Here is a 61342-nt window from a genome sequence, read left to right as displayed (position 1 = left end):
TTGGTTCTTGTTCAATGTAGACATGGGTTCCTCGTAGCGTTTTGTATTTCTAGAAAATCAACAAGTCGCACACTGGCAGTTAATATTTTAATGTCTGATGCTAATGCTAGCTGAAAGATTTTTAAATCCAACATTTCCTTTGCATTTGGCACAAAGACCGGAGATTGAAAATTAAACAGCAAATATAGTATAAAATTCAAGGAGATTTATTGTTTATTGTTTGCTGCGATTCCATTATTGATGCTAAATCAGATGTTACGTTCAAAGACTATCCGATATTAATCCAGATTTATGAAAAATGTCAATGATTTTTTTTTTATGTAGAAAAAAAAAAGGGAAATGAGTCTAAGAATTTGTGAATGTGCTTAAGTTGGTACAAATATAATTTTGGAATTCCGAAAGATCCATAATCTGTTGAAACAGTCTTCCTGAAAGGGAAAAGAAGTCGTAGAATAGTTATATTTTTGCAAAACCTACTTCAGATTGAGAACAGTTTATACTTCAAATATTAGTCCAGAAATTTAGCGTGCCTTCTCAAGAAAAGATTATGACCTGATCGTCACTAAAGTAGCTTCGACAGATGCGATTCTGCAGTTTGGAAACCATTATTGTAAAAGCACAGAAATGTCTTAAAATATATCTTTACACAAAATTTTAGAGGTATAATGCTTAGATTCTGAAGACGCAATGCTTAGATTTGTGAAGACACATTCTTGTCATGATTTTGACGTCATATTTTCATTTTTATGACGCAATTACTCCGAAATGACGTAAGAATCCCGTTTGCATACATGTTTAACCCTCTTGCTATGCCAGAACTGTGTCAGATTTATGTATTTCATACGTTATTCACAAGAAGAAAATCATGTCAACATGAAAAGCAGCTGATTGTATTTGATTTACAGATTGATTTTATTAGGTAACTTCGATTCGATCGATTCTTTAGATTTGAACCCGTGCATCGATGGCATCCTTAACTTCGCATTGCGTCACAATGGGGAAAAGACCGCGTAATTTGACAAACATGAAAGAGCCAATAAGCAGCGTGTTCAAACGCCTCATTGTGAATTTTTACCACTATACATTTCATATATATAAATTTAAATGGTAAATCTGTAAGACATATAGGAAGTGATTTCCTAACTGTTAAGTTATTTTTATTTTCATAAAAATTCAGGTTTATATTAAAGACTGAAGTATTGTTTAGAACTATCAATGAAATCTCTGTTACAGTACCCAAGTTAGTCCAAAATATCTTACGTTTTCCTGGCTTTTTATTTATGATTTTGATATTTTACTTGCTAGGAAAACGTCAGAACCGGCGCCATTACCAAAACTGAGAATTTGCCGCCTCTCACGGGCTGCATTCTCTGGTTGATTTAAATAGATACTTGCAAACCGAATTAAATACCAAGTCCACAAAATATCAAGAGTACAATACGTTTAGTACTTACCAAACAACATTTTTGTGGTTCGTTTATAAAATATAACAATCCGATGAAAATGTTTACCAGACTGTCGAGATTTGTGTTCATTACCTGTATTTTAAAATCTTGGAATCAAGTAACTAAATACATGTATGGAGTGGTATTTCCTTTTCATCGATATTGATGAGTACGAGAAGCACTTAGCTATTGATATATTCTGATTTCGGCATTCAGTTCGATTCGCAAGTATCAAAATCAAGTCCGGTTGAAGACGGTGAAATTTCCAGTTTTCGTAAAGGCGAGGGTTCTGACGTTTTCCTGGCACGTAACATATATCAAAATCGTAAAAAAGCCAGGAAAACGTCAGATATTTTGGACTATACCCAAGTAATTGTTTATTTCGGGTATACTTTAAATGATAAAAATAAGTAAGTTCCTGCTTTAACTTTATTGTCATATTCTGTGTACATAATTGGTTTTCTTTAATTTCAAGCCGAAATATTGGAATTTCATATCAGTTTTCAAGGCCGGAAAGAAGGTGCGGGCAGTCGAACCTCTCAGTTCATGCGTTAAAAACTAAAATCATGCAGATATAATGTTCATATAGACACACAGGAGCAGCAGTTCCAGTTATTGTTCCCGGAAATACATCTGTGTATGAAATGCCCGGACGCATTGAGCTACACAGAGGGCAGCGTCACAGTCAGGGCACAGGAACCTTGTTTTCTTGATGCACACTACGCATTTCCCTCTTTTACCGTCTGTAAAGATGGATAAAAACATACAAAATTAAGTCATATTTGAATATCTTCAATGAGATGAGGGATGAGGATTATCAATTCTACACTCATTTTTTATATGAAATGAAATACCAGGGGCGTAGTCGACAAAGTGTCGGGCTGTTAAGCGCTCTATGCACTAGGCTGGTCCTGATCTTTGACTCCCGGCTCCACATTTGCCTACGAGTTCCTGGCACAGTTTCATGGTAAACTCTAGTCTGGCCATTTTCCTCCGTAAACCTCTGTTTTGCTGATAGATTATGTAGTTATTCACTGCATAAATTTTGATGACAGTGTTAAAATTGTCATGAGTTAAATATGCTCAAAATTAAAAACAAAATGCTTGTTTACATTTCATTTTTTCCATAAGATTTGATGTGTAATGTGACGCGGTTGTAGTATGCATTACACCCCCTCCCCAAGGAAACACATTAACGTAAAATAAAGTTATGTTTTTAAAGAAAATTCAACCCTCGCCCCCACACCACACAATGTTATACGTATGAAGTTTTGGAATTTTTTTTTAGCAAGATTTTTGTTGTAAGGGGCAGGGGATTGTCAAATATGTTTCCCGAGTCTGTGATTTGTTTTAAGCGGTTTGTACTGGGAAAGGGGGGTGTGCAGAAAAAAGTTTCTGGACGAGAACATCTCTTAGTTTTATATTGTTCTATCGACATGTATATTTTGCATTGCATATGTAAGGAAGAATGTTTTTAAAAAATCCTGCATGCAATTACATCATTTTTATGTATCATTGATGTCTTTATGAATTTGAACTCACCAACGATGCACAGTAAAATGTTTGTAAGAATTTTTCCCACATTTTTAGAGACCGGAGGCCTGTTCAGCAGAGCAAGCGTTCGCGAGCGCTCGCCAAGATTCCTTATACCTCCAATAGTAATTTTGGCGAGCGCTTGCGAACGCTCGCTCTACTGAACAGGCCTCTGATGTCTGGATCAAAAGTCTGAACCTAAGCATCAGCTAGATAAACTCCTCCCATGTACTTGTTGTATGGGATGACAACATTTGGCAGTCGTTTGGCAACACATCAGTCTACTATTTGATTTTCCTCCAAACTATATTTATTTAATAAAACAGGAAACAAACCAGGTTATACTCAAATTTCATTTTTGCATATTTATTTGATTTTGCACCTTGCATCTCTCACAGTTGAGGTTACTAGGTCTGTCTGATTTTGGTGCAGTTGGCCGCAAAAAAAATGTCAACAAAAACATGGTGGTTTCTTCCATATAATGGAACTACAAGCTCATCAACAACCTCAAACCTAACTCCGTTCTGATGTCTCAAATCTCTTGTTTGTGCCTTTCCTATTTTTAGGTCACTCAGGTGACCTTTTGCTATCCGTTTTTGTCTGTCGTCGTGCGTTAACATTTGAACATTTTCAGCTTCTTTTCTGCAACCGCTTAACCAATTGAAACCAAATTTGGCATAAAGCATTTATGGGTAAAAGGTAACAAAAATTGTATATTTCATGTTCTCTGTCCCCCTGGGGCCTGATAGGTGGCGCAAAAACCACTAAAATTAATGCAATCTTTAAAAATACTTCTTTACTACTGGACATCAAGCAGTCAAAATGTTTCCATGATTGTACATGTAATCAGCATTAAGTCCTCTACCAAAATTGTGAAATTCATGGCCCCAGGGTCAAGGGTTCTGGTGCTAGGGCGGAGCTAAATAGATCATGTAGTGAAAATACATTATTTCTTTAGGTGCTAGGGCGGGGCTACAGTGTTTATAGATTACATAGTGATTGAAAATGCATTATTTTTATGAAAATCTTCTTTGCTCCTAGGTATTTGATAAACAAACCAAATACATAGTTATGTTGAATAAGGTGGCCTCTTCAAAAATTTTGAATTTCATGGCCCCAGGGTCAGGGGTTCTGGTGTTAGGGCGGGGCTCTTTTAATTATATGGTGAAAATACGTAAATTCTTTGAAAATCTTCTTCTCTGCTCCTGAGTATTAAACAAATTAAACAAGGACATAGTTATGATAAGCAAGAATGTCTCTTCTAAAATTGTGTAATTTATGGCCCGTGGGCTGGGGTTAGGATGGGGCTCTATTCATGGCCTTTGAATTAGAACAAGAACCAATTCAATTGTTGGAAAGTTGTTACATGATACTCAGGTGATCTGTAAGGCCCGTGGGCCTCTTGCTTGTTAAATGAAATATCAGTAAACTTTTCACATTTTCATCTTCTTCTCAAGAACCACTGGACCAATCTTGCTACAAATTATCCTTGGGTAAAGGAGATTCAAGTTTGTTCAAATGAAGGGCCAAGCCCTCTTCCAAGGGGAGATAATTATGAATTAGTGAAAAATTAATGGCATCTTTTAAAAATCTTCTTCTCAAGAACCATTGGGCCAGGAAAGATGAAACTCATGTGGAATCATCTTCAGGTAGTGTAGATTCAAGTTTGTTCAAATCATGACCCCCTGGGGTAGGGTGGGGTCACAATGGCCGATGAAAGTTTTACATAGGAGTATATGTAGGAAAAATCTTTAAAAATCTTCTTCTCAAGAACCACTGGGTCAGAAAAGATGAAACTCAGGTGGAATCATCTTCAGGTAGTGTAGATTCAAGTTTGTAGAAATCATGACCCCCGGGGGTAGGGCGGGGCCACAATGGCCGATGAAAGTTTTACATAGGAGTATATAGGAAAAATCTTTTAAAATCTTCTTCTCAAAAACCACTGGCCAGGAAAGATGAAACTCATGTGTAATCATCTTCAGGTAGTGTAGATTCAAGTCTGTAGAAATCATGACCCCCGGGGGTAGGGCGGGGCCACAATGGCCGATGAAAGTTTTACATAGGAGTATATAGGAAAAATCTTTTAAAATCTTCTTCTCAAAAACCACTGGGCCAGGAAAGATGAAACTCATGTGGAATCATCTTCAGGTAGTGTAGATTCAAGTTTGTTCAAATCATGATCCCCGGGGGTAGGGCGGGGCCACAATGGCAGATGAAAGTTTTACATAGGAATATATAAGTAGTATAAGGGGTCTAGCCGGGTGGGTCAACTGAGTGCACTTTTTATGCAAATGAGGTCAAAATGGAGGATTCTGATTGGTGAAGGGGATAAGTGGGTCAACTGAGTGCAGTTCTAACCCTAACCCCCTAGCCCCCTAACCCTAACCCTAACTAACCCTAACTAACCCTAACCCCCTAGCCCCTAACCCTAGCCCCTAAGCCTAACCCCCCTAACCCTAACCCTAACCCTAACCCTAGCCCCTAACCCTAACTAACCCTAACCCCCTAACCCTAACTAACCCTAGCCCCCTAACTAACCCTAACTAACCCTAACCCCCTAACCCTAACTAACCCTAGCCCCCTAGCCCTAACTAACCCTAACCCCCTAGCCCTAACTAACCCTATCCCCTAACCTATCCCTAAATACAGGGTGTGTTTACACTATACGTAGGTACTACGTTTTGTTTATGCTGACTATACAGGTAAATGCGCCGTGTGCAAAACATTTCAAGAATATGATTATGACGTCACGCTTCACAGTCTAGCTTCATTTTTTGAAAACCTCATTACCAAGAAACAAAAGTGAAACTAACACAGATTTTAATTTTTATTCAATTTTTATTCACAATGAAAAAAAAAAATACATACAACAATTTACCAGGCTGTCTTTTAATCAAAAATACCCTCCAAATTAATCATCCAGTCCAACACCGTCGAAATTAATCATCCAGTCCGAATCATCATCAAACTTCAAATCATCATCATCATCATTACCATAGTCTCGTGTCCTCCAAGGAATACCTTTTTCATTTGGAAAATAAGGAATTATTCCATGGAGATACTGTGCAAAAGGACCCTTAAATCCCGGTCTCTTTAAGGGTATCCCTTCTCTCGTTTTTCCTTCTCTCGTGATCTGGAGTAAATCTTCAATACACGATTCTAACTCGGAGGTAAAGTATGGAGTTCCAATCAGAAAATCATCATAATCATCCTCAGCTGTGATCTCCCATTTGTAGAGATGATAACCCTTCATTCCCTCAAAAGAGCAGTGCTTTCTTATCACGACATCATTTTCAGGAAATTTCACTCTTTTTTCCAACCATACTTTTTGTTTAGTTTCTTCAACTTTTTCTTTAGATTGTTCCGGAGACATCATATCCAAGCCCCACATTTGTTTACAATATTCCCAATAAGTCCATGGTTTTTGATTAGATTCCTCTGAATGGGTTTTATGGTAATCCTGCGTGGCTTCTTCTAGGGTTTCCATCCAGGGTCCACTCTTGTCAGTATTCTCAATAAGCCACCGATACCTTGGTTCCATACCTCTGACTTGACCACTGAAACTTTTTTTTTTTTTTTTTTTTTTTTTTTACCTGTGTTCACTTCCAAGTAATCACACAGAATGATCCTCATTATCCAGCTCTGGTTTATACCTTTATTTTAGGGGCGTGTGCAAAAAATACGTTTTACCTACGTTTTTTTTATGCTGACTATACAGGTAAATACTTGGCAGCGATTCAAGTCAGGGGACCGTGTGCAAAAAAAAAAAAATATGCTGACTACACAGGTAAATACTTGGCAGCGATTCAAGTCAGGGGACCGTGTGCAAAAAATATGCTGACTATACAGGTAAATACTTGGCAGCGATTCAAGTCAGGGGACCGTGTGTAAAAAATATGCTGACTATACAGGTAAATACTTGGCAGCGAGCCAAGTTTGTTTAGAGCCGTGTGCAAAAAAAAAAATGCTGACTACACAGGTAAATACTTGGCACCGATTCAAGTTTGTTTAGGGCCGTGTGCAAAAAAAAAAAAAATATGCTTACCTATGCATTGTGACGTCATCCACTGTATATAAATACGGTTTTCTCCGACTTTGGGTTCATTTTACTCTCAGAGCCATCACCTGATAGACATGGATTCTACTAGAGAAAAACAGGTACAGGCTCGACGAATATTGAAACGAAAAAGTACCGAGAGAGAAATAGATTTACCACCTAAACCCATTTCGGAGTATTATCATATGAGACTAGCTCAAGGAAAGACCTCTCCAAAATTTAAAGCGCATGAAAATAGATATGTCGTTCATTTCGATGAATTTCCAGAAGAAGAAGAAAGCACAGCTTTCCTTCGACGATTATTCAAAAACATGTTACAGGACTTCAAATCTAAAATGCAGTGTGATCCTAACGATTACCTCCGTCTGAACATAAGTCACCCATCTTTGGATTCAGACATTTCTTACCAGTTTATGCAATGTAAAGAATTAAACGAAGACGTCATTTTTAAAGAAATACAACGTGTGCAACAATCCAAAAAGGAGTTCAAAATCGGCGACGGCTCCACGGAATTCGATCTGTTACACATCGAGAATCCCCAGGGGAGTGGTGGAGACAGAACCAAACATTTACAAGTGAATAAAGAAACTTTCAAGAACAATAAACAATCCATCGTTCGGATCGTCAATCCCCATGATGAATTTTGTTTGGCTAGAGCCATCGTCGTCACTCGATTACACAGTCAGAAACCCGATCATCCAGACCCCGAATGGGAAAAACGTTGGCTCCGTATGCGGAAGGGAGATAGACAATCCTTAGACCAGAAACGAGAAGCCATAGCCCTCATGGAACAGGCCGGGTGTGATATCACTCAAGCTTGTGGAAATGCAGAGTGGCCGAAATTACAACAGGTATTAGCTCCTCAGTATCGTCTGAAAATATTTCAGTTCAAATCTACTTCGACTAAACTCTGTTTAGAGCGCATTTTCAAAGGCTGGGGAGATGGAACTTGTTTGAACATTTTGTTAGACAACCGTCATTGCGATGCCATCATATCGATGGCCGGAGTAACGGGGAACCCCTACTACTGTGATCATTGCGACGTGGGGTACAAGAATGTCACAGACCATCGGTCCAAATGTCCTCATCGCTGTCCCTATTGTTTAGGACCACACCCTAAATGTCCCGATGAAGGGATCAAGATTAAATGCCAGGAATGCCATGGAATGTTTAAGAACAGGACCTGCTACGAAGATCATTTAAAACCCCATAGTAAGAAGACCAGCACTACTGTGTGCAATTTAATGGGGCTATGCGAGAAATGTCAGTCCTGGATACCTAAGAAATTATTTCCTCATCACAAATGCGGAGATCAGAAACAGTGTAAGATCTGTAAGAAAATCGTCGATGCCGATCATCGGTGCTACGTTCGACAGAAACCCAAGAAGAAGAAGAAGAAGGGAGAAGACACCTTAGAGTTTACCATTTATTTCGATTTCGAATGCACTCAGGAATCGGGCATTCACGTTCCTAATCTGTGTGTGGCACATCGCGTCTGTCAACATTGCGATGACTTACCCATAGACCAACCTTGTCCTCATTGTCAACACATGGGACCCCGTCAGCACCTATTTCAAGGCCCAGACACCTTAAAGAAGTTCATGGACTGGTTATTTCAACCCACTACAGGTACTAAGAATTCCACTTTAGTACACGACGAGGCCATCGTCATCGCCCATAACTTCAAAGGCTACGACGGACAATTCATTTTGAATTACATAGTGCATTCTTCTCCCCTGAAACCTAACGTGATCATGAACGGGAGTAAGATCTTGTCCATGGAAATATGTGGACTCAAATTCATCGACTCGTATAGTTTCTTAACCTTTCCTTTGGCCCAGATGCCCTCCGCTTTCGATTTGAACGAAATGAAGAAAGGTTATTTCCCTCACTTTTTTAATACGGAACAGAACCAGAATTACGTGGGACCTTATCCACCGGCAGCTTTCTACAATCCGGACGAAATGACTACCAGTGGACGAGAGGCTTTTTACGAATGGTACAACCAACAGAGGGGAAAAGTGTTTGATTTCCAGAAAGAGTTTGTAGGGTATTGTATCTCGGACGTCGACATTTTACACAAATGCTGTGCACGGTTTAGAAGCACCCTCAAGAAGTTGGTCAACGTGGACCCTTTCCAGGAATCCATCACGTTTGCTAGTGCTGCTAATTTAGCGTACCGTCGAAATTTCATGCCTAATGACAGCATTGCCATCATTCCGAACCTCGGGTATGAACCGGCACGACAATATTCGGCCAAAGCCTGTCGATGGCTCACCTGGATGAGTCATCAGAATGGATGTCACATACGACATGCCAGAAACGGAGGCGAAGTCCCGATCGGAAATTATACCGTCGACGGATACCAGGAAGCGACTCGCACCGTCTACGAATTTTACGGATGCTATTGGCACGGATGCCCCACTTGCTATCCCAGTTTACAGACGGAAACTCATCCTCACCGGACCCAATTTACTTACCAACAATTACACGAGAAAACCCTCAGAAGGACTGCGGATTTAGAGGACATGGGGTACAACGTGTGTAGTATCTGGGAGCACGATTTCGATCAACAAGTGCAACAAGATGAGACTTTACAGCAATTTGTACGAGATCTGGACATTCCGGATCCTTTGAAACCTCGAGAAGCCCTGTACGGAGGCCGGACCAATGCCACTAAATTATATTGTGAAGAAGGGGACATGAGATACGTGGACGTGTGTTCCTTATACCCTTACGTGTTGAAACACAGACCTTTTCCCCTAGGGCATCCCGAGATCATCACAGACGACTTCCAGGACGTGAGAAGTTATTTCGGTCTCATTCACTGTCGGGTCTTACCACCCCGAGGCCTCTTTCACCCCGTGAGAATCCTGAAAAATATAAAAAAGTCTTAGTTGAAAAAAAAAAAATTGTTATATAACATGAGCTTGATGGAATTCTAAATATAGACAAAAAAAAGAAGGTATAAATACAAGTTGTAACATAAGATTTTGACTTTTTCATATTAACCATGGGTAACACCTCCAGTAAAGAAAAGAGTAAAGGAATGAGTAAAATTCAGTTTGGAAAGAGAGTTCTTTCAGGGAAAGATATAGACAGAGGTATACCAGTTAAAATAAAAAAAGATGGCACTATTGAGATCATTTCTCAACAAGAATATAATCAATTAAGTCCAGAGAAGGGTGATCCTAATGTTGTCAGAGATTACATAGAAAGACCCTTGATTGCAGAAGAAGCCAATGAGGAATATAACCATTTATTACCAAAAGAGGGTAAGAATTACTTGGATTACCCTGAAAGACCTTTGACTACAGAAGAAGTCAAGTTTATAGATAATAAGAGAAAACAGTTGTCAGAAAAAAAATGTTGTTAAAGACACATGAATTTTAGCCCACAAAACCATTGGAGAAGATACAAGGATTAATGGAGGAAGTCCAAACTGAATTCTTGGAGGACATTAAGGCTTATTATGAGAGTAACTTTTCCAGTATTTGTTTATTACAAAATTATGTATTCTAATAAAAAAAAAAAGTTTTCACTTTCATTTGTTGTGCCTTAGACCATTTAAATTGACCTTATGGTTAAGATTGTGATACACACTCTGATAATCATCTATGGTGTCTCTATCATGTTTACCTCAAAAGATTGAATCAGGGTATTTGTGTTCAAAGAGCTGAAAAAACTATACAGACAGATCTAAGATTTTGGAAGCATACATATTAATGGGTTTAAATGAGATATAACACTAGATTATTAAAAAGAAAGAACAAAAACTCATAGAAATGATATTGAAAGTACCTTTTATGAATAAAGTGTCATGCTCCAAGGTATATTTTTTATAAACAGGAGAAGGTTTACAACGGGCCCATGCACTCATAAGAATATCTTGGGTAGTAGAAACACCAGGGAATTTTAATTCCACACAATCAGATTATCTTACATCAGTTATAAGGTTACAGTCTTTATACATAGTTAAGAAGGTCATTAAGATTTCTTTTCTGGTCATCCTGATGTGCTGCATTATAGTATTCTTTCCCTGTGATATAATGTTAATATTAAATGGGAAATTCAGAATTCATCAGCAATTGGAGTCAAAACTTGCTATCTTTACCAACTATGATATTAAGGAAGCTGGGGGGGGGGGGGGGTTTACAAATTAGCCATATTTAACTTATTCTATAGATATGCTATCTTCAGCTGTTAACTATCATTTGGCAAAGAAAACTTTCATACATTTTAGTTTCAACATTTGATCATGCATTTTTGTATATATATTGAAATGGAGCTCTTCTTCTTCTTCTAAAGGAGATCAACATAGTCTAAAAATGACCATGACCACCAAGCCCTTTTTATTTAAATATATCATTTACATATCAATTCAAAATTATAAACATGCATATGTAAAAAAAAAATAATAAAATAATAAATAAATATATATTACAATTGTATCTCATTGAAACTTTACCTTCAAGTTTGTGTGTTTCTATGTTGGCTGACTAACTGTGTATTTCTAAAGGAAGAGCAGACAGTCTGAACTTCATAGAGAATGGATTATAGATGGTTAGGAACAAAACATATCTTCCAGGTTGAGGACTGTATAGAAAATAAAACCATTTTGTTAATATGACAGAGTACTGTGTGAAACAATACATGTTTAAAAATTGAACAAACATGTACAATGCCAAAAAAGTTCATGAAAATGTTTGTTTTTAATCTCAAAAATTGTTTTTAACATTAACTCCAGATGAGAAAAGTTCATCATGTTATCTTTAGATAATAAAAAAAAGCACAATTACTGTATTGATATCACAAATAAAATGATTATCAAATTAATTATTTAGACACTAAAAGATTTTTTTATTAACAACAGATTCAATTTTGGTTTAATATCTGTCAGTTCTGCATACAGAAAAATACATCTTTTTTAGCATCATCACAGTACAACATGTAGTCCTTAATTTTTTGAAAAGCTCATTACTAAGAAACAAAAGTGAAAATGAAAATATATGTATGTCATATATCCCACATATTTAGAATCAAAACAAAAAGTAAATAACTTAGGATTAATCTTTGATAAATTCTTCCTTTTCTCTTATTAGATTCCTAATTAATATCTCTTTGATCACCATTTAGTAAGTCTGAAGTCCACGGCCATGGGTAACATACATAATGAATTATGAAATTATATCATATAATTTATACAAAAGGACTTATTAATATTCTGAAGATCCCTTAATCATGTGTTAATATATTTTAGGTTAAATAAGGGTGTGTTTATATGAATGTAAGTTAGAGATATCAGATCACATAAGTATTATACAGTAATAAAATTAACCATATTATCATGCTTAAATGCAAAGATGACCTTCATAGGAAAATGTAAACAAAACAAAGACAAACTTACCAGAGATATCCCAAATATATGCCCAATAAGTCTATCAATTAAATAATCCAGTGAAATAATATCTCAGCTGATCCTGAAAAAATCATACAATTCAGTGATACACAATTAACCTCATTTAACAATGTAAGTAAAGCAAAGTAATTTACAGACAAAAGGGATAGAAATGTAAAAGATACCATGTATTTTACCAAAATTTAGTGAACATTTTTCTGATTGAAATTCAATATCATAGAATGACCCATCATAGAAATATTAAATGCACTCTGAGTTACATGCAGGTTATACAACTGTAAATCACATGAAATGAGGATAAATATAGTATTTACATTCAAAACAGAACTTTACATAATCATGATTAAATGCAAAGATGACCTTCATAGGAAAATGTAAACAAAACAAAGACAAACTTACCAGAGATATCCAATTATATGCCCAATTAAATAATCCAGTGAAACAACATCTTAGCTGATCCTGAAAAAAAGCATACAATATTCAGTGATACTCAATTTAACCTCATTTTACAAAGGAAGTAAAGCAACAATTGACAGACAAACAGGACAGAAAAACATGTTTAAATGTAATGCAAAATAATATCTCTTATATATGGATACCTATACTCTAATCAATCATATTAAATGTCATTCGTAAAATGTATTTTTTAAGACAGATTTATTTAGGATCGACTTTTTAAATGATAACATGAATAGCACGCCATACTTTAACCACATGTCAAAACATTCTCTCAAATTACACAGAAATGGGTTATTTAGCATAGCTGACATTAAACATATAGGTGAGCGATAACATAATCACAATCATAAACAATGTGAAACAACTTTAAAAGACCTACAGGGTAAATTACAAGCCTTTTTCACTGGGATAAAAATCCTGCCGAAAATTCGCCATGGCCGCCCGAAACCCCGAACCCGACTGTATAAAAGATGAAGTCATACAATAACATAACACTGATGTAGTATTACATGATTTTTTAATTTTATTTCTTAAAAACTATAAGGGGAGTTTACCAAAAAAAAAAATTAATAAGAATAAATAAAAATTTAAAGTTATTTTAAAAAAGTTAAAAGTTAAAAAATTTAAAGTTAATTTTAAAAAAAGTTTAAAAAATTTAAAAAGAAATTCTAAGTTTTTTAAAAAAGTGACCTGGTGTAATAACTTGAGAGACATAACACACACACATGTTTTTTTTGTATTGTGTGTTATTTGTTATTGTCTTTCAGTAAAAAATTCAGTTCAAACTGGTTAGGCTGGCTAGACTATAGGCTGTCTAGACTGTAAATGAAAAAGTGTGACGTCATAATGCATAGGGTAGCTCGCTGACATGGATGACGTCACAATGCATAGGTAAGTTTTTTTTTTTGCACACGGCCCTAAACAAACTTGGCTCGCTGCCAAGTATTTACCTGTGTAGTCAGCATATTTTTTGCACACGGCTCTAAAACAAACTTGGCTCGCTGCCAAGTATTTACCTGTGTAGTCAGCATATTTTTTGCACACGGTCCCCTGACTTGAATCGCTGCCAAGTATTTACCTGTGTAGTCAGCATATTTTTTACACACGGTCCCCTGACTTGAATCGCTGCCAAGTATTTACCTGTATAGTCAGCATATTTTTTACACACGGTCCCCTGACTTGAATCGCTGCCAAGTATTTACCTGTGTAGTCAGCATATTTTTTTTGCACACGGCTCTAAACAAACTTGGCTCGCTGCCAAGTATTTACTTATGTCCATAAACAAAAAAAACGTAGTACCTACGTACCAATGTAAAAAACACTGTGTAAACAACTCCAGTATTTAAGGGGAATAGGTTAGGGTTAGTTAGGGGGTTAGGGTTAGGGTTAGGGGGTTAGGGTTAGTTAGGGTTAGGGGCTAGGGTTAGTTAGGGCTAAGGGGGTTTGGGTTAGTTAGGGCTAAGGGGGATAGGGTTAAGGTTAGTTAGGGTTAGGGGGTTAGGGTTAGTTAGGGGGTTAGGGTTAGGGTTAGTTAGGGCTAAGGGGGGTAGGGTTAGTTAGGGTTAGGGTTAGGGTTAGGGTTAGGGGGCTAGGGGATAGGGTTAGTTAGGGTTAGGGGTTAGGGTTAGTTAGGGTTAGGGTTAGGGTGTTAGGGTTAGTTAGGGCTAATTAGGGATAGGGGGTTAGGGTTAGAACTTCACTCAGTTGACCCGGTCATCCAGTCAGCTTCCGACTAGGACATTTCCGGCTAGCCCACTTCAGCTAGGGCCCACTTCCGCTAGACCACTTCCGCCCACTTCCGCTTCCGCTAGACCAGTTCGGGCCACTTCCGGTTATGACGTCACTTCCGGGCTAGCGAGAATGCTTATACTACTTATATAGGGAAATCTTTTTAAATCTTCTTCTCAAGTACTTCAAAGCCATGATTAGTGATATTTATATGGAATCAACCTCCTTGGTGTAGATTTTAGATTGTTCAAATCAAAACAACCGACCCCCCCCCCCCATCCGGGAAAGGGCGGGGCCACAAAGGTCGATCAAAGTTTAACTTAGGAAAATAAAGGAAAAATCCCAAGAACAGAAAAGCTATGTTTAGTCATATTGAATTGTGTATTTTTGATTGAACCATGTTTATATCTACCATAAGCTTCGACTCAATATGGTAATCTAGATCCAGTTGGTGTAATATATCTTTCAGATCACTGCACCAGTTATTCCTACACTTAATATAATAGGATGGACAATTTTCAATCTATTAGTTCTATGCCTAAATTAAGATTATTAATATCCTGTACCAGATCATTAATGAAAATTGATAACAAGGTAGGGGATAATTATCTCCCTGTTTAACACCAGTTTTGCATCTTAACCAATTTGTGAGCTTATTATTCACTCTTACACAAGATTCTGAACTTTGGTAAATATTTTTTATCGAGTTGTAAACTTTACCATCTATATTATGTAACAAAAGTTTGTAAAACATCATATCCCTATCGACAAAATTAAAACATTTCTGAGGGTTAATAAATGCAACATAGAGATTTTTTATTGTTTTGGACTAAACTACATATATTCAATGTAAATAAATGATCTTCACAATGTAAATAAATGATCTTCACACGATCTATTCTTTCTAAAACCATTTTGTTCATCTGCTAAAATATTGTTATGCTCTAAATATTTCATAATCCTTTTGTTTATAAAGGAACTTTCTTTTCATTTTAAATTATTTCGCATAGTTGTTCATAAATCTCGTCAATACTTTGTGTTTTACGGCTGTTTTCAATCAGATCAATTGTTGCTATCAAAGCAGACCTTCTTAATGCACTTGACGTAACGATTTTGATTGTGTTCACTTTTTGGGGTACTAGAAACTAAGCAACAATCGGACACATTAAATTCACACATGATGACGGAATAATCAGAAAGTTTTGATTTTCCCCCGGCAAAATTCAACAGTTTAAATTCCGCTATAATGTTCTATATAGTTAATACCGTAAAGTTCTTGTTTCGTCTAAATACATCTATTGTTACGCGTATATACTAGTAGTCTACTACAGATTTTCCCTTCCTTGAAATTCATGTGAAGTTATCATCTGGGAATCTACCATTCAATACACAAAAATTTGCTTCATTTAGAAAGTCAGTTAATTCATGTCCGTGTTGATTAACAGTGCTGTCTATAGCTTTTCGATTAGGAATGTGATCAATGTCTTGAAGTAAGTCATTCGAATTGACAATTATTGAATTGAGGTCATCCATCACGAAAACAGTATCACTCACAATTTAAATAAATCTGTGTTAAACAGGTCTGGACGATTTCCAAATAAGGAACTCAAGTCAAGAACGATAACCGTGAATTGCTATCAATACACAGAATAAACAAGGCGCTAGTCCTTTTGACCAATCAGATAACAGCATTTAGACAAACCCATGAGAAAATAAATAAAACACGTAGTTATTATGTTTTTTGCTTCAAAGATTTTTTTAGAACAAACTTTTTGTAAACTTTCAGCGCATCTGGGAATAATATGATATTCATGACAATTCTACCGTGAACAAACACGACTTGAAAGCTTAGAATATGTTTTAAGTGCGATAAAAAATCTGTCACTATAGGAGGTAACAATCCTAAAAGTTTAACTTACGGTACGTTAAAAAATTGATATAAATACGGAAATTTTTCAGTTTTTATAGCCTGACATAAAAATCATATCGAATAGATATCAGTCTTTATTATTTTTTGAGTGTGTTTTTTTTTTTTTTTTTACAAAGTAGTCCATGCAGTTTCTGATATGCGAGGTAACATATTGGGATAAAACGCATTCATGTATAATTACAGGACTCTCTTTTCTCCACTTTATACGCCTTTCCTTAAACCCATTTAAAGTCTGCATAGCTTAGTATTCGGCGCTCATGAATATACATATGTGTATAGTCCATACGATAAACACTTGTGTGAGTTGATCTATACACATGGAATTTAAGCATTATCGATGAAAATCGGACGGATAACCCCAATTATATTTACCAACATATAATATATATCTGGTAAATGTTATAATTGAACTTGATAGGAACTTGCTGGTGCGATCTATTCCTCCGTACTAAACGATTACATTCTTTCATGCATTATTTTTTAGTCCATACGTCGTACGTACGAGATACTAAGTCGTATGTACGAGATAATAAGTCGTACGTACGAGATAATAAGTCGTACGTACGAGATATTAAGTCGTACGTACGAGATATTAAGTCGCACGAACGAGATAATAAGTCGTACGAACGAGATACTATGTCGTACAAACGAGATACTATGTCGTACGTACGAGATACTAAGTCGTACATACGAGATACTAAGTCGTAGGTACGACATAATAAGTTGTACGTACGACATAATAAGTGGTACGTACGAGATATTAAGTCGTAGGAACGAGATAACATTAAAACTCAGTCACATTGCCAAAAAACGACAAACGGCCGACGGGTTTTGAAGCAAAAAATGGGATTCTTCGGGTGACAGTCGTCAGTTCATCGGCCGTTGTCTTGACCGATTTTGACCACTTTTTTGTCGGCCGACCAATTTTTTTGTCCATCGGTCCAAGTTATAATTTTTTCTGCATCGGTGGCCGATTTCTTCAATTGAAGTTATCTGTCGACCAACCTGCGATCATCGTCCGACTATCTGCAGTCAGTTTATTAAGTCGGTCGTCCGTCGTACGACAATAAGGGTGTTCAAATTTTCGGCCGATGGTTAAAATCAAACTGTAGCTCAGAGCTCGATGATCGGGCGACGATTGGTCGACTTGTGAATATATTACCTATTAAGGATGCATAACACAAACAAAATTTTGATGCATGGATTGATATATATTTTTTGAACGGAAAAAACATAAATAATTAACGTATTATTTGCTGCTTAGATATGTTGTTTATATGCAATTCTATACAAAATTTTGCACACAATTTTACAAAATTCTGCCACTTTGCCTTGCAAACATTACTCATGTCACCTCTGTAAAAAATATTGATGATTTGTAAAGAATTTTTGTGTTATTTATCCAAGTCATCGGTGTTCCAAGAAATTAATGTGACTGCTCCGTGTCGCCCGATACTTGTTTCGGCCGATCATGTTCTTTCAGCCGACAAGACCAGAAAATCAGATCGCCCGACCATCGGCTTAAATGTGACCAAGGCATTATCCCTGGTAGTCATGTGTACAAGATAATATGTTACACATACCATATAATACAATGTATGTAGTTATCTGGATTTCTTTATAATATCATGAATAGATGGGCGTGCCAATAGCTGTCGTGCTTTTGATTGCTAAAACGAAAGAACCTAAATTTCATATACATATGCAATTTCAATCTATTTAACAGTAAAAAAAGAAGTCAATTTTACATGTTGACTTACAAGTCCCATCCAAAGCAGCCCCAGTCCACCCCTCAAAGAATTTGATATTTTGATTGGGTTTTATCGAAGGAATATTTATGAATAAAGCTTTTCAGGGGGTACCGATGTGGGTGAAAAGTACAAAAATCCCGAAAATGAAAAATATTTCTTTAATTATATGGTTTATATTTATGTTTAATGTCCTTTTATTAGAAAAGCTCGGATGCTTTGAGACTGACATTCAACATTTTTACAGTGGCCTGGTTCGAATCACCTGGTGGCACACGTTTACTTCTATAAAAACAGGTTTGTGTATTTCACTTCAATTTTCTTCTATAAATGATTTCTTTTTTTTTTTTTAGATAAACGACATTTATGAGAATGTAGATCATAAATATTATTCTCTAAAAAAGTATATCACAGTGTAAGCAAACATTGTTTGAGGACAAGAATTATTCATTCTTCCTTACAATGAAGGAGTCACACACAACGACCCCCCCCCCCCCCAAAAAAAACACAAAACATGAATGACATGCGGTTGATCCTGTATCCCACCCCCCCCCCCCCAAAAAAAAAAGCAATAAAATGCGTGAATAATCTAATACATTTAATCTCGGAAATGTTTCCAAACGAATCAATTAAAATGAAATCGCAGAAGTAGGAAATGATGTGAGGGACAGAATATCTTCTAGATTTGATTTTAAGAAGATTATTTAGCTATTAAACGAAGATAACATTTTTCTAACAGGTCTTACGTATATGATCAGCTTGAAGATCTGGGGGCCGTAATAGAAAGCATGCTATTTAGATTTTAAATTTTTAAATGACTTTAAGCAAAGTCGCAACCCTAACATTCATATATATATGAAAAATTTCTTTATGAAATAAATAAGCCGTAAACTATAATTTGATTAAAAAAAAATTGATTTATTTCAGCTGTTAAATTTGATTATTTTCATATGGAGTTCTTCTTCTTAAGAAGAGCAATATTGTCTAAAATGGCCACGACCCCCCCCCCCCGCCCTCTTAAGCAGGGTTGCGCTTACAAAGTGTTCACCCATAAAAATAAAGAAATTAAAATTTCTTGCAGTGACGTAGCATCGTTTTTGAAAGGGGAAAGGGGGGCAGCCAGAGAAAAAAAAACTTACGTACCTGCTAAAGTTTACAAGTAAAAAATTGCCGTAACACGAAACCATTATTTTGGGGAGGGGGGGGGGGGGCTTTTTAAAGTTCCAACTTCTTTCGGTACAATTTTCCCCCATATAATACTACATGTGCATTACTCTAATTTCACTTTACTGTATCACAAAGCGGGGGTAGGGGCAACCGGCCTTTCAATGCAAATTTTAAACAATAATATTGCTACGTGCCTGTTTTAGTAATATGCACATCTATACATTGTGTCCTAAATATCTACAAAGTTTCCTGAAATTTTATGCAGCTGTTTAAGAATAATTACGTTTATAAAAAAATAAAGAAATAAAGAAAGGACTGGCGGACTAACTGACGTGCCAAAGACATAATACCACTCGCAACTTGTTGTTATAAAAGTAATTTATAATTTCTCTCTACATTTAAACACAGTTTCAGACTTTCTAGACGATATCCTAAATAGCCATTTACTCTTGATAATACAATTTTAAGCCCGAAATTAACAAGATTTTGAAAATAGGCAGGGTCACGGGTAAAATCAATATATTATACTAAATAAAATCTTTATCCTTCCTAGTCTATAATTTATGGATTGTAACAAACTAACAGTTTTGCAGATAAATATGAAATAAACTACGTAAAAGACAAAGTTCGAATCGGGCAGAGGTGATAAACTTGCTTGATTTGAATATTCTGCAATCCAACAGACAATTCAAATCAATCGAGTTCAACGCCTGTAGAAACGAATATAAAAGGGCCAGATGGTTGATAAAATATACATATTGGTTAAAGAATGTGTTTAGAATTAGGGATAGACCAATGCTGGAAAGTGTAAAAATACTTCCCAAAAGTGAGTTCAAATCTTGCGCCGTAGATTGCACATTATTTGCATTTAATATGAATCAAAGACTAATATACAAAACCATAAAGCTACAGTTTTGCAGCTACGTTTTGAGTATCTCGTACGTACGACTTATGTTGTTCGTACGACTTATTATGTCGTACGTACGACTTAATATCTCGTTCGTCAGACTTAATATCTCGTTCGTACGACTTATTATGTCGTATGTACGACTTAGTATCTCGTACGTACGACTTAGTATCTCGTACATACGACTTAGTATCTCGTACGTACGACTTATTATGTCGTTCGTACGACTTATTATGTCGTACGTACGACTTAATATTCTTATTATCTCGTACTTACGACTTTGTATCTCGTACGTACGACTTATTATCGTACGAACGACGTAGTATCTCGTAAGTTCAAATTATTATGTCGTTCGTACGACTTATTATGTCATACGTACGTTCGTACGACTTAATATCTCGTTCGAACGACTTATTATGTCGTACATATGACTTAGTATCTCGTACGTACGACTTAGTATCTCGTACGTACAACTTATTATGTCGTTCTTACGACTTATGTCGTACGTACAACTTAATATGTCGTACGTACGACTTATTATCTCGTACGTACGACTTATTATCTCGTACGTACAACTTACTATCTCGTACGTACGACTTAGTATCTCGTATGTACGACTTATTATGTCGTTCGTATGACTTATTATATCGTACGTACGACTTAATATCTCGTACATATGACTTAATATCTCATTCGTACAACTTATTTTGTCGTACGTATGACTTAGTATCTCGTACGTACGACTTAGTATATTGTACGTACAACTTAGTATATCGTACATACGACTTTTTATGTCGTACGTACGAGTACGTATCTCGTACGACGACTTATTATCTCGTACGTACGACTGAGTATCTCGTACGTACGACTTATTATGTCGTATATACGACTTAATATCTCGCACGTACGACTTAATATCTCGTTCGTACGACTTATTATGTTGTACGTACGACTTAGTATGTCGTTCGTACGACTTATTATGTCCTTCGTACGACTTAGTATATCGTACGTACCACTTGTTATCTCGTACGTACGACTTATTATGTCGTTCGTACGAATAATTACTTTGTACGTACGACTTATTATGTCATACGTACGACTTATTATGTCAAACGTACGACATAGTATCTCGGTAGTACGACTTATTATCTCGTACGAACGACTTATTATCTCGTACGTACAACTTACAATATTTTTTTTTCAAGTGGCAGCAATACGCTTCCGTAGTTGTCTGATTGGTCAGAAAAATAATTACGTTTACCTGATGTCCATTTATAGCAATTTTCGGTTATCATTCTTGACTTCCATATTTGGAAATCGTCCAGACCTGGTAAAAGATGTGTATAGAAAACTTGAGCATTTCGTCCTCTGTAAGAATTTTTGGGTGGTTAGTAACATGCAAACACAATGAATTCAAACTCAGAACTACAGTTTTTCAACTTTATTCCAAGTACGTGTATACCATCAAATTTTCTGTCAATCACTATTATCTCAAACCAATCAGTTAATCATTCTTTTATCAATATTCCGACACCACCCGAAGGTTTCGGTGCATTTACATGTAAATGTATATTTAAAGCCAAACCATTATACCCTGTATATTTCAATAACAATTCCTTCTTTTAAATGTGTTTCACTAACGGCTATATTACATCATAATTTAGTACAAAAATTATTTGATTTCTGAGTTCACCACTTTCTATTGTCCAACCACAGACATTTGAATAACCTAATTTTAGACTGTCAATATGTCGGGAAAGTCCCAACAGGTGGTCCTCGCGATTTTGATCATGCGAGTCAGGTGAGTTGGTTTGTTGTAAGTTTTGAATTTCACGATTCTTCTGTTAGATGTTAGGCAAAATTGGTTGCCGTTTGGAATCTGATTCAGGATAGTTATACGTTAAGCTCTATCAATGGCTTATTGTATCCGGCAAGCCAGCGCGTCCATCTCATCCCAATATCACAAAAGCATTTTCTCCCTAAAACACTCAAATGTCAGATAGCGATTTTCTTTATAATTTAAGCATTATCGCTTATGTTCAAATCGACAGTCCGAGCCCGATTGTAATATTTTGTTAGTGGATCCAGAAAATTTTCCCTAGGAGGTGGTGATTGATTGATTGTATACTGTTTAACGTCCCTCTCCAGAATATTTCACTGATATGGAGACGTCACCATTGCCGGTGAAGGCTGCAAATTTAGGCCTATGCTCGGCACTTACGGACTTTGAGCAGGGAGGGATCTTTATCGTGCCACACCTGCTGTGACACGGGGCCTCGGTTTATACGGTCTCATCCGAAGGACCGCCCCATTTAGTCGCCTTTTACGACAAGCAAGGGGGTACTGAGGACCTATTCTAAACCCGATCCTCACGGGGTTGTTCAAATCGCAATGGGAAGAGGTCCGAGGCATAGTGTTAGTAATTTTACTATGTCAGTTTAAATAAATTTGAATTTTCCAGGGATCCGAATCCCCTTTGATCCATGCATGCCTTACCACAATACGTGCTAGAGTAATCCGAAATTTGCCTAAATTTTTGAGTTGACCTACTTTCGATCTCTCTCTCTTTCTCTTTACATACATGTATATATCTTTCCAAACTTTAGCTATAGCATTTAGAAATATTTAGTGCTCTTGTTTTTATAAATTTACTTTATGTATAGCACATAGGCGTCGGAACCGGGGTGGGGATTGCTATATTACAAAGATAAACATCATAAAAGTATTAAACATTGTTGTGTAGGTTTACCCCCTCCCCACTTTCAACAGGCACGTTGCACGTCAAAGAAGGGTAAGTGGTAGTGTTTGAAAGAAAAAATGGCACTGCAAGAAGTTCGACCCCCCCCCCCCTACACACACACACACACAAATAGGATTTCCTGTATGGACAATAGACACATTTTCCCTTATTTTTGTTTTGCTTCAGATTTTCATGTTCGATTTTATTTCTCTTTCACTTACCCCCCCCCCCCCAACACACACACACATTTATCAAATTAAAATTTGACAGGATTACGTTGTGACCCTAGACTCTAACAAATCTCCTTTTTAAAGACTTTATTTTCATGGCAATAAGCTGTATATTGGTATCCGTGATTGAAAATGATTCCTTGAAGTTATTACGTTTTGAAATACTACTACAAAAATTAACTTGTCTTTATTAGAGGATTGGGAGTAACTTTAGTTACAGAAATTGCTTTGCTATTAATAGCCCTTTTTAATAAACTTTTGGTCAGAAAAATACATGTACCTTATTTATTCATTGAAAAGAACTTAACAGAAAAAAAGTCACACTTTTTGGCATTTATCATTCTAAGGTTATGGTGAAATCAATACAAACCTTACCTTTTTGACTATGTAGAATCGTGTCATTTTCTTTTTTATTTAATTCTCCAAACCTCATTATGAAGCATAAATGAACATAATTTGAAAAGTTGTGAATAAAGTGCAAAACATTTAATTTTATTGAAACCGTCATTAAAATCAACTTCCACCAGTATTTTCAGTACTTTGATTAGTAGAGGAATATCGATTGAAATATCGAGCCCGATGCTAACAAAATTGTTTAAGCGATAAATTTTATAAACAAAATCTGTTACGCGAGTGCGCTGACGCGCCGAATACAATTAGCCTTATCATTTTCTCTGCGTGTGATTTTGAGAATCTAATTTTGATGACCGGGTTTTCCGAAACCTCTGTTCTTTAAACGTGTCGTCGCAACTACTTGGACAGAATCACTTAAGTGTCTAGTCATATCGTCTGCAATCTCAAAAATGTTCTCATCCTCACACTGCATAACGTTATTGGCGATTATCGTGAGCTCAGGATCACAAAGTGTGTTCGCATGATTTTTCTTATTTGTACCACTAGCACATTCTTGTTCGTATTCAAGTCGTTCTAGATTCTCAACCTTTTCTATTCTTTCAATAAGCGTGTCAACAGACCGTGACAGCGAATCGATTTGTCCCTGATGTCATTGCTTTAAAGAACGAGTGCACTTCTGGGTAAAATGTGAAAAAAATGAACTATCAAATTAAGCAAAAATTTTCATCCCAACTCATTAATTGATATCTAAACCGTACGATTCAACAAATTTTACCGCTGAAATTCACGAATATATACTGAAAGGAAAAAGAAACGCAGGGTAGCATAATATTCGAAATTTTTTTGACCGCATGACCGAAAATTACGAAAATTGGTCAGATGAGAAATTTAATTACTATGCACCAAAATCAGTGTTCAGAAATACTCAACCGTAAAAGTATGACGTCACATAGGGAAAACGCTCAAAAGCCCAAAACACATGCAATTTGATGACGACGAGTTTGTCAAGAAATCTTATTGCAACATTTGATGCACCTGTGGTATACACATTATTTTTCAATATTTAGAGACGATATGAATTTCTAGCAATCTTGGTACAGTTTACGGAAGTTCAATGGGGTCTGGTTTTCGAATTGCCTAATTAATGAAAAAGGCAACAATGGGTAACTGAGCAGTTTTTTGTAAATTTTGCCCGATAAAACTTGTTACCCGTTGTCAGAGAGGGGCTGGAATGGTTTTCAGTCAACCGTGACGATGACGTTTACGCGAAACAGAGTCATGTTATGAACGGGTTATTCGTTCTGTCATCTCTTAAATCGCCACCTTTCTGCCACAAAAACCGCCTTTTATACCAAAGACTATTATAATCATTATATTCACACGACAAATGAAAGAAAACAATTCCGCAATTAGGTTTTTTGAGACAGTCAACTTACTAATGTGTTCCTCTCATTGGCGCATGCGCGTCATGTGACTAATTTTTTGGCGTGGTTACCCATGTTTGAAAGATAAACACTCTAATGAATTCCATGCATTTCCTATAGCGAGTGAGAGTTATTTAACTGAATGACCCATGTTGAATCCACGTGTGGAATGAATTATTTAAAATATTTACAGTCACGTGAGTTCTACCAAGGTCAAACTTTGCAGATATTTAGGTCACAGCATGTAGATGTGCATTTTACCAGGAAATTCCGATTTCTTTATTTTTTCCGAGAATTTCCGCACTTTGAGTTGTAGGGGAGCGTGGGGTATGTGAGCTTGCTCACTTTTTCTTTCATTGTGGCTTCTATTTCACAAAGGATGGTACGAATGGCCGTCTCATCAACTTAGGATTTTCCACAAAGTTGTTTTCGTTATCCTGATCAGACGTTCCCAAAAACCTCTATGCCATGGTGCACCTTTAGGTATGAACTTCCATGTAATATTTAAGCCTGTTTCCTCCATGATGATTTGTTGTGCAAATGGTGTGCGGCATGTTTTTGTTTGTAATGAATCTTCTGAACGCCAATACGAATGTTTCAGTTGAGAGATCCTGAACAGGTTCTAGATGAACAGCTCTGGTTGTTGCACATGTAAACAGACATATTGTAGATCTTTTTGGTTTGTCTATTTACTTTGACATTAAGGGGTCCTACATAGTCTACTCCAGCAATCGAAAGGGTATGCAGTCTTATACACGGTCATTTGGAAGTGGTGGTGGATCCGGTAATGGAAATGGTTGTCCAATTACCTTCTGACATGGAATACATTTCCTTAGAACTTGGCTAAAGCTCGCTGGTATCCAAAATGACTGATGAATTTCTGTGATGGTTTGCGAACATCCTGAGTGTAGACATCTTTTGTGGATATCCATTATTATCATTTCAGTAAATTCGTGTTTCTTTGGTAACAGTACTTGATATTTTGCCGAGTACTCTAAAGAAGAATTGTCAATTCTACCTTTACAGCGTAATAAACCCTTTTCGTCTCGATAAAGTTTCAGCAGTTTCTGTAGCGATGTTTGTTGTTTATCCCCATTCATGGCAGTAATTTTTGTTTGGAATTCGTTTATTCGTTTTGTTGTACATCTTTAATCCAGAGTACTATTGATTCATTCATTTCATCTAGTTTAACAGATAAAACAGACCTTTTCCTTTGTTGATTGTTGCGTTCACTGGAAGATTTGCAGAAATCTCAAAACATAACACGTTAACTCTGCACGGTTTCTGTAGACTTCTGATTCATGATATGTTTATGATGTTGCTGACACCAAGAATGATGATATTCTTCGATCCATCCTCCAGATTTACTTTGTCTGTAGATGTTGTAAAAGCAGAGGTCCTGGACACTTCCCACTGAGGATATTGCGATGGTTCTGTTAACCATGTAGGACCACTCATTCAAAGTTTGTTATCTTTAAATTGTTTGTGCGAGATTCCCCTTGTTTGAAGATTTGCGGAATTGGAGTTAGTTGGAATGTTTTCCATGTATGCCCTTTGTTGATTCTTCAAAGAAAGAGTGAAAACAAAGAAAACAGAGAAAAAAACAAAGGAAAAAGAAATTCGTTTCGTTTTTCTTTATTTAATAATTTCGTTTTTCTTTATATATTAATTTTGCTTTTCTTTATATATTAATTTTGTTTTTTTTTATATATATATATATATATTAATTTCGTTTTTCCTTATTATAATTTCGTTTTTCTTTATTTAATAATTTCGTTTTTCTTTACTTAATAATTTTGTTTTTCTTAATTTAATACTTTCGTTTTTCTTTATTTAATAATTACGTTTTTCTTTATTTAATAATTTCGTTTTTCTTGATCTAATAATTTCGTTTTTCTTTATTTATTTTTGGTTTGCACTATTGGGCTTCTGTAGCTTTTCTTTTGGTAATGAATTGATTCATTTGCTTTCACGGCACCAAATGTTGAGAATTTAAGGCCAATGTAAAAAACCTCTGTATTGTATAGTGGTTTATTTTGAATATCTACATGTTGTATGCATATAACGTCATAGTTACGTCTATTGTTTGAATTGTAGAAGGCCCTGGTGAAGAATAGTACTTTGTACTCATCGGGTTACCTTCTTTAAATAAAGTATTATTATTATTATTAAAGCATTATGACGTCATAGTTCAGTAAAAGTCATTTACATTAATTATAATATGATTATATTGATCAAGGTAAATTATGTAGAGAATAATACATACCCTTTTCCATATCACATCCTGTATCAGCCCGAGACACCAATATCAGCCAGAGGGCCGAAGGCCCGAGGGCTGATATTGGTCGAGGGCTGATACAGGTTGTGATGTGGAAAAGGGTATGTTTTATTATATTTATTACATACTTAGTAATAAAATACAGAACACATTAAGTTGAGAAGAAAATAAGTAAATAATCATGCATGGACTTCTTACAGAAATATACATGATCCATTGTCTCATACGATTTGGGTTTGTTTCTACTTCTATTTCAATGCACTCGATCCGTAATTTAAAATAATCTATTACATGTATTTGTAAATTAAGATTAACCTTATTTTCAAAAAGTTAAAATCAAGAGAATATGAACCCACCAAAAATTGTATACGATCACAAGTACTGTTTTTGTGGTTTAATTTACTAAGGGTGTGATATTGACATCACAATAGCCGTATCAGCCCTGCAGGGCTGATACGGCTATTGTGACGTCAGCCATATCGCATATGCAAAAAACCTGTATTTATTACTAAGTGTGTAATAAAACATTTATAACAACCCCCATCCCCAAATATTTCACTCCATGACTTTGCGGACGGTTTATCAGAAATATAGTTTTAGGGAAAAAATTCCCCGGGGTTGCATGGTTTTCGTAATACATGTTTGTGGAATAAAAAAGGGTGATTTATGTGTTAAAAATGTCATTTCATCATCTACACTATGAACATACAATGTTATTAATATAAGAAGAAAAAGTGCTCCGTGATTTCCTGGTTTAAAGTGACAAAGATATATCAATAATCAAACCTAATTGTGATCTCCATCCGGGTTTCTGTTGATGATATTTACTTCAAATTGTGGGGGTCGACTGAGCTAACCGGATCATTGGGATTAATAATTACAAGAACTCTTGGTGGCGATGCTTGTGAGAAGACCTTATTTTGGGTCCCAAAATATTAAAAGACATACGCAACGTAGTTTGAACTTTTTTGTCTTTCCCATCGAGTTGAAGAGTTCCCATTCCTGAAGGAATTGTGTGCTATATTTAGTGTCTAGATATAAAGTGTTGAACATTTCTTCTAAAAGAATTTTTTATTAAAGAAACGTGTAGAATATATGTTTACTATGTTTTATATATTTTTCTTTGAATTAATTCAAGAATTTTGGATATGCATGCTGATTTTTTTGTCTATGAACATCTGATGACACTAAAACTAAGAATATATTGAAAAATTATCAGTAGGTAAGGTACGCTGCATATGTCATTAATTTGCATTTTCAGAAAAGTTTAATCTTAGATCTATGTTGCCATGAGGTGGGCATCGGATGACGTTAGGCATGAATTTCATTGGTAAACTTAATGCTCTGCCGTTGCACAACAAGCTTTCAAATCATTAAACCTGAAGAGGTGAATATCTGTTTTTATTTCACTGTTGGTGAGAAATAAAAATTGTATGAAATCTTTTTTAAAACCTTTAGTCTTTAAAAAAATGCAGCAATTTAAATTAATTGCTTGAATGAATCATTTTGACTCTATTGCTCGTATTAGTTTATTCCAATTGCAGTCATCTATAGCATTTAAGTATGTAATAGTTTTCAACACTGGATGCATGCCGTTGATGGTTCGACATATCGGAACCACAATTCGCTCCGAGTTTTTGTCTTTCATTCTAAGTACAGCATGAGCTAACTCAAAATTACATTCTGGATAATTTTCAAACTCCTGGCGCAGAATCACAAGTATTTTTGGACAGTTTTGTATAAAAGAGACCCTTTCAAAGAGCTCTTTAGAACCTGGAATCATATCTCTTTCCGCTACTGCGCCTTTATATCCGTAGGATACTTCAAGAGTTTGCAACAACACGTGACAAACCCAATCCCTATCAGGTGGTGAAAATATTACGTAAAAATCAAAAGGATATCGTAGACTTCGAGGTTTAACTCGTGGTTCAGGAAAAAATGAGAGTTGTCGTTTGGTATAACCACCACCACATTTCGAACATATATTTTCAATTTGTCGTTTAAATTTGTCTCGATTATGAATTAATTTTACATTTTCTTCGACCAAAGTCATCCATTTTTCTATTTTTTCAGGTTCTACTGTAGAGGTGATATAATCGGATAGGCTCTTTCCATCAACAAATAATGTTGGTTGACTTCTGTAATACTTAAAGTAAGCTGTCAGGAATAACATCTCTTCTTCAAAATCCTTGATAAAGCCTTTAGTTTCATTTTCCAAATCGCCATGTTTTCGTAGTTCCACGTCGTAGAGGTATGTCATTTCATCTAATGATTTATTCAATTCTTCCTCCGTTTTTTCTGAATTTTCTCTGCAACTTTTGTAGAACTGAAGAAGAGTTTCAAATAATAAGCGAAAGCTCTGTGTTGCTTTGTCAGGAGTTTCAACTTCAATTGCTCTCTTAAAACATTCAATGGCTTCTCGCACTTCTCCAATCTCACGCAAAAATTCTCCATAAGCACTATGAACTTCTGGTCTTTTCTCTTGCCAAAGGTTTTGAACAGCGCGCAGAAAATAATCAGAAGCTTTTAAAATACAATTTTGGGCAGTGTCTTGATCGCTGTCTTTACACAATTTATATTTTGAATGATAGGCTTTGGCCAACTCACACCAGTCTGTAGGAATCCCATTCCAGGAACACGACCTCTCCCAGTCACAAATAGCCTCGTCAGTCCTGCCTAAGTTTGACAGTACTTTAGCTCTTAATGTCAGGGAATACCAGTTTCCCTGGCTATTATCTATAGACAGAGATTGGTTTAACTTATCTAAAGCTTCTTCATGTCTTTTCCTTGACATTAAAAAAATTGCATATTTATTTAATACTTCATTTGAAGGTTGGAATTCTGCATGGTCTTGCGACTCATCAACGGACCCGCACCGTACGGCTACTTTGAAACATTTCTCGGGATTTTGCAAATATTGCAATAAATTTAATTTTTGGAGATGGGTTTTTATATCATCACCCTTATGTTCAGCGGTTTTAGATAAGAAAATTCCAAGTTTTACCCATGATGCCGATACAAATTCCTTAATAAGTCTGCCATCACCTTCGTATTTAATAACATCTGCAAATAATTGAGTACCTTTCATGAAACATTCTTTTGCCATATTTTCTGTTCCTGTTCTTTTGGGACACTGTGCGTAGAGGCGACTATATGTTACGCCGAGCCAATACTGTATTTCAGTGATATATTGATGACGATTACTACTTTCCAACTTTAATAGACTTTGGCAAAAAAGTTCTTTTGGAAGAATATTTCTATCTAAAATGTCTTTTTCAACATAACAATCAAATAAAAGTGCAAACGCTTGATCAGCTAGAACTATGCCTTGGCCCACCGAGTCGTACATCGATAATTTAGATTCATATTCTGATACTTTTGAATTTATCTTCAGCCTTTGATAAACAAAGGCGAGATTCGCAGAAGCAGTTAGTGATTTTGAATCATTTTCAATAACTTCTTGAAATGTTTGAATAGCCTTTGAAAACTGACTATCATAAAAATAGAAAGCTCCAAGCAGGTTTCTAGATGCTTGGCGAGTGAATCCTTCTGGGAAGTCTCTAATAAGTTTCTCTGCCACTTTGATCCTTTGTGTCAACTGATTGGCGGGTGGGTTTTGTGAAGCAGTCAATGTTATATGAAAGAGACCTGGCCTTTCTCCGCACTTTGTCAACATAGCTTTAATGGTAGGTTCTTCGACTGAAAAACATAAAAGGAAATTAGTCTCCGACTTTAAGTTTTCTAACTCCAATATGCATTAAAATATCATCTGACTCACTTAGGGGATGATCATTTGATTCTGAAAAGGGGGTTGGCAATATTTTTCGATTCAGATTACTTATTTTCATGTTGGTGAAGGACAGATTATTTATTTCCAGTAGGGTCAAAGACAAATTACTTACTTTCCTCTTCACTAAAAAAAAGTCTAACGCGGAAATTAATCATCAAAGTCAACAATTCTAATACGTGTGTGTGTGTGTGGGGGGGGGGGGGGGGGTCAGGGACTGGTTTTTTTTCCCTGTCCAGTCGAGGTCAGATTTTTTTTTACCATTCTCCAGGATAGATTATTTATTTCCAAAATAACAATGACAGTCCCCCTCAGAATCAAATGGTCGTCTCCTAAGGTAAATTATAGTATTTCGCTCTATTTTCATCCTTTGTCAATCGTACGTCGTAAAAAAAATTTTTAAAAATATTTTTTCAATCTTTTAGAAGAGTAAATGGACTAATTTTAATTAAACCAGAGGCAAATCAGCATCCCTACTGCGAAAACTTGAAGTGTCAGCACTGAAACTTTGTGGAAACTATTAGTAAGCTTAAGTTTTTAAGTTTAGTTGTGTTTCAGCTATCTTTTCGTAATTTTTTCATTCATATTGAGACACCACCACTTGTTGGTAGTACCGGTAATAGGGGCTGATTAAATCCTGCAATCTGGTCTGTTTTGCACTGGGGGATCTCTTCATACCAGCACCTACTTCAACACGGGACTTCGGGTAAAGCGGTGTCATTTGAAGGACTGTTTTTCACGTCCTGCAGTTGGATTTGAGCCCGTGACGTAAGATTCAACACTATACTCCGCGACTCTAGAGCAAGCGCTCTTACCAGAGCGTCACGCGGCCCGATGACATCCCAGAAATAAACTGGCTTCTAAACCCTTAAAGCTGAACACTACAAGTGAAAATGCATAGTCTGTCATATTTCCCGTTCATCGAAGCTATCTCATACAACCGCAATATAAGGAGCAGATTTCTTAACATTTAAATGTATTTCGCTTTAGAGGTTCGATGAGTGTAGACGTACCGTGCAAGAATGAGAAGTTTTCAGCTTTAAATTATAAAGAAATTGAAGTCATTTAAGTGTTTTAATGTGAGGGAAAAAAAAATACTTTTGTGATATTGGGATGAAATGGACGCGCTGGCGCGCCGAATAGCCTTTTTCAAGGAGAGAGGGCTACTTATTGTCAAATTAATATTCAAACTTCGAACAATTCGCGAAAACGAATTGAAGGAGGGGGGAGTTAATTAAGAAGACTAGTGTAAATTCAGATTTATCTTTATCGTTGTCCTTTGGATTTGAATGATTAAAAATTAACAAGGGGTAAGTTTAGGTACTAAGTTAAATTTGTATAACTTTTCGTACTCAGATAACATTATCACGTTCAATAAATTGAATTTATTTGTTCAAGACATTTTCATTTTTTAAACTAATGCCATCTTCTTTGAGTATTCTATCGAAGAAATTCATGTACCTACTGTAGTGTGGTATGAGTGTGTTCAGGTACGAGTTGACTTGACACCGTGTGTGATGCGCATGAGCGAGGAAGTTGTCGTCTGGTCTGAGTGCCTGGTGGTGTGTGGATTCCGATTTGCAGGAAAGATTGCACATTTGGTTATAATATTGTAAGTCTTGTGTGATTAATACTGAATACAACTATAAACGATTACCAGCGTTGTCAGTTTTTACATACAATACTTCACTGGCGCTGCGAGCAATCGATTCTGCACGAAAATTTCTGTGTATTGAATTTCGTTGATATTTTTTCCTCGTGGCGGGAATCTGTCAAAGATTGATTTAAATTTGAATTGAATTAAAGCCTGGCAGAATTATGTTTTTTGTGCATTTTGATAAACACGTGATAACTTAGTATATATTGTAAAAGATATTTAAATTTGAATTGAATTAAAGATATTGAACACACACAAGTTTGTTTGTATATCCCCCCTACCATTAATATGATGTCAAAACACAGGAAGAGTCCATTCAAAATTAACATAAACACCTGTGCCTATGAAAATCTAAGAGTCCTACCAGGTGTGGGTCAGGTCATAGCTGACCGTATATGGGAACTGAGAAAGCAAGGCCCAACTGACTTGGAAACATTTATGGGTATACCTAAACTAAGGGTCACACCAGAACTAGTTGAATGTGTAGATTTTCTACCACCTTTGTGCATAGACCATAGCTACGCCAAGCCCACAAGTGATGGTATGGAGGATTACTTCACAAAGTTCCAGGATTACGAGGATCATGGTGAAGTAAATACAGAGTATAAGACGAGTGACAGCACAGCAAAGCCGTCTACTCACCCTCAACACACAGCGACCCCTTTGTCGGAACCCAGAAGAACTCCATCATCAGGTGAAAGTAACCGTGCAGTGCACGCATACAGTGATGAGTCAACACCTACTCAGAAGCGTTATATACCTAACAGTATGCGACCACCTTCCAGCCATGCTTACTACAGATCAGGAGAGCAGGAAAATTCTTCGCATGACAATGAAGTGCACCGTCCAGTTCCAGACCATATCCGGTTCCAGACACCTATGGTACAACGACGTACATTGCCTTCACCTCAGTTGTCGCCAACTTTCGTAAGACGTCAACCAACAGTCTCCGAGAGCCAGGGGCGACACGAAACAAAACCTGTGTATCTGCCCAAAGCCTTGCGGTATGATGGGACTACTAACTGGGAAGCCTTTTTTGTGAAATTCAACAGATATGCAGATGTATCCCACTGGACAGCTGCAGAACGCAAAGACCAGTTATGTTGGTGTCTCGATGGAAAAGCCAGCAAGTTTTATACCAGTATTGTGAACAGAGACTACGGCATAGACTATTTTGAGTTAGTTCGCAAGCTAGAAAAGCGTTTTAACTTTGTGGATCTATCAGAGACTCTTCAAGTCCAGTTTATGGGAGCCCATCAGAACACAGGAAAAAACTTAAAGATTGGGCTGACAGATTACTTTTCCTAAGCTTTTCGTGACCTGCCAGAAGAACACGTATACTCGCAAGCTGTATGGAGATTCTGTCAGGGATGCTGTGATAAAGAGGCTGGTCAAAATGCTTCAATGTCGAAACCAAAATCTATTGAGGACGCCATAGACAAGATCAAGTGGTACCAGCACACTACCAAAGCTATATATGGTAAACCCATTAGACGTCGAGAATTTTCTGAAGACCCCGAGCACGAGATTGATTCTGTGAGAACAATTAACGCAGCAGTGAAGAGCGATACAAATTTTTCTACGCCAGCACATCAATCAGATCAGCTAAAGTCTATGGAGGAACAGATCAAGATTCTTGTGGACAACATGCAAATTAAGCAACATGGAGAATAAACGGAAAAGAAGACCACAAAATACGGAGACCCGTACATGCTACAATTGTGACAAACCAGGGCACCTAGCAAGAGATTGCAGAAAGCCTAAGAAGTTGAGGGCCCAGAATCAAAGCAGAAGTCAGAATACAAACGGGAGTTCACAATCTGAGACGAGATCTTTAAACGAGAGTGGGCCGGGTCAACAGGCGTAAATCCGACCCGTAATACTACAAAGCGCCTCAAAAAAAATTGTGCAACAGAAGAAACGAGTCAGAAATCAATAAGACATACATCAAGAAAACACAAGAAGCATAGAAGACCTAGACGGAAAACATCAAATAGAAATCATACTTCCAATTCTGAAGATCATAGTGCAGACGTAGACAAAACAATGACCATTCTACAGTTGGGATCAGCTTCTATGCTGAGATTAAATGTAAAAGTGAACTCTACAGACATTACTGCAGTAATAGATACGGGAGCAGAAGTCACTATTATCTCGGATCGGGTATATGAAAAGATGCAGATCAAACCACCTGTTAAGAAACGCACAGTCATGTATGGTGCAGGGCGTGATATGAAAATGGATACATTCATCATTGGTCCAGTTGACATCAAGATAGGAGCCCAAAGCTACCCATCTGAAATATATGTAGCACCTATGGATGATGACATACTCCTAGGCTTAGACTTCATGCGGGAAAACAATGTTATACTAGATTGCAGTAAGAACCAGTTCTCCATTAACTCTGAAGTTTTGCAAATGTCATATGGAAAGAGTCGTGAAGCTCCAACAGTTGCCAAAGTAACAGTGCCTGGTAAAACTGTAATTCCGCCAAATTCAGCCATACATGTCAGTGGTAAACTATCTGAACACATTGATGGAAGCTACGTTATAGAGCCTGAGGAAGATATTCCTGTTATGATGCCACGATGATGTGTGTACTCTAAACAGAACTCACCTAGGCTATGTTTAGTTAATGCCAGTGACCGGTACTTTACCATCCGAAAAGGCACGTTAGTGGGAGAAGCTTTGTCAGCAGACCCAGTGATTGTTGTACCAGAAGCAAAACCCCAAAGTGAAGGACCAATACCAGAACTTCCAGAGCACTTGAGTTCCCTGTTCCAGAAATCCGTTGCAAAGTCAGAGCAAGTTATTGATGAATCTACTCAAGGAATATAAAGATGTTTTTGCTGAGAATGATTTTGATCTTGGCACCTTTACAGAGATAGAACATTCCATAAACACTGGCTCTGCATCACCAATTAAGCAGAGCATGAGACGTACTCCATTAGACTTTGTGCTGGACAAGAGTCAACCTCAGAAGAAAATCATTAACTCTGTAACAAAGAAAGATGTTTACCCTTTACCTCTAATTGAAGAGTGTATTGACACATTGTCCGGAAATGAGTGGTTCGTGATGCCAACTCAGCGTATATCAGATAAAAGTAAAAGATTCTGATAAGGAACAAAACAGCCTTCATAACAAAGTATGGGTTATTCTTTACCGGGATGAGTCACCTGCATAACCTGCAAACTAGTCTTGCGCGGACTGACATGGAACATTGTGTTAGCCTTCCTGGACGACATCCTTGTGATGGGAAAATCATTTGAGGATCACCTGCATAACCTGCAAATAGTCTTTGATAGATTTCGTCATTACGGACTAAAGCTAAAAGCCAGGAAATGCCTTCTATTCCAGAAGGAAGTAGAATTCCTAGGCCGGAAAGTAAACAAAACAGGATTACCTATAGGGGACGAGTATGTCGAAGCTGTGAAAGATTGGAAAACCCTAGCAAAAACTAAAGAAATTGAGAAATTTCTGGGTTTTGCAAATTACTACAGAACATTCATCAAAGACTATGCCAAGATAGCAGCACCCCTTAACCGGCTTACGGACAAGAAGCGGTATGTGTGGGGACAACAGCAGCAAGACGCCTTTGACAGTTTGAAATTGTCACTTATAACTACTCCAGTTCTAGCATTACCAAACTCTAAGGATTTATTCATCCTAGACACAGACGCGTCAGACTTTGCAATAGGTGCAGAACTCATACAGGTGCAGGAGGATAAAGAGCGCGTTATTGCGTATGGCAGTTTTAGTCTCACCCCAGAGCAACAGCGCTATTGTACAACAAGAAAGGAGTTACTTGCGATTGTCCGTTTCACCAAACAATTCAATCATTATCTGTTGGGCAGAGAATTTGTTGTTAGGACTGACCATAGCAGCCTTACCTGGCTCCTCAATTTTAAAAACCCACAAGGTCAGTTAGCCAGATGGCTTCAAGTCTTAAGTCAATACAATATGACTGTTATTCACAGACCTGGCAAGAAGCACGGGAATGCGGACCCGCTTTCCCGTATCCCTGACAACAAGCCATGTCCTGATATGAAGGTGGATATAGACCCAACCCAACTACCCTGTGGAGGATGCAAGTATTGTACTAGAGCACATAAAAACTGGGGAAAATTCACTGAAGATGTGGATGATGTCGTTCCCCTGGGTAGGACAGTAGAAACAACTGAAGTGCATGCTGCTTTGTCCTGGTTATTTAACGAGAAGGAATCCGACGACATGGAATTGGTTTTTCAAGAGTCAAGCTCAGACTTGCATCATACATCGTTGGAAATTTCCTTTACAGACCCAGATAAACCTACTCTCATTAGTATGGAAGAACAACAGTGTAATCAAGTCCGCACTGCTTCCCGTACTAGTGGGTTTGCAGGCATTGAATATTCACCCGAAGAACTGAAAGAGTTTCAGGAAAAAGATTCTGATCTTAGATTGATACTTCCTTATCTGGTGTCAAATGAAACCCCATCTGAAGATGAAATTTTTATAAGCAGCAAGGCAGCAAAGAAATACTGGGTTAATAAAGAGATGTTTTTCATTGATGGTGAGGGAATACTGCGCAACCACCCAAAGAATGGTGGAGAACCAAGACTTGTGGTGCCAAAAACCTTGGTAGATGAAGTACTAGGACTATGTCATGACTTACATCAAGGTGTGTCAAGAACATATTTACGAGTGAAAGAGAAGTTCTATTGGTATAGCATGAATCAGTCAACCAGAGATTTTGTAAGGACATGTGACATTAGCAGTAAACACAAAAAGGCCAACAGAAAAGCAAAGTGTCCCATGACAAAATACCAAGCTGGAGTACCAATGGAGAGAGTTCACCTTGATTTCTTGGGTCCTTTACCCGAATCTACCTCAGGCAGCTCGAACATTTTAGTCATGGTGGACCAGTTTACCAAATGGGTGGAATGTGTCCCATTACCATCACAAACAGCTGAAGTCACAGCTTGAGCTGCCTTAAATGAATTTTTTGCTCGATTTGGTTTTCCCTTCAACATATTCACTGACCAAGGGAGAAACTTTGAGAGCAGACTCTTCAAGACCATTTGTGACATACTTCAGATTCATAAGAGTCGTACAACGCCGTATCGCCCTTCAGGAAATGGGCAGGTCGAGAGATTTAATAGGACACTTATGGATGCTGTACGCTGTTTTGTTGACAAGTCACAAAATAATTGGGGATGAACATTTACCTCAGCTTGCAAGTGCTATTAGATCATCCGTAAACAGACACACTGGTTTCACACCAAACAAACTTATGTCAGGCCGAGAAGTGAGCATACCCGCTGACCCAGTTTTTCGACCACCTGAAACTATTGCATCCAGTGACCATGAGGATTATGTGTCAAGATTACAAGAGTCTATAAGAACAGCTCATGAGGTGGCCAGAGATGTATTGAAGACGCATCAAGTTCATATGAAAAGAGATTATGATGTCAAGATACATACCAGAGAATATGCAGTTGGTGATCTCATCTATGTGTTGGATAGCGCCAAAACTAAAGGTCGTTCTAAGAAACTAGATCCACCCTGGAAGGGACCTGGCATTGTTGTTCAGAAAATATCTTCATACCTCTACAAGGTTAAACTTCAGAATACAGTCTTTTTGTATATGTGACAAACCTGATGACGGACGTCTTATGATACAGTGTGACACGTGTGATAATTGGTATCATGGAGCATGCATCGCAATCACTCAAGAGGTAGCAGATACCTTGAAGACGTATATATGTCCAAGGTGTCAAGTATAATATGTCTTGTACCTTTTACTAATGTTATGTTTGTGTTCAATTTTATTTTAGGTACAATGGAAGAATCTGACAGAGAGTATATCACGGCAGATGAAGCCGACATCTCTGATTCTGACGAGTACCTCACAGATGAGTACTGCCATCAAGAAACAGACGAAGAGTCGTCTGATGTTGAAGAGGGCCTACCACCCTTTAAGCGGCGACGGACAGGTGATGCGCCGACACAAGAACTTTCACCAGATTTGGAACCTGCCAAGGAACAGACCCAGGAGCCGGGACCGTCCACACAAAGACAGATACCTAATGTACGGGATAAACGATCAGCATGCCCTGTTCCTGGATGTCATTATCGCTCTAAGCACCTCAAGCATCATGCTTGGGAGTATCATCTTCCTAGGTTGTTCTGGGATCGCCCCTGGAACTCTTTGGCAGCGCTGCCGGAATATCACACTTTGAGAGCATCGTGTTTAAATGTGTTAGGTCAGTACGTCTTGGGACCAACTGCGACAATCGACGAGTTAGTGGTGCACGTCAATGAAGAAATCCCACTGCCCCGAGAATACCCAATTATGGGTAGGACATTTGTCCAGATGGGTCAGCTGACCCGTACGATGCGGTGGCCCTTGATGAACCGCTTCACTATGAGTCCAGTAAACAGCCCAGCGGTATTACTTCACTGGAGAATTCTTATGTCCCTAGTTTGTAACTAGAGACGTGCATACAAGAGGTGGGGGAGAAAGGAGCTCGCTGAGCTCGAAGAAAGGTCAGAACCAGAAGGTCACATGGAGTCGGAGAACCACAGGAGCCCAACAGACGTGTTGAAGAACATGATGAGATCGAGTGGGAAGTTCTGGATGAATGCGGTAGTGAAGAAGATGTAGCAGATAAAAACAGCGATGGAGATAGCAGTAGCGAGGAAGAGGACACCCCTTATGAAGTTATTGTCCTCCAAGCAGGTTACGAGGAAAACTTCCCAAGCCTAGGAAAACGGAAAATGGGAAGTAGTATTACTCTATTAAAAGGATCGATGAACATCATAGTCGACACGGGAAATCCTTCAGATAGACAATACTTACTATCCCGCCTCAGTGAACAGGGTTTGGCAGTTGAGGACATAGAATGCTGCGTGACGACTCATTGTCACTTAGACCACATGGGAAACTTGAATGTTTTCCCCAATGCCTACCATGTTGCAGCTTCTCAGATGTGTGTTGGTGATCTACACCACTTCCATGACTTCAAGTTGTCATTCTGGATCGATGATCAGAGAGAAGTCGTACACACACCAGGACATACGTCAGAAGACATCTCCGTGCTAGTCCATGCATCCCAGATGGGAACAGTAGCTGTCGTTGGCGATCTTTTCCACAGGAAGATGCATCAATTTGGAGGAAGTACAGTAGGAACGGGAACGACCAGGACAAGAATAGGAGAAGATCCTTGAGGTAGCAGAATACATTGTCCCCGGCCATTGTCCGATGTTTCGAGTTCCGGGACGAGAGTGGAACATCATATAAACTATGTTGTTCTATATTGTAATAGATAATTGAATCCTGATATTGTTCATTTTAGTTATAGTTGTAAGTATATGCAAGAGATGCGGCAGGATTCATTATGTCTAATAAGTGTTAGAATTTGTGATGATTCTTTTGTATCATTCGTCATTCATAAATTGCCATATAATTGTTCTATATTGATTTCATATCTAAACTTTTTTAGCCTGTGTATGTGCTATTATTATATGTAGTTTGAGTGATTGGATGGAAAGTCTCATTATCAATCATTTTTTTTAGTTATATTCATACTGTTGATACAATGGTAATATTTATCATTGAGATCTCATAGTGAATTTAGAAATAATTTGTATCTGGATTCAGCATGGTTTATTGTATGTGAACTCAGGTAAAATGATTTAGAGACTGTATGTTGTGAACATTATCTGAATTATATGTAATACCACTGCTGATATTCAGTTTATCTGCTTCTCTATATTATAGAATCTTTAAGAATCACTGTTTATTTTCACAATCATATAAGTGTTTGGTTGATATTTACATAAGGTACAGGAGTACCTCCCTCTTTTTCAAAAGGGAGGGGAGTGTAGTGTGGTATGAGTGTGTTCAGGTACGAGTTAACTTGACACCGTGTGTGATGCGCATGAGCGAGGAAGTTGTCGTCTGGTCTGAGTGCCAATCGCATCATCTCGGGTCTTTCCGTCAGAGGTCGGAAAGCAACCTCGAATGTATTATCTTCACCGGATGTTAAAAATTTATACATCTTCCTGTTTATTCAAATATAGGATAGACGGATTTTGAAGTCCCTTCTATAGTATATTCGAAGTAATATCATTGCATTGTATGAAGTTAAACTCCATATTCCACAGATGAAAGGTCTCTATACATTTATTTCAAAGATCGTGAAAAGGGGGAGTTGTAATGGCGTCTTCATAGTACATTCGAGGTCGTTTTTCCGCTAGTCGGAAAGGCCCGAGAAGTTGCGATTGGTCTGAGTGCATGGTGGTGTGTGGATTCTGATTTGCAGGAAAGATTGCACATTTGGTTATAATATTGTAAGTCTTGTGTGATTAATACTGAATACAACTATAAACGATTACCAGCGTTGTCAGTTTTTACATACAATACTTCACTACATATTGACATTAACGTTTTTTTAAAAATCTTAAGTTCTTCAATAGACCGGGATGAAAAAATGGTTATTTTATTCCTGATAATTACCTTCAAAATATTTTCCCGGGATATCCGACAACTCCATTTTTAGAAAAGAAGCAACAAATTGACAATGTTTTCTCGACTGCAGCTTCAAAACCTGTCCGCTGAAGTGTAAAAGAGGAATTTTAAAATAAAGTAATAGTCACTTAAATATGTACATGTTCATCTACAAGATACATGTACAGTGTATATATACTTGCATATATAAATCACTGAAATTGGCTTTTTACCTAATTTTTGCTGCAAACTAATCTTCATTCGGTGTGCAGATAACTGATATCTACAGATGCATGTACTTTTCAAAGTTGTCTTGGCGAATAATCATGCTGACGGGAGAAAAATAGTTTTGAAAAATCTTTCACTGCCATTGATCTTTATCATTACATGTTTTCCTTCCTCTGTGAACTAATATTGCCGGAAGGTTTGTGTAAATACAGCTATTGAAACACTTTGACATTGAAAAGAAAATTCAGGAAACGGAAATGAAACCTCGAAAAACTATAGTCAATAATGATAAATTCTAGTTTTAAATACAAGTTGATGTACATGTACGTTGTACTTTGAATATAATTTGGATTTTAGGGGAAGGGGATGTTGGTCTAAAAATCTTACGTCCGACTTATATGCGAGCCTTATTTTGAATAGAGAAATATATGGATCTGAGGGTCTTATAACTTGAAAAAGAACAATACCGTTAATTGGAAATTATATCCAAGTCATTTCTAACTATAGAAACGGAAGCGGCAAACCACGACCAAAATGTTCGATCCTCTCTCACTCTGGTCGTGCATGAATGAAAAAAAGTAAACTTCGTAGCTTATTGAAATATTGGCCAATGCAAGTGAACCATAGTCGGAATATGAACTTTTACGCGACCTATCAATATCACAGCTTGCCATATGTGGTTGTGTGGATAGATGTTAATGAGTTCATTTCTGAGGAGGGGGGTACTGAGTCTAATTTGGAGATAAATACCTTGTATTATTATTACACTATGGGTTAAAATTCATTTTCGAAACAAGTGCTTTAAATTTGTATAATATCCTCAAATCCATATATTACCCTATTCAAAATTAGACTCGCATATAACGCCGGCAAAAAGATTTTTAGACCAAAATTCAACCCCACCCCCTGCCCCCAAATTGTATTCAAGCAATTTTAGCTTATCTTGTTGACCCATGCCATTTTTCATTTCACATCAAAAAGGCCATGACCTGGCTTGCAGAATAAAACATGTTCTATATACAATATCATTTTTATGCTTCCCATATGAGCAAGTTTTAAGAATCCATTTATATACTTAGAGATAAAGTTCAAAGGTATCTTTTATTATACACAATTGCCTGAATGGATGATACACCTTGGACGTAGAAATTGCGTATTTGATGTTAGCATAAAAGAATCTTCTATATTGTGGAAAATTTTGAAATATTAGTGGAGATTAATGCAAAAATTCACACTTTGTAAGTTTACATTTTATTCCCCTCAAGTTTATTCATGGTCCAAAGTGTCAGCCGTCCACCGTCAAATGGTAAAGTTCCATCATTGGTAAAAACATTTTCCACTGGACTTAAAAACACCAACATATTTATACCCCCCGCTTGAAAAGCGGGAGGGTATATAGTAACCGTTATGTCCGTCCGTCCGTCTGTGCGTCTATCTGTCCGTCCGTCTGTTACGCTTTGGGGTACCCACCCAGGTAGCACAAAACATTTTCAAAACATTTTATTGGTGTTGTAAAAAGGTTTTTCCGAAACATTTCAGACTAAACATTTTAAAAACATTTTTAAAACATTTCCTCTTCTCTTTATAACATTTTTAAAACATTTTAAAAATGTTTTCAAGAAGCTTATGATTAAATCCTTTTCGAACATTTTTCTAAAATATTTTTGAAACGTTTTAAAAATGTTTCAAAAGGTAATGTTTAGCTTTCAAATATCAAAGATTTTTATATTACGTTTTAAAAACGTTCTAAAAACATGAAATGAAACATTCCTTTTCCATAAATCTGAAACATTGCATGAATACGTTTCTGAAACATTTGGAAGGAACGTTGTCAAAATGTTTTTGAAACATTCTTAATTCATTTAAGGAACATTTTTCTTAAAATTATTCTAAGGGTATGTATAGCTTCAAAATATTAAAGATCTTATAAAACGTTTTAAAAACGTTCTTACAACATGAAATGAAGCATTCTTTTTCATTGCCTATATGTTTCTGAAAAAATTGTAAGGAACATTTTTAAAATATTTTTAAAACATTCTTAATATCGCTGTTAGTTATAAACATTAAATTATATTTTTTCGGCCTAGGCAGTGAAAATGTTTATTTAAAACATTAACTAAAATAATTATTTTCACTACAATTGAAACATTTTAATTATAGTTCTTGTAACATTTTTTGGAAACATTTTCAAAATGTTTCTGAAACATTTATGTAATTGCGGCACAATTTAATTCATTTATTAACTTTAAGAGTATGTTGTGAGAATAATTTTAGAACATTCAATTTAATGTTTTTTCCTTTTTTAAAGACTTCATTTTTCACCGCTGCAACATTTTTTAATGTTATTTTCAAATAATATATGATTGCTATTTTCCTAAAATTTAGTTTATGAAGAAGAAAAAAAAGAATATATAGAAAGAATAGTGTTGAAATGAGGAATTGTAGTAATTTTTTAATTGAAAGATTTTTTCTGGTATTTTATAATGATTTCTAGTTTTGGCTTATTGATTAAACAGACATATATAAAGTCCTTTAATTAAAACAAATCAAAAAATTAATAAATGAAAGGATAGGTAAACACAAAATTTAAAATACACATTTATAAATAAATGTATAAAAGCATTTGATAAAACTCTTAATGTCTTTTTTTTTTAAAAATGTTCTTCATCAAATCTGTGATCCACTCCCAGAGTTTTACTCTGAGGCATTAGATATGGATTGGCACACTGGTCAGTTTCAGTGTCATGATAACCTATTATGCAATTTTCCTGCTGGGCAGCGCGTTACAGAGTATAGTGGTTTGCAGCTTATCTAGGCCAAATTTTGAATTCTGGTAAACAAGATGTGCGCGCTTACTCCGTGCCAATTTGAATGAGAAGACTTTAACCACAAAACCACAATAATAACCTCGGGATTTATTAACTTTGAATGGTAAGAATTATTCTTTTATCACATACCTTAAAAGATCATATAAAAATGACTTTTGTACTACCAGTGCATGATTAATAACTTTTTACAAAAGTATGTAGCATTAAGCAAATGACAAAGCGTTAAGGTTATACACATGTATTTGATTTGAATATTTCATTCTTTAGTCAACATACTTATATCCTTCATTCAAGTATTTGTTGTCTTTGTGAAATGTTTTAAAATCATTAAACAATATGTTGATTTAAAAATGAAATTTCTTGAGCATGGTGTTGATTGCATCATCCGTATTTTCAAATTCCCACATTCAAAAGACCCGCCTTTGGTGAAGGCAAAGGTGTACGTAAATACTATTACTCCTCAATAATATTGTCATAGTAATTATTTTTCTGCTTTTTTCGATGCAAATGAGGAAAGAACTTAAATTTGATATAATTATTTAAAATATTTTTTGTATATTTTCATTGATCATCTTAAGATACATTAGATGTAGAACGCTGATACAAACACAATTTTCCTTATCTTTACAGGTTGTGCTATTCTTTCCGAGGGGCAGATTCCTTATCAGCCTTTTCAGTGTATGTGATTCTAACTAAGTCTTATAGATCCGCCGCTCTGTTCGACCTATACTGTGAACATAGGATTTCTGTGATTCTGTTCTTTTAAAATTCAGTGAATGGATTAGACGCCGTTTTCGCCCTTTAAAAACCCGTTGACTTGAAAGAAAATAAATTAAAACTTGTACCGAGAATGGAATTTAAATGTGATTAACATATTGAATCTGGGTTTGTATTAAAGGTTCGAAAATTAAATATAATTTGTGTTTATTTCTTTTAAAATATAAATATATCATTATTTAATGAGAAAAGTAAAATTTCAGTAAAAATACTTTTGTAACCTCGACGTGGATGTTTTGAAAACTTTTTAAAAACCAAACGAATTAAAAGTGAAAAAAAAATTTTGAAAATGTTTTTGTTACATTTTATAACAATGTTATGATAACATTAGTTGAAATATTTTGTAAAATGTTTTAAAAACATTTAAAAAACCATACAAAATCACGTGATTACAACATTGTTCAAAAATGTTTTTGTAACATTTTAAGAAAATGTTCCAGAAACATTTGCTGAAATATTTCACTAAAATGTTTTAAAAACGTTTAAAAAACCATACAAATTCACGTGATTAAAACATTATTGAAAATGTTTTTGCAACATTTTAAGAAAATGTTCTGACAACATTTTGCTGAAATATTTCACTAAAATGTTTTTAAAACGTTTAAAAAACCATACAAAATCACGTGATTAAAACATTTTTGAAAATGTTTTCGCAACATTTTGAAAATGTTTTTAAAACATTTTAAAAATGTTTTTGTGTTAGCTGGGCATCTCTTATCCGCATCTCCTCTCATACCACTAAATGAAATTTGATGAAACTTTCACAGAATCTTTATTACATATTCCCATTGTGCACTTCCTATTTTACTTTTTAATCTGACTCATATTTTGGGTTTCCCACAACAAAACATGGACACTCCCATTATATTCATATGGGAGGCGGGGGTATCATTTAGTGAGCTCATTGCTCACAGTACCTCTAGTTTATTTAAGTTCTCAGTTAAAAATACATTTGACAAAGGTTAATCCACAATAAGTCGGAATTTGTAGTACTTCTGTTTTGAAATAAAATAAAAACATACACTTGCACACTCACAAATAATCAGGGATTATTCCTTGAGTTCCTTTAAATGTGGAAAGACACTTGGTCCATTATTTCCAATGCAACGAAACAAACTAAAAATTCAATGAAGAAAAGTTGGAACAAATTCAGACAAATGCTAACGAACATTAAACATTCAACACACACACACACACCTTCTCTCTCTCACACACACACATACACACACACACCCTCACACACAGAGAGAGATTAGACTTATACAATTATCACTAGTTCAATGATACATTCTTAACGGTCCGTTAAGGGACAATTGTTTGATTATGATAGGGGTACTTGCAGATTTTGTAAATAAATAATCTGCTCTCGAAAATGTTAAAAACAAATACTTATAACCTGTAACCTAGAAAGAAATTAAATAACATTTCCTTTATAAGTGCTACCTCTCTATGAAATACAGCTTTGGAATTTTGTGACTTTTTTGAAAGAGAAAATAAACAATCTTTCCTCGTCTATTTTCCTGGAAATAAACAAACTGTCCTTCGCAGACATGAAAACTAGTATGACTCGGAAAAATTGTTCCTTTCCACCTCAGAATCAATGGTCGTCCAATTATGAATGTCAGAGAATCCAATGAATAGAACAACTACCAAATACTGTTCAATTTTTCAAAAAAAAAAAAAAATTAAAAATCATTTTTTAATAAATTATGTTACTTCACGTACTCACATAGTCTCTGAAATTGTTTCGATTTTCTTGGTACATGTACTTGGGGGGAGGGGGTTGTTACATTCTAGGTTGATGCGAAACTTGCATTGTAGATCAATGTTGAAAAAATTAACACTATTCTATTTTTCATGTGGCTTATTTCATCTCCATTGCCTTGATCAGTTTATTCCAATCACAATCATCTACAGCATCAAGGTAGGTTATAGTCTTAAGACTTAGGTGCAAACCATTGATGGTACGACAGATCGGGATGACTAAATTTTCCGATTTTCCGTCGTTCATTCTATGGAGAGCATGGGTCAACTCATAATTACATTCAGGATAGTCTTCAAATTCTTTGCGCAAAACTACAAGTATCTTAGGACAGTTCTGAATGAAGGATATGCGTTCAAATAAATCCTTGCAACCTGGAAGCGCATCCCTTTCCGCTACGGCACCTTTATATCCATATGATATTTCCAGAGTTTGCAATAACACATGACAAACCCAATCTCTATCAAGTGGGGAAAAGATGACGTAGAAATCGTACGGGTATCTTATATTTCTGGGGTTTTCGGGTGGCACCGGAAAAGCCGAGAGTTGTCTCCTAAATCCAACCTGCGATTTACATTTGAAACAGAGAGGAACGCCCTCTACATTTTCCTTAGACGTCTTTGACTTCTCTCGGGTCTCAAACCGTGTAAAATTCTTCTGTACCATCTCATTCCATTTTTCAATTTTTTCAGGCTCAACTGTTGAAGTTATCAATTCCGATATATTTTTTCCATTGAATTGCATCGAAGGGTCGTTCCTGTAATATTGAAAGTACCCTGTCAAATCTGACATTTCTACTTCATAATCCTTAAGAAACCATTTTGTTTCATTTATCAATTGTCCATGCTTTATTAAGGCCACACCGTAGAAGTACGCCATTTCGTGCAGTAATTTATAGATTTCACTTTCATCTTTTTGACCCAAAAGAACATATCCTTTATAAAGCTGGAGAAGTGTTTCAAATAATTGAGTGAAGCTCTCCGTTGCTCTGTTAGCGGTATCAACCTCCATTGCTCTTTTAAAACATTCTATAGCCTCTCTAACTTCTCCAATTTCGCGTAAGAATCTGCCGTAAGCGCGATGTATTTCTGGCCTTTTCTCCTGTCTAAGGCTTTGAACTGCTCGTAAAAAACATCCAGAGGCTTTCAAAAGAAATTTATCTGCCATTTTTTCATTCGTTTCCTTGCATGACTTGTATTTCTCGTGATACGTTTTAGCCAATTCACAAAGGTGATGTGAAGTTGCGTTCCAAGAGCATGCTATTTCCCTATCCTTAATTGCTTCATCTATTCTACCCAATTTGAATAAGATATCTGCTCTTACTGTCCAAGCAAACCAATTTCCTTCGCTATCATCATTTTCCAAAGACTCGTCAATTTTCTCCAAAGCTTCTTCATATCTTTCCTTAAATTTTAGGAACATTGCGTATCGAATAAGAAGTTCAGTAGATGGTTTTAATTTTTTGCATAATTCTTCGTTTGCGTTCAACACGCACTTAAGACCTTTCTTAAAACAATCTTCAGGAATTTCTAAAAACTCAAACAAATCCAGATTTTTTAAATTGTCTTTGATGTCATCATCCATTTGCTCAATGGTTTTTATTTTCCATTTTCCAGTCTCGTCCCTAATTTTTCCTCTTCTAGACAGGAAAAGACCAAGAAACGCCCATGCTGTGGATACAAATTCCTTGGTAAGCTCTCCCTGTATTCTTAATCCCGTAACTTTTGCCAATGCTTCGATACCCTTCATGTAGTATTCTTTTTCCATTGCTTCCGTTCCTTTTCGTCTTGCACACTGGGTAAGAAGACTGTAGTATGTCTTTCCCAACCAATAGTTTATCTCTATGACAACGTCTTGTCGGCCACTTTTTTGAAGCTTAACGAGACTCTGAACAAGGAGTTCTTTTGGTACTTTATTCCTTTCCATTACGTCTTTCTCTACATGACAATCAAAGATAAATGCAAAAGCTTGATCAGCTAGCGAAATCCCTTGACTTTCGGCATCGTCTGATGCAAGTTCAAATGAATACTTTTCGAAATTAGAACTTAGCTTTAATCTCTGATAAACAAAAGCAAGATTTGCTGAGGCAGTTATTGAATTTGGATCGATTTCATGAACCTCTTGAAATGTTTCAACAGCTTTCAAGTATTGATTGTTATAGAAATAGCACGCTCCAAGTAAATTTCGGGAGGCTTGACGTGAAAATCCCTCGGGAAATTCCCGAATTAGCTTTTCCATAACTTTTATTCTGTGTGTCAGAAGCTGGGCTGGTGGGTTCTGTGAGATATTTAAAGATAGATGAAAAAGTCCGGGTCTTTCTCCATACTTTCTCCAAATGTCTTTTTGATTGGAATCCATAACTGAAATTGAAAAGAAGAATTCTTTTACTCTACATTCTTTCCACCCCTTACTTTTCCTACTAGTGCTTACAGAGGTGAGATTTTTATCTAAGTATTTTGTTTAAATTTTGTGGTTTACATAAGAAATATTAACTTTCTGATAAATATGCATTAGTACAAAAGACAAGTATACGATTAAAGATACTTTCAGCCGCTATAATAGTGAGGTAAATGCATTTTTTATGAAGTGCATATTTTTGTACCCCGGTCCCATACTGCATTTCGTTATTTTAAAGACTCGGATATTTTTGTGACCAATGTGAATAACAGAAGTATAAACAAATATTCTTTTCTGTGTTCATAAAATTGATGAAACAACATTTTATCCAGTTTCTAAGTGGATGGCAAGCTAGATTTAGCGATTCGTCAACACCACCAACTCCGACATTGGTGTCAAAAATACAAAATTCGGTGTCAAAAATACAAAATTCATGTCGCAGATTCTTTAGTAGAGGGGCATTCTGGATAGCGATTCGTCAACGCCACAATTTCCAGGACTACAAACAATTCGGGTTGCAGAAAAGTACAGTCTATCATTCAAACAATTAAGGCAGATTACAGGTAAGGAGATCAAGATATTTCTTCAAACAGTTACAGACAATATGTGGCATATTCATGATTTGCGATGCAAACGCAAAAGTCATGGGACACTAAAGGGAATCTAGACACTTTGAATGAAACAGAATGTGGTAAATTTAAGTTAGTCGACCGCGTTTTTATCCTCTCTTCCTTTCCTTAAAGGTCAGGCGATACTTTTTTTTCAAATACCATTTTGTATCTTAAAGTTGTGTATCACTTTAAAAAATTCAAAATCATAATTATTTTGTGACCTGATTATCCTTAAAGCTTCAAAAGGCAAAAATTTCGATGCATGCAATTTAGTCATTGGAAAAAGTTTATATTTTTGAGGCACGTTCAACGTTTTTGAACCTTTTCAAAACCCAGAAATATTTAAGCCTACATTGTAGACTGAGCAGCAGACATGAATTGTAAATAGTTTTGTGAAAGAAAAGATGCAGAACAAGTAACATTTGTGAATGAAGAGCTAGTCATCAAAATTGAACAAATATTATAAATGTTGGAGCATGTCCCATCAGAAACTTCCAGAATATATATACTGAAATACCAGCTTTGTTCAGGAAATTGGTATAAGAAATACTTTAATTAGAAGGGAAAAGAGGGGTTATTAGTATACACTTGAAATATTTGCCCCCTATAGATCAGGATATGCCAACGATCTGGCGTTGATAGCCTGCAAATATAGTGTAATGCAAGAAAAGACTGACTAGCAGATTAAGGGGACGACCATTTGATTCTGAGGGGGGGGGGGGGGGCCTGGCAAATTTTTTTGAGACGGATTATTTATTTTCATGCCTGTCAAGGACAGATTATTTATTTTCAAGATTATCGAGGACAGATTATTTATTTTCTTCTTTGTCTTAGGGTACCTTGATCGATTGATTCTAAAAGACTTATCATTTATATACCATAGGCGGATTCAGGATGGGGGGTGTGTATAACTTCGTTCAAGCAAGAGGTCTGGGGACGGGTTAAGGCCCCCAGTGGGTTCTGGGCGAAGCACTGGTGGAGGCCAAGGGAGGGAAATTCCCTAGAAGCTCTTGGGTTTTCGGGTATTTTAAGAGTAAAACCAGGACAATTAGAGTGGTATTGGTTATTATATAGCAAAGTATGACATTATTAATATTGGTCATATCATACTTTGAATGAAGGGGGTCCAGGGGGCGAAGCCCCCTGAAGCTCGTGGGTTTTTGTGTATTTCAAGAGTAAAAGCAGGCACAATTATGTAGGAATTGGTTAGTTATGTTCCAAAGTATGACATAATTAATACTAGTCATATCATACTTTGAATGAAGGGGGCGCAGGGGGCCAAGCCCCCTGAAGCTCTTGGGTTTTTGTGTATTTTAAGAGTAAAACTAGGCATAAAAATATTGGTATTGTACTTAAAGCATGGCAATATTAATATAATTCATATCATACTTTGAAATTTTAGGGGAGGGTCATACACATGTATGCCTTCCTTAAATCCGCCACTGTATACTTTGTATTAATTTATCGGGAAGTATAATTCTTTGAAAAGAAAATCTATCTTTTGTGGTGTTTAAGAATTGGCTTGTTTTTAAAGTGACTCATCACATCTACTGAGTGCTCATTGTCATGTTGATCAACTGACTACAAGTATCCAGTCTGGTAATCTGATTTTAAATATTATTTGGTTCTAAAATGGCGAGCGAAGCGAGCCCAAAAAAAATGCTGAATTGAAGATTCTGAGGTTAAATTACACGGAAATAAAAAGGTATTTTCACAATATTTAAATATCATAAGTCAAGGTCAGATTATTTATTTTCTTTGCAGAGGAGGACAGATTATTTATTTTCAACATTTTCAGGGACAGATTATTTATTTCCAAAATCTGCCAGCCCCCCCCCCCCCCCGAATCAAATGGTCGTCCCCTAAATGATGTCGCGAAATACTGATCATGAGAGAGACACAACACATTAACATAAATAAAAAAATGATTAACGTCATTTCCTTGAAAAGCATGGAAGATATTAAACCCTCATCTTCTTCTGTTCCCCATTAAACAAGACAGGAGGAACGTTAACTTTAACAGAAGCAGGCATGAGGAAAGATTAGTTTTAGCCAGAAGCTGACAAGTTTGAAGTCAGCACAGCACATTACAAGAATTAACCTGAAAAACCTCGAAACAAGTGTAAAATCTGTATTGTTGCATTGTCCCAAAATCTGGAAAACTACCGAAACATGATGAAAGGCTAGTTACATGACTATGCATTGTTCGTAAATGTGACCCTCCCTATAGTTTTTCTTGTAATATATAAACGTAGATAAGCACTGCAAACTTTTGCAAGTGTTTCGATAAGCTCCCTTTCATTAAAAAAAATCTTTATTTGCCAGATCATTCACTCCAAAAATTATCAAATAAATTTCCTTTGACTTGTACTGGTATATCTACAGTAGAAGGCTTTTTTTTTTCTTTTAGGGTAAGGTTATCTTTAACACTTTTTAAAAACTCTTTCTTATCTTGATTAGCATTCTACGAGGGATGTTCTAAAAGTTCGTGGACGATGTCAGTATTCGTTAAACTATTCAACAAGAAATTTAAAAGAAGCACAATATCATGTGTAAAAACATTTCATTGATGTGTAAAATTTCATTCCACTCAATTTTGTTCATTTTAAAATCAAAATGTTTTGTAACCACGGAGCATACTTAACCTCAATGTAACGTCAAAAAAATAGCGTCAAGAATTTCTCCAAAAAAATCCCTATACGTATATTCTCCACTATAATTGATATCGGCAATATCTAGGTCAAATGACCAATAGGTGATTAAACCACGATGAATAGCTTGTATCGATCGAGTAAAATGACGAAATCTGGTGGGTGAAAATTATCAGTATTTCTCTTAATTAACCCAAAAAGGCATTCTCGTCTTTTTATTGTCTATAAAATCGATGTGTAAAGTTTCAAAGTTAACAGAAAGCTTAAGTAATACAGATATAACAAAACTTTGCACTATTCATACTCACTTATTAGCATGAATCGAAAATGCAAGTTCGGAGATCGACAATATGGCAGGTTTCTAAAAGAAAAAAACCCTTGAATATTATCAACAGAGGGTTACGTACTCACTGTTATGTTGAATTAGTTGTGAATATCAAGAGCTTGACGTACTCTGATAACCATAAAATCCTTCATGTGGCACACGACGTATGTCCTCAAACTTAGGACAAAAATGAAAGTCGGTGTAAATAATCCTGCCCTCTTCGAATTGAAAACATTAAACGCATATGTTAATTATAAACAAGAGTGAAAGTCGAGAAATAAAAATATCAGTTATCAAAACAACTGTTGCAGTTTTCCTTTTAGGGGAATTCCAATAGCTTGAAATATGGTTGTCTCCCTTGTAACACAGCAAGTGTATAACAACAAGTTGTCATCTTTTAGAGAAAAGAAGAGACAAGAATAGGTGAATCATAGCTAAAGGCGTGTGTTTCTATCACAAACATAACGAATGAGTGAATAATGTATAACCGGAAACAAAATTTAACAGCCACCACAAAAAATGCAGGCAAGGTGTCAAAATTACTTTAACTTATGTCATTTGATATTAATTAAATCAAGGCCAAATATCTCATTGATATTTCTCGTCACAAATATGTCAGGAAACCAAGTTTTTGTGTTATTTTGAAAATTTCTTATTTTTGAAGATCTGTGAAATAAAAAGTTTATGTAAGAAATAAAGACTTTCTTGATAATATTCAATTTACTGAGTTTTAATTCTTACTTAAATGACTTTAAGTGTTACCTTAAATGACTCTTAATTAACTAAGTTATGGCCATGACTGATGATAAAAAAATATCAAGCATACCGGAAGTGTATATTAAGAAAAAAATTTAGTTTTGCCGATAAAAAAAAATATTAAAATATCTGTATAACAAATACATGTAAGTAAAAAAAATCGAAGTTCAAAACAGTATATGATACATGTATACCATTTGCTGTAAATGTAAAAAAAAATCAAATAAATCACAGCAGCATAAACGAAAGTCAAGTACATAAATCTTTGCATTTCCAAAAATGTCAGGCTTGCAACATTTAATGTTTTGCCCCCTGACTTGGAAATCTTTTATCAGTTAACCATTATCTGCCTCCTTTTTTTTCTTAAAAATAGCCCAAAAATAAATCGTTCAATTACGGACCTGTATGTGTTTCAGAATGATCCATATCTCTACGATCGAGGGTGCAAAGATCCAAGTTTTATTTAAAATGCAAAAAAAAAAAAAAAATCCTTATCGTACTTATAAGTATTTTTTCATCAAAAATGATCAATTTGTTTTGATACTTTACACTGATTCTCAAATTATAGTCTCAATTCGCTTTAAATAATGTACCGTGTTTTAAGTAATATAAATTTTCTAATAAATTTTATTTTCTGCCAGTCATATGAACCATTGTTGGTTGTTGATTAAAATACAACAATTGTTTGTTGTAACTTGAATGATTGTCTCAGGCGAAAATCGCATTTTTTAGCAGAAATCGATATTTACGTTACTGTCGCCTATCATAGTGAAGTTTTTATTTTAAACCAAAAAGAAGTTGTAAATCACTTACATATCTTTTTCTTAGCAAGATTGTCCTACATTTGAGTTATATTTTCTGAATATCACAGCTTTCACACATATGCGTGTCACAAATTTTTAATAAAAATTTTAATATATATTTCTCAAATTTTGATGTCACCGCAAAATCATTACTTTTCTATTTGGAAATTCAAAAGTACTTGAAGGATTGCTGAATTGACTCAATGGGATTAAGTTGTAACTTTTTAACATCATGAACACCTCTTATATTGCATGGAATGGTAAAAAAAGAAACTGGTTATCTGTATTTATATAAAATAGCCCCCCTTTTTCTTATGAGTCCAATGGTTAAAAAATCCATCGATATTTACGTGTTAGTATTTATTCACAAATTAAGTAAGACAACTACACTGTTTCCTATGGGTCAAATTGCCTTACACTCAAGCACTAGAATATGCCTTTAATTAACAGTGGAATAATTAAACAACAGCATTAAAAGTTACGATAAATCTCAGAAAGATATTTACGTTACCGATATTTACGTTACCAATATTTACGTTACCATGTTTTAAAGTAAATTAAAATTAAAATCTAAAGCTGTATGAACAGATTTGCGAGTGAATTTTAATGATTTAAAAACTTAAAACATGAAGAAATACACTGTTTCTTTAAATGGCATTATTTTCTGTAGAAAGAGTGCAGAAATGCAAATGAAAGTGCACATGCAAAGGTGACCTTTTTTACACAATATATTGTGCATCCGTGTGATTTGAAAATTGAATTGATATACGAGTAATATTATTCACAAGTAGAATTGGGGTTTGTGATCGAATGTTTCCATTTTGAGCAATTGGTTAATATTGCATAGTTTTAAGTGTAATGCACGTTATCATTCAGAACGCAAATCTGAACCAAAACTTTCTTAAAGTTTGTATTTTGCTGTTTGTTTGAACTGATAGTGTATCATCAACTTAAAAAAATTGTAATATACACTTAAATTGTATACCAAGCTAAATATTTTGAAGAAGAAAATATCATTTTTCGTAGGAAATATAATTCCACAGAATAGGCGCTGCGCTGCATTGGGTGGGTGGGGGGGGGGGGGGGGGGGGCTTCCACATCGGGTTAAAGAAAAAAGACGGCTGTGGGTGTTGGGTGTCAAGAAACTGGTCGAAATTGAATCCATTTCCATTTCTGTTGCTTTGCAAGAAATACATGTATTAAATTGTGCACCTGATTTTTCCCATTTAAATTGTTGCTTAGGCAAACATGTAGAACTTAGAACGTATGCGTCTATGCTTTAATGGTACTGAAAATTCAATTTACATTATATTAATCAAAAAATAAACAACGTTATTCAGTGAACATGGCGTTATGAATAGCAATTGCTCTGCTGGCATATTCCGTGCATCATGGAAAATATGCCAGCAGAGCTATTGCTATTCATAATGCCATGTTCACTGAATAATCGTTGTTTATTACTTATATTTGCATTCTTTGATTTTTTTGCAAGAGTATCAGAGGAAATCCTGACTTACATAAGGACGCAGCTTCTTGTCTTCAGTAAAGAAAAACATACGGCTTTAAAATCAGTAAACCTGATTAATGCTCCTTTTCTCTAATAAATCACAAACAATTTATAAAGTATTTCCCTCTCAAACACAGTTATCTGGATACAAGCAGCGCTGTCGTCACATTTTTGTTTTGATAACGTTATTAAAACCCTCTGACAAAAATCAATAATTTAACACTATGATGAAAAATGAGAATGCTTTTACAATGATTACCGGTATTACTCCAGAGTGCTTTTCTATAATTTTTTTTTAGTTTTTCTATTTATTTTTAATAGCTGAAATCATTCTTGAAATAGATATAGTAGTTATTCTGAATGTTATTACCCAAGTGTGAAGAGTTATCGTTCTTCGTACAAATATGCCCGATACGAAAAAATAAAAATATGGCAGTTCTCTTTAATTTTAAAAAGTTTTATTATACAATTAAATACATTGACCAAAATTGAATTTTTAAAGATATAAATCAGCAATTTTAGATATTCTGAATTTCCTTTTTTTCAAAGAATATCATTAAAAACTTATTTTTATTCCTCTTATGAAATATTTCATATATATACTTCTCAACACGTTTTAAAAGTGTAGAAGAGATTGTTCTACACGAGTGTGATAGAGCAATTGCGCTCATAGTGAAAGCAATTGCGTCTATAGTCCTTTGAACGCAGTTGCTGACTACATGTTCATAGTGGGAGAGAGCAATGAATATGCAACTATATAGAGGATATTCAATGTTTTGTAGTTGAATATGGAATTTATTTCACTCGTGGGACAGGATTTTTGATATTTTCACGCTTCGCACTCGTGAAAATATCAAAAAATCCTGTCTCACGAGTGAAATAAATTCCATATTCAACTACAAAACATTGAATTTTCTGTTTATTACATTTTTAAAAAAAAATCTATGATTTTCCTTTTGCCTCTGTCTTTTTGTAATACATTCATAGGCTACATGACGTCATAGTTGAGCGGTTGAGACGTCATAGGTAGTGAGGTGAAAACACTGTAAACATGGATTTATCGACATATTTTTCGTAATTTTGACAGTTTAATCCCCTATAAAAATGGTTTATTTATTTCAATCTATCTTATATTAGGTCAAGGAAGATTATTTTACAACAATCTTCGTTATGGGAAGAGAAATCGAGAGTTTTCCCGCACTTCTGATATTCGTCACACTGTGACAGGATATCGTTTTGATATCCTTTCACACTGTGACAGGATATCATTTTTTATTCAATAAATAATTTACAGTATTTCACGGGTAAAAATGTAATAATGTAGATTATTATACTTTCATGTTAAATACTAAAATCTGATTGGTTTAGACGCAGTTAACAATCCGTTCGATTACCCTGAGCCTTAGCAACACACGTGACAACGGGTAACACAACGGTAATGCCACATGCGTGGAAATTATGCGCGTACGGTTCACCGTAGAATTCTCAAAACGTCAGTTGCGCGTTTGAAAGAACCGGAATTAACTTGACGTCAATAAAAGCTTGCGTCCGATAAAGCTTACTTGAAAACAACAAACGACAGACGATACATGCTTACGAGTGTAGGAGACATGCTTGCGAGCCAGAAATAACGAAGCTTTATATGATAAATGACTCTAATTCGAGTATCAAACAAACAATAAGGAGATTAGTGAACCGGTGAGTGTGAAATCTTTCTATACATGAACGTAAAGACGATCGACGGTTTTTTTTTTTTTTTTTTTTTTTGCTGACGTCCTTAATCAATAAGACATTCAGTATAATAAAATAAATGGTGCCTGTTTTGGAGGGTAACATTTGAAATTGACACCCCTCGGAAAACCATTGTCAACCTCCGCTGACGCGTCGGTTGACAATGGTTTTCCTTGGGGTGTCAATTTCAAATGTTACCCTCCAAAACAGGCACCATTTATATATTATCCCGCTTCAGACAAATTTGTCGATTACTGATTGGATAAAAGCTAATCACGTGACTCACGCCCTGAAATTTTCCGTATTAGGCCATTCCAGGTTTTTTCTCTGTTTAGCGTCCACTGATCTTTCAAAAACCTACCTACCTATTCACAAAAAACACACAAGCCGAAACATAAAACAAAGGCTTAAAAGTCATAAAAATGACGCCCTTCAAATGATTTGATCTAACTAAACTGCTTTAATAGAAGAAATATCTATTCTTAAGCAAAAACAAGGGATTAAATGCTTAAAATACACCAAATATAACTTACTGTACAGAATTATTTGGAGAAATTGACAAAATTCTAAAATTTCGACTAAATTAATCAATTTCTGTAATCAGGAATCCTGATGTTGTGTGTTTTTTTCCTATATGGGGTGTCAAAAACCAAGGCGAACGCGGACGCTAAACATAGAAAAATCTTGGAATGGCCTTACGTCTACGTCGAGGCGTAATATGAAAATCGGGCACGCGATTCCGTTCGAAGCGTTATTATTGTAAATAAAAATGGCGGCTAAGAAACGGTTTATGTAGGTAGTTTAGTTAAATTTCTTGTTACCGTAACGATATTTTATGTTGATTGTTATTGGATTAAAACTTAATATTTTCATAATATGCACAAATATTTTTTTTATATTGAAAAAGGTCTTCAGCGGGATAAATTCGTAACACAGTCAGTTAGTGACCTAATACGGATTCATACAGGGTGTGAAATGGAAATCCGTATTGGGACTCGGCTTCGCCTCTCCCAATACGGTTTTCCATTTCACACCCTGTATGAATCCGTATTAGGTCACTAACTGACTGTGTAACTAATAATGTACGTATATTGCTCTATAGAGCACATATTATTTGCAAATGTAATTATTAACAAACCTTTTTAGCCGGGCTTATTGCTCAAAGAGCAATTGCCGGCTTATGTGATCCTGTTCAAGGCAGGATGTTGACCCCATAGTCGCCATTTTAAAGTTACGTGCAAAAATATAGTTCTTACTCTCAACCGCTTTTGAGATAATACAAACGCTAAATAAAGCAACAAAAATAAAACAAACTTTTATCTATATAAAATAAACATTAGTAGTAATGACTTTGAAAACTTCATAAGTCAAAGAACATAGTTCATTAGCGTAAGGATTTTTGATAATCAGTGTTACCGTAGTTCTCTACACATACACAGTAAAGCAGGAGAGGGAACCAGACTGGCCTGTTTGTTTACATTCAGCTGCGGTACCAGATTAATTCTGATTCTGACAAAAAACATTCTGATTCGGACCGTGGTATTAGGATTGAAAAACTCACTGTCAGTGTCTTATCATTTATATTGATAGTTTTAAAATAATTTTTTCATCAGAATATAAACGTGATTCATGTAAGAAATCCATTCTACACTGTAAATGAACCCGGCTCTCTGTACTTCTGAGTACTTTGATTAAGGGTGGTGGGGGTAACTTTGTTTTGTTTTAGAGATTTGACGATAAAGTTTCACAAGCAGATAAGCATTTGAAATAATCAACAGATTAAATGGTGAAAGGGGGGTGTCATAAATTAAATGATCCCTCTACAGATAAGTAATAAATTGAGTTTTCAATTCAACACTTTGTCAAGAACACAGATAAGAAAATTCATAAAAATCAATAATTTGAAATAATATATTCATTTTTCCCCGAATATACTTTTATTTTTGTATGATATCTATGTGCGATATTTACGTGATATTTGACAAACACTTCGTAATCAGGTAATGGCAAAATATTTTAACTGCTGATATTTTAAATAATGTGCGTTTCTCTGAATAGATTAATAAAGAATTAAATAATGAAGTATTTTAGGTAATATTGTCGTTATTTAGCTTATAGTCAGATTTGATAAAAACTTTTTAAAAGAAAAAGGAAATAATTTCATTTAAGTGAAAATTATGCCTGTTTTGTTTTTACTCATAATTGAATCAAAGATTCCACACCCTTTTACAAAGGTGCTTAAACGGTTTCATAAATGTTTATAGTTAACAAAATTCGATTTGTATTATCTTAATTTTGTATTTTTCAAAAAAATTCTTTCGTTTCCAAATATGGCTTTTCAATATCACGTAAATATCTTGGTGTAAAATTAGCCCTCCAACCGCATTCATTTCGAAGGAGATCAACAAAACACAGCATGAAGTATGTAAATCAAATTGTGACTTGTAATAACTATACACTTTCATGTTTCAAATGACATATAAAAGTGTTAGTTTCAGTTCACAAAATTTTTTGACTTTTCCCAAAGTCGATTTGGCACTATTGTTTAACATTATTTGTTTGGTTTTCTAGTTATATGATGATTCGCTCTTTGTCTTTTTTGACGAAATTCAATTTTTAAGTTGGGGGGGTTGAATTTTAACCCCCAAGGGGATCATAATTTGAACGAACTAGAATCTACATTACCTGAGGATGATTCCATACAAATATTACTAATCCTGGCTTTGAAGTACTTGAAAAGAAGATTTAAAAAGGTTTCCCTATATATTTCTATGTAAAACTTTGGTCGGCCATTTTGGCCACACCCTTACCCCGGGGTCATGACTTGAACAAACTTGAATCTACACTACCTGAGGATAATTTCACATGAGTTTCATCTTTCCTGTTTCAATGGTTCTTGAGAAGAAGATTTTTTAAGATTTTTCCTATATATTCCTATGTAAAACTTTGATCGGCCATTTTGGCCCCGCCCTACCTCCGGGGGTCATGACTTGAACAAACTTGAATCTACACTACCTGAGGATAATTTCACATGAGTTTCATCTTTCCTGTTTCAATGGTTCTTGAGAAGAAGATTTTTAAAGATTTTTCCTATATATTCCTATGTAAAACTTTGATCGGCCATTTTGGCCCCGCCCTACCCCCGGGGGTCATGACTTGAACAAACTTGAATCTACTCTATCTGAGGATGATTCCACAGGAGTTTCATTTTTCCTGGCCCAGTGGTTCTTGAGAAGAAGATTTTAAAAGATTTTTCCTATATATTCCTATGTAAAAGTTTGATCGGCCATTTTGGCCCCGCCCTACCCCCGGGGGTCATGACTTGAACAAACTTGAATCTACACTACCTGAGGATGATTCCACAGGAGTTTCATCTTTCCTGGCCCAGTGGTTCTTGAGAAGAAGATTTTTAAAGATTTTTCCTACATATTCCTATGTAAAACTTTGATCGGCCATTTTGGCCCCGCCCTACGGGGGTCATGACTTGAACAAACTTGAATCTAGTCTACCTGAGGATGATTCCACATGAGTTTTATCTTTCCTGGACCAGTGGTTCTTGAGGAGAAGATTTTTTAAAAATGCCAATAATTTTTCTCTAAATCATGATTATC

The 61342-nt window shown here is 35.8% G+C and overlaps 3 protein-coding genes and 2 long non-coding RNA genes across 8 annotated transcripts; 2 read left to right on the top strand and 3 right to left on the bottom strand.

Moving 5' to 3' along the window:
• The first annotated feature begins 10000 nt into the window (after nucleotides 1–10000).
• LOC134241770 (uncharacterized) lies at nucleotides 10001–10606 on the top strand. The gene is made up of 2 exons (XM_062723792.1): nucleotides 10001–10310; nucleotides 10429–10606. Exons 1-2 carry the CDS (start codon nucleotides 10049–10051, stop codon nucleotides 10479–10481), a joined length of 315 nt encoding a protein of 104 aa, XP_062579776.1. The 5' UTR covers nucleotides 10001–10048; the 3' UTR covers nucleotides 10482–10606.
• A 785-nt stretch (nucleotides 10607–11391) lies between these two features.
• LOC134241769 (uncharacterized) lies at nucleotides 11392–13363 on the bottom strand. Of its 2 annotated transcripts, none has more exons than XR_009986727.1 (3): nucleotides 13293–13363; nucleotides 12854–12913; nucleotides 11392–11631 (listed from the first exon to the last, which is right to left on the bottom strand). It is a non-coding gene; the product is annotated as an uncharacterized LOC134241769 (long non-coding RNA). The 2 variants fall into 2 exon arrangements; XR_009986726.1 differs by lacking the exon at nucleotides 11392–11631 and adding an exon at nucleotides 12443–12515.
• Nucleotides 13364–28913: 15550 nt separating this feature from the next.
• On the bottom strand, nucleotides 28914–41443 carry LOC134241768 (tetratricopeptide repeat protein 22-like). 2 transcript variants are annotated; one of them, XM_062723789.1, is made up of 3 exons: nucleotides 41365–41443; nucleotides 30501–31118; nucleotides 28914–30155 (listed from the first exon to the last, which is right to left on the bottom strand). In XM_062723789.1, the coding sequence occupies exons 1-3, from the start codon at nucleotides 41399–41401 to the stop codon at nucleotides 28921–28923; spliced, it is 1890 nt and encodes a 629-aa protein (XP_062579773.1). In that variant the 5' UTR covers nucleotides 41402–41443; the 3' UTR covers nucleotides 28914–28920. The 2 variants fall into 2 exon arrangements, with proteins under 2 accessions (XP_062579773.1, XP_062579772.1); XM_062723788.1 differs by having other exon boundaries at nucleotides 28914–31118.
• A 3030-nt stretch (nucleotides 41444–44473) lies between these two features.
• On the top strand, nucleotides 44474–45281 carry LOC134241767 (uncharacterized). The gene is made up of 3 exons (XR_009986725.1): nucleotides 44474–44514; nucleotides 44777–44850; nucleotides 45042–45281. It is a non-coding gene; the product is annotated as an uncharacterized LOC134241767 (long non-coding RNA).
• Nucleotides 45282–46919: 1638 nt separating this feature from the next.
• Nucleotides 46920–53029, bottom strand: LOC134241765 (tetratricopeptide repeat protein 22-like). 2 transcript variants are annotated; one of them, XM_062723787.1, is made up of 2 exons: nucleotides 53021–53029; nucleotides 46920–49310 (listed from the first exon to the last, which is right to left on the bottom strand). In XM_062723787.1, the coding sequence occupies exon 2, from the start codon at nucleotides 49306–49308 to the stop codon at nucleotides 47053–47055; it is 2256 nt and encodes a 751-aa protein (XP_062579771.1). In that variant the 5' UTR covers nucleotides 49309–49310; nucleotides 53021–53029; the 3' UTR covers nucleotides 46920–47052. The 2 variants fall into 2 exon arrangements, with proteins under 2 accessions (XP_062579771.1, XP_062579770.1); XM_062723786.1 differs by lacking the exon at nucleotides 53021–53029 and adding an exon at nucleotides 52918–52949.
• Nucleotides 53030–61342: the final 8313 nt, after the last annotated feature.

This window comes from Saccostrea cucullata, unplaced genomic scaffold (assembly GCF_032062105.1).
Source record: "Saccostrea cucullata isolate Sc308-1 unplaced genomic scaffold, CSIRO_AGI_Scuc_v1 ctg7186, whole genome shotgun sequence".
Taxonomy (NCBI): domain Eukaryota; kingdom Metazoa; phylum Mollusca; class Bivalvia; order Ostreida; family Ostreidae; genus Saccostrea; species Saccostrea cuccullata.
This window is presented reverse-complemented; position numbering and strand designations above follow the sequence as displayed.

Bases quoted from the DNA above. Each gene is read 5' to 3' on its own strand.
- LOC134241768 (XM_062723788.1), bottom strand. From the start codon at position 41,401: ATGGAGTTGTCGGATATCCCGGGAAAATATTTTGAAG. The intron at 31,119-41,364 runs GTAATTATCAGG...TATGTTTTTCAG, and splicing joins CCCGGGAAAATATTTTGAAG to TCGAAGAACCTACCATTAAA.
- LOC134241770 (XM_062723792.1), top strand. From the start codon at position 10,049: ATGGGTAACACCTCCAGTAAAGAAAAGAGTAAAGGAATGAGTAAAATT. The intron at 10,311-10,428 runs GTAAGAATTACT...CATGAATTTTAG, and splicing joins CCATTTATTACCAAAAGAGG to CCCACAAAACCATTGGAGAA.